Source organism: Amia ocellicauda, chromosome 20 (assembly GCF_036373705.1).
Source record: "Amia ocellicauda isolate fAmiCal2 chromosome 20, fAmiCal2.hap1, whole genome shotgun sequence".
NCBI classification, from domain to species: domain Eukaryota; kingdom Metazoa; phylum Chordata; class Actinopteri; order Amiiformes; family Amiidae; genus Amia; species Amia ocellicauda.
The window spans coordinates 21,937,045-22,009,133 of NC_089869.1; the positions used below are offsets into that span (position 1 = coordinate 21,937,045).

Consider the following 72,089-nt stretch of genomic DNA (forward strand, 5'->3'; position numbering starts at 1 on the left):
GATTTATTTTATTGCAGATTGCAGCGTCTCAAGTACCTCAATTGAAATGATGACTTGTTTTATCAGTCATGCTTTCTATTAAAACTGAACAGAAAAAAATAATCTTTGTCTTATTTTACGTGCCTCATTGTACTGTATCCCTCAAACTGACAGGTATTCATATGGAATGTCTTTGTTATTATTGATTGTAATTGTGGACAAAGGTGAATTAAAATGTTGAGGCCAGGTTTCTGTCCATTTGAATGTCTGAACTATTCACGAACAAAAGATGGCGAAGGATGTATTTTCCCTTTGAGAGACGTCTCGCAAGTTTGTCAGAGGACTTCCAAGTCAAGTCCACGGCTTGTGTCTTTTTAAACACAGCCAGTTGTGGTTTCTGACAACACACATTTTATTTTTCACAGAGAACCGAGTCCAACCCGTTACTCTGTAGTAAAATGCAGAATCTAATGACCGAGACCTCCATGACAGTCCGCAGATTTGATTTTCCGTCGCATGTTGAATGCATACCAACGGCAACAACGGTCCTTCTCTCTGGACTGGAAATGTGCAGCGGATGAATTCCCAGCTGAAACAACAACTTGAGGCCAAGACATTCCCCTCATACAAGTTCACCCTGGTAAATTTACCAGTAAGATCTGAAATTGAGATCCAACTTTTCAGGAGCGCAGCATTCCCGGTCCAGGCCCAGTTTCTGTATGACATCTTTAAGTCAAGCTTGATTCATATGCTCAAACATCAATACTGTTACTCTACATGATTAATGTTGTGTACTCGTTAACCAATTAATGTGATTAAGGCCCAAATTAGCAGCAAACTATCAATATTACATGTTTTTGCAATTGATATACACCTCTATACTTTGTGTGTGTACCGTACATAGAAATACAACTGATTTCGTGCTAATGCTGTCAGATTTGTGATGGATCAATAACACACTATATATGGGTCATAGGTTTTTAAATATTTGCTGTACCGTTCTCCTAACACACCTGGACAGCGCCGGCCGCCACGCACTGCACGAGCACATCTACACGTCCCTCTAATTGACATCTTCGCCGCGATGCCTGGCTTCAGCAGCACGGCCGAGCTCAGCCCCGCTGCGGATGTGTGTCTGCTCGCATCCTGTAAATGCTCTTATTATTTCTGACTGCGTTTCTGAATCGTCAATACCTTCGGCAGGCGAGGCTATAAAGCAACTGCATTACTGAGGCCAAGCCCAGGACCATTAACGCACGCGGTCATATTGCATGGTTTGCGAGGAAATGGCGATTATAATTGTGTGTATTTACAGCTGCCAGCGCTTACCATGTTGATGGCAAGCTGTCAGAGCTAAATTGGTATTATGATGATTTATGTCCGTATCATTATGTCATGTAGAGTTCTGCAGAAATGCCATTTGCGTTTCTGTGTAATAAAAACCTCGCAATGCTCCGCGCGATTATGGCAAACTATCCTGACGGGATTGGGAGTTGCTGTTGTCAGTGTTTCAGTGTCCTTAATGGCCAGCAAGGTTCACTGGAATAAAAAGCATGTTTATTTAAACCTTGCAATCACTCGCCGTGTCTGAAGCCCTAATGCGAGGAGGAGGCGGATCGTTTGGGCTTCGTGAGGTGCGCCCGGCATGTGTGCGTCTCTCTCGGTGCCTGAACGGACGACTCCTGCTTCGGTGGGAGAGTGACGTGCGGGGGGGCGGGTGAATACCTGCCCTGACGGGTCACATGGTCACTGTACAGCGCAGAGTTTTATTAAGAGGCATTAGAGCAGAAACACAGGGCGTTTGGTGGTGCGTACTTATTTTGATTCTAACTACATTTAGGTGCTGAAAAAGAGGACTGTGGCTGAAGTCTCTCTCCCTGCATTCCTGCTCGAGTTTAGGCATAAGTTTGAGGGAGGGTACCTATACAATTCATGTAAAGGAAAGTTGGCCCCTCTCTCGTTCGGACCTGTTGAGTGCCGGGGGAATTGGGGGTGGGTTGCAGGCTGCTCACACTCTGGTTGCCCCCAGTAATATCAATATCCGTGTGCAACATCTGTAGGGCCGGGCGCGGTGTCAGGCCAGGGCCCAGTGACCATTGTGTGCCGTGAATGGCAGTGACCGGTGGCCCTGTAGCCCCGTGGAGGACGCTGCCCTTTCACATATGGCGCAGGGAGCACCGGCCCCTCTCTCCGGCCAGGTCTCCGCAGTTCAAGTGCTCGGCACAGGCGGGGTCAGCACTGTCAGCCCAGCCCCGGCGCCCTGGGGACCCTCGCTGAAAGACAACTGCCCCGGACAGAGGTCAGGGTCGAGGGCCTGGGGGCAGAGTCTGGCCGACGAGCCCCCCCGCTGCCCGCCGGCCACGGAGTGACAGGTCAGCGAACCTTTAGCTCTCGGATACATTACTTGGGCCGTGGACTGAAGAGTGAGAGGTGTCGGACAGAGACATGCGGGCGAATCTGGGAGCAGGGGATTTGTCTTTTGCAGGCTGTTTGTGTGTGTGTGTGTGTGTGTGTGTGTGTGTGTGAATGAAACTACGCTACTGGCTGATTAAATTCACAAACACACAATACTGGGACCTGAATGAGTGAAGCATTGCTGCACTGCCCTTTTGTTCCATATTTATGATGGAGATACAGACACTATTGCCAGGGTTTAGAAAGGACGGCCAATTTGGCGGAGGAACGGGATGCTTTTGGCCACATGAAAGGCACTGATAAACAACACGGCTTTGTATCTCCGGTCCTGTAAAGAACCGAAACACACAGGGCCTGCACAAACACCATTCACTCGCACCCATCCCCACCAATTGTTCTAGGGACTTGTTAGTGCAGTAATTTGCATCCCAAGTACAAAGGATCCAGCTATTTAGGCAGGTAAATTAAATCTGAGGATTGTTTAATGCTTCTAAACAAGTACTTACGCTTATGTAGGAAAAAAAAATCCACTCAACCGAACATGTGGCATAAAAGCATTTTCTGCTTTCCTGTCCTTTGTGAGCAAAAGAGTCCAAATGGACTTGTATCCATACAGCGATGTGAAAAAAAGAAAAGCGGCAACTTGAATGACATTTTTAGCCTACAGAACACGCTAATGGCTTACTAATGACTGTAGACTTTGAAGCTGCACAATTCAGAGATCAATACAAAACACAAGTAGATAATGCTAATATACTTATGAGTTTGACGTTTGCAGAAAACAACACAGTGGAAGAGGAGGCTTTATTTCCAGGAAGCTGCTGGTCTCGCTCGCTGCGACGTCCTCTTACTGCCCTTAATGCAGCTATTTAAAGAGGCTTTAATGGCTGAACATGAGTGTGAGAAAGCTCAAGCCCGGGTGAATAGAGACAAGGCCAGAACTTCACTGACTGGAGACGCACACAGCGTTCAGCTCCTTTTGAGGGAAAGTGCACTTTAAATCGGCAAAAAACAAACGCAACGAGCTTCGATAAACACAACGCAGGCAATTAATATAGCTTCTCATTTGCATTTATCTGTGCGAAATACGGGCTTATCAAATGTGTGGGATTCAGTCCTTTGTAAAGAGCCCTGAAATTGAATAAAAGAGTCATTAATTTAAATACTTTGGTTTACCTGTGGTTCTGCATAGCACTTTCCCATTTATAATTCATCACATGACTATATAGGTGTGTGTCTGTGTATATAGTGCATTATAAATATATTACAAGTATATTGAAACTAATTATATATACTATAAGTCTTCCATATGGGTAAAAAATTATAATTCACAAAATGTGGATATGTGAGCCAATCAAAAGAGGGAATGCATCCGTTTCCTCAAAGACTGCTTACACTGTCTATCTCACAAACACTATTGGCGCCATTTCTCCCAATTCAATCGATCCAAAGCCGAAGACTTCCACCCTGAACCCCCATTGATCCACAGCCCTCATAAAACCCATCGTCTCGGTTCGCAGGTTAATTTCAACAGGGATACGTTTACCTTGTTACCTTGTAGTTGTGTCCTGTTCAGTTCTCTCCCCACCCTTTATTCCCAACTGCTGCCTCCGCGGCCAACAAGAGACCCTTTGTCAAGTTGTGCGGTCATCCGATGGACCAGAAACAGGAAGAGTAGTTTAATTTTTTTCCCCCTTTAAATTCTACCTCCTCCTGGCCACACTTGAACCCTCCCATTATGTGGTCATTCATGTTTTCAAAGACAGAAACTTGTTGATGGATATCTCGAACCCCGCCGTGAGCCCTTTGATCCGGACCGCGCTTAATGAGCATGACACAAAGGTTTCGTGTTGTTAAGTGACATGGAGAAGAAATGAAAAAAGACTAAAAACTACCTGCTAGCCATAGTCTGGGAGACAAGAGTATGACCACAACTTGCACATGAATACAAGATTGTATTAATGAGTGTGACTGCATCAAGTTTGACCTCGGGTTTACAAATCACCAAATACATAAATGACGGCAAAAAAAACAACCCACACATCAGTTGTATTTTATAGAACAACTCTAATAGTGCCGAGTAAACATCAGCAGTTTGGACACCAAAGCACAGCTACTCAACGGGTGGGTGAGGGTGGGCATTTCCCTGGTGAACTCTGACCTCCGTGGTCATCGAGGTCCAGGAAGTGAGGTCAGGAGATGCTAACAAGAGACGGGTCTTGCTGGCGGCTTCGTTAGCACTGCAGCCCAAGGGAGAGTGGAAACGCACTGAACACACACCGAACGACAGGTAGATGCGAGGACAGGAAGAGGGCAGAGATCCAGACCCACAGAGGCACTAGAGTCGAGTCTCTCCCCCCCAACACCAAAGACACACTTATAGATACATCCCGTAACACCAAGACGCAACTAATTAAGGCATTTATGCCGGGGTCACACTACACGATTTTAAGCCCGATTTGAACACGATTTGGCCCTCACAACAGATCGGCACTGATCGTCACGACAAGCTGCCTGGTCAGGGTGCGTCTCTGCCACCGATGGCCGTGTAGTGTGAGACGGACTGCGATGCGATCGCTTGCCCTCCGATCCGATAGTAAGCTTGTCGGAGCCGCTACGATTTTATTAAACATGTTTTATATTTACGACTTGATCCGCACAGATCGTGGAGAGTGACGTGATCAGCAGCCAATGAGAGCCGAGCTGACTGAAGAAGAGAGAAGAAACAGGAAGAATAAACATGACAGGAGAATAAGATTTTCATACGTATTTATTAAAATACTTCAAATACCAATGGTTGTTTCGGGGCACGTTATTTTAAAATACTACACGCTTTTTGTGTTTGTCCGCACAGACGAACACAAACAACAACAGCGGCTTGTGGTCGCGTTCTTTCCGCAGTTTTGCACAGATCTGCAGAAATCCCCTGATCCCACTAGCGGAGCAGCGCAGATCTGCGCTACACAAACGTGACCTGTACATGTCCACGTCCGTGTTTGTTGAGTGGATCATGTGTGTTTCTGCGAGATTTGGAGGCTGTGACGCAGATCGCCACGACAAGGATTTCAGATCAGTCGTGTAGTGTGTGTTCTCCTGTACTTAAGCGATCGGTTGTGTGCGCTCCGTCACGACGCAAAACACATAAATTTGGTGCAAGATAGTCGTTAAGTGTGAGCTGCCCACTGTTGACAAAATTGGGTCGGATTGTAGAAATCGTGTAGTGTGACCCCAGCATTAGACTCACTGCTGCAGATTAATCTCTTCTTATAAGCAAATTAAACATACACGGCTTTCATATATGATCTTGGGGATGACAGAGCACAGCGAGTTTTAAAGGCAGGACAACAAAGGGCCCTTTCAGTCCTCGATCAGGACGAACCGGCACACTCCGGCCAGGCCCTGAGCGGATCGCGGGACCCTCTGTCGCTCGCAGGATTACACAACGCAGCTGACAGACAGACACCGAACAAAGCACGTCTGTACCCCCGCCCTGCATTGGCCAACAGCGCCTCGTCGAGAACAGCCACAAGTTTCCGACAGAAGTTACAGCCACTGCTTCAGAGCACGTTCCTTTCATTTCATTTTATTGTAAACACCAACACAATACAAACATGCGGGGAAATGACAATGACACCTAATTAAAATCTCCATATCAATTAAAATCACAAAGAGAGGAAAGACGAGCCCTCGAATCCACACAAAAGCGCGCTGTTTGTCTCGGTGCTTCAGTGCGAGCGAAAGCGCAACGCTTAGAGTCCCATAAATTATCAGATAAAAACGCGCAGAACCGGCCGAGTTTTGTGGCAGTTAAAACAGTCTTCCTTTTAAGGAATTATGGATGGGAACTGAGCTCTAGGAAGACATGGGTTTTAAGGCAACCCCCCCGAACACCACTTTATTTACTCCAGCCACCACCCTTTCCTCCTCCAGTTATCAGACTGGCTGCTGGAGGGAGACCTTCAGTTTCCATGTGCTTAAGCCGCTCAATCGCAATAAAACAGCTGGTCGTTATTCCTCATGAGAAGGAGATCGTGACGCTACGATGGAGCAGCTCGTCCATTTCCTTCAGCAGACAAGCAAGTGGAACAAGTGTTCAGTCCCTCACAGTGTCTGGTCTCAGTGGCCACTTCGTTAGGCAGTGCTTTATTCAGCACCTGTTTTCATCGCGGACCTGTTCCCATCTGTTCTGCCAGAGCGGATTTCAGAGTTCTAGGTTCTGTCCACTTCGTGTGGCACAATGCCGACAGAGTCGGGTTTGTGCCATTGAAGTATAACGGTTATACAGACACACGCGTGTGGCTCGGAAGATTTGTAAAGGTAAATTTAGCCTTGTGAAATGGCAAGCAAAACCACGCTTGAGCACGACTGTGGTACGGGTATCTGCTGGCAGTCTCTTGTGAGCATTAGCCACCTGAGCGGGCCGCTCTCGGCACGGGTGGCGAAGAACAAACGAAAACACACAGTGTTCAGTGTTAATAAATCAATAAATCACACTCCCAATCAGCCCAACTGTTGAAGGCAGTTTCCAACATCACCCTGTTCAGTAACGGGCACATCTAAGAAGTCAGTCTTGGTCTATTCATCGGTGTTCGTGGTGGTGCTGTGTGTTGTATGTGTGTGTGTGTGTTTATACACACGTGCACATGACTAATATATACAGTTGATGAAGTGGCTCTTGCCCCTGGAATTTCGACACTTCAGATAAAGCAATGTCCGTGCGAACAGAATGACAATGTGTTTCTGCCTGAGCGTTTGAGTGCCGCGCGAAAAACACACAATCGTACCCTGTTGCCACTGCTGTGCTTCATAAGAGAGCAGGCCAGGGATGCGTTCAGTTCAATCACTGCACAATAACGACGGTGAGAGGAGCCACACTGAAACCAGCAGCACGAGGCCACTGTGCGTCACCGGAGGCACAAGAACGCCGGGCTCTCGGTCCGCGCCGCTATCGGCCCCTCGGCGCTGACAGCCATTTCCCTGCGACAGATTTTTAACCGAGATTCATACGGAGGATCTTAAGAGGCGCGTAACTCAGTTTCAGGTAAAAGTTGCCGTGAGATCTGATGCAATACAGCGATGTGCTTTCAGAGCTGGCTTAAGGCACTGATCTGCAGATGGGAATAACTTTATTAGAGGCAATTATGGGGGGGTAAATTTAGTTGGGAGTTGTTAATGCAGCTTTTAGAGAACAGAAAGAGAGAGAAAACACGATGAAAATAAAAACGAACGGTGTCCTGTAAAGACACACGAGCCCTTAAATAAATTATCGCACAAGGCCTCAGTATAAAACTCAGTAACACATTTATACGACTCAAGCTGCGACTCTGCATCCAGAGACGGTAAATCAGCCCCTGAAACAATATTTGTAATAAGTCTTCTCTTTTTTTTTTTTTTTTTTTTTTTAACACCTCGCCTCACATTAAAGGCCACACATTTTTTAATCACTCCAATTAGAGCGTTAAAGACCGAGCCACAACAGCGCCGGGTTCGCACTGAAGCAAACGAGCCAGCTATTTTAATTGGTAATTAATGATTGCTTTAAAACCGTAAGCAGGCACTGGAATTGTAATTCAAAAATTAGAGAAAATTAATCACATTTATTACCAGAAAAATCTTAATTAACATAATGGAGGCTGAGGGGATGAAAGGCCACAGCGGGGGGAACCGGGCGGGAGCGGCCGGGCGGATGGCACGCCACGTGTGTTTTCGATTCACCGCAGCCGGCAGGCGTCGGGCGGCGAGGGCAGGTGTCTCACTGCCGCGCCGCGAGAGAGTGAGGTGAGTTAGACGGCGGCCCATTGTTCGTGTTTCCGTTTCCCCCTCTGCGGCCTCCCAGCCCGTCAGATGCTGAGGCAGATCCGCTCGATCTGGTGGGCAGGGATCTTGGCGTCGGTGTCCTCACCGCAGACGCGGAACAGGATGTGTGTGTTGCAGGGGATGGTGGCCGTGCCCAAGAGGGGCTTCCCCAGCCAGCCCTGCGCCCCCCGCTTGTACATCTTCACCGTCACCTGCAGACACGCACAGAGACGACAACACAATAAACAGAGACAAAAGCGTAGAGTTAGCCACGTGACACAGCATCCTGCAGCCTGCGGACACTTCCTGTCCCACATAGCTTGACTTCAGTAACTCATGATCTGTTGACAGCATCTGAATGTCTTTCAACGCTCTCTATTTCTCTTTCTCTCAAAGAAAACAGAGAATCTTGAAAATAACTGAAGTAAAAAAAGAAATCTCCTGATCTCCGAACATCTGTTGCCTCGGCGGCGCGTTGCGTTAGCGGCGAGAGCCACAGAACATTAAGCGCTCCCCACACGACTTCCAGATGTATTGTATTCTAATAGCATCATTATATGGTAAATTAAAAAGCAGGGTAAATGGAACTGTAAAATTTAAATTACTCGAAAACCACATCTCTCAAGCTTGAACAGTCTTTTGTGGGGCTGTCGACACAGCAAATGGGAGTCGGGCAACGGCAATAAGTGTTAATCATATATTTATAAAATAATAATGAGGGAATGAATAGTACAGTAGGGTAGTGGTACACATCACTATCAATTACGTTTCATATTCCAGCTGAGAACATAATCAGACATGTGCAAAATGGTTTGTTTTAAACAAGCCACATCGCGTTCTGCTCGGGATCCCATCCATTTCTCTCCCCTCTCGGCTCGGCGCGTATTTGCGCCTGAAATATTAAACATGTGGCGTGTCTCTCCGCCCGCCACGCCGGATGTGCTGCTCGCATCGACCCGTAACGGGGCGCAGAAATCCCCCGAGCGGAGACTCTGCCGTCTCATCCGCGCCATTAAGCACCGCGGTTTGTCGTTTTTGCACCGGGGATCATTTAAAATATTTAACTTAAGATATCGAAGTAAGCAGGTCTGCTCGGAAACCGTTTGTCCGCGGCTGGTGGGCTGGCAGCGGCTACGGCACTGAAAACAAACCGAGAAACCCGCAGGAAGTCCGGAATGGCACCTTGGCATCTCCTGTCCAAACAGCCTTCAGGAACACCCGATTGATCAGCGACTTCCTCATCCTGACTGCTTATACATTTCCTTTCAATTCCCCCCCTCCCCCACTGATTTGAATACACCAGCAGACCCCTCCCCCACTGCTCTGGAGGTGAAGGTGAGGCTCCTCTTAGTGGACTCACAGGGGTCAGCGGGGTCGTGGCACTGACTGAGACCCCCTGACCTCTGTCTAGACCTTCACCGGCACTCGTGGACTTAACCTTTCCCCCTCGGCCAGCTGCTCCTGCGCGGACAGCCCTGCGCCGGGTCACCGCGGGCCGGTACCTGCCAGACCAGTCTGGGTAGCGACCTCATTGTGGTCAGTGCAAACAAAGTGTCCTGAGTCCGAGCAAGACGTTTCCGGATACCCACAACACTGTGTTTTACAAAGTATTTCCTAATGGGCAGTGACTTTTATTATTCAGTTAAAAAACAAAAAAATCGTATAGATATATATTTGTAGAGCACATCATTTTTATTCCCGGCCGGTGCATGTGGCATTTGAGACAAACCCACGACTCTCGGGATCCGGAGGGGGCTGAGTCTTGGGCTCGATGCACAGATAATTAAAAAAAAAAGAGAGAAACTTGCCAAATGCCATTGTTAAAACAACTCTTGTAATCCTATTTAACCCAACTTAAATAATGAAAAAACACAGAGCCGCTTTTGTAACTGAACACCTCTTCTGATTATAATTATTGCTGTTCTTCGCGGTGTTAATTATAATGCCACTGTGGGCTTTCATCCGCCGCTGCGGCTCGATGCGCCGGCAGAGCCGAGAGGTTAGCTCGCTCTCGGCGCCACGGCAGATGGAATTTCAATTTTCACTTTTCTTTTTTTCTCTTTTTTTACACCTGCAAGTAGCCTCCTCTGCCGTGATATTTATATGGACTTAACTTGAATTTTTTCTCGTTCTTTCATCTCTTAAATGAGTCTGTATAATATACAGATCGCCCCTTTCCAGCATTGCTTTTCCTGTTTATTTGCCTCAACAATAGATTCATTAACGAGATTTTGCCGCTCAGGTAATTGGGCCACATCCATTTCAAAGGAAGATTTAATGGCATTTCTTATTTTGTTACATTCAGAGGGAAGATTAAAGTATATTACAATGCCTTTTTACAGTTCTATTTTCTTCATTTTAAAGGTGGTCAATTTTTAAATTATTTGTTCTTTTCTTTCATCTCCGGCTCTCAATAAATTGTCGAAGGCCCTTTTAGTTAATAGTGGCTGAAGACTCAGCCCCGGATTCCTGCTCCTGCATTGTGCGGGTCATCCTCGAGGCCCAATAAGCCTTTTATTCACCACAAAACATCAAAAGGAACATAAGCATCAGAGGTGGAGAAAAATTACTGTGTTGGGTTTTTTTTTTCCTCTGCTTCCCCGTAATTGTTGGTGATTATTTTAATAGTCAAGAGGTGGCGAGTTTTAGGATTGATAGAACTGGACGGACAATAGCCCTCGGCCCTTAAAGATATTATTCCTCATTACCGCGCGGTGGGAGCGCGGGCCGCGTCGCACCAGCACTTCCCTGCTACTGGTAGATCCTATTTACTAATCTAGTAATCTGCAACAAAGGCAGCTCGATTCCAGGGGCCTATATCGCTATATGATGTGCTTGATTTCTATAGCGTTTAGTTTTTTTTGGAAACCAGGAGCAGAAAAAAAACAGTCGCTGTGGAGGTTAAGCCGCGAGGGGCGTCCAACCGGCAATTGAAGGTGTGCATCGTGGTGGATGCTACAACCGCGATGGTTGACACAGCCTAATTGATGAGGCTTTATTAATTTTAACACGAAAGAAACAACAGCTCCCTGTCATTTGTAAAACACACAAGGGCAGCCCATTATGAATATTAATTCCATGTGCGGCAGGCACTTATTCCCGGCGGTGGGAAGGAAAGCACGGCCTGCCAAACAGCCGGCTCGGGCCGCGGGTATCTGCCTGCGCTGGCTGGTGCCACACGGAGGGTTTAATTTGTGATCGACATTAAGGAAATCTGAAGGATAAAGTCACAGAACTTGACTGAGAAATACAGGTTCAGCATGTTTTCACATTTCAATATGCTGATCTGATGGCAGTGGCGGCCGGCGCGTTTATGAACTGGTGGGGCATGAAAAGACCTATGAACACGTCTAACATATTGCATATTTGCACCCCAGCCGTTACAGTCTCGCAAAAACGTTTAAGAAGTTTAAAAGGTAACTGAGTGAAGATGACGTAGCGGTTACTGCCATTTTTGAGCACCAATAATCCTGAGAAAGCATATTAAAACAGTAAATTACTATAAATTGTGATTTGCCAGAATGTTTTAAAAAAAATACAAATTATGTTACATTATCGTAAACAAAAAACACACAATCAATTGTGAATTATGTGCTGAGGCGCCTTGTATATATATGAAAATAATGCATATGGTAGATTTAAGGTACATTCTAAGTTATGAAGCTGTAATGCTATAAACAACAAAATCACACAAAATTACCAATACGAGTAGCTATAGCATAGAATACAAATAAATGTAAAAATATCTCCACGATTCTAATACAAACACAGGATGCCCCAATTTGTCTATAGCTAATACTGTAGCTGTATAATAATTGAAAATAACACTCATCGACGATAGCTGACTTTTTTTTATACATGTCTGTTGTCTAATCACTGAGGCCCTTATTAATGTCCTCCTGTACACCTGACACAAGCAAGCAGATTGTTTTGAGCGTCCCTATAAAATACTTTAATGTTTCCCTCGTCTCTCTGACAAGTGTTTTAAGTCCTTGTAAGCAGAGTGTGTCCACACGGTCTCTCCTCCGAATAAAAGACAAGGAACAAGGAACAAGGAACGCTTTTTTTTTTTGCCATTCCGTAATAAACAAAAATGTATTTTCCCTTTGGGTGATCAAAAGATCTGTCACTTGATGGGGACCTAAACGTTGGAGTTCAATATTTTCTTCAAATGACAACAAAGAAAAACTAATTTTCTAACATGAAATCGACTCTGTTCATCTTGATCATGTTTGTACAGGACTCAAAACAGCAGTAACTCAGGTCGCGTACTCATAGTGCAGATTTCAGCAGTTCGGTGGGATCGGTGGAATTCTGCAGATCTGCGCAGAACTGCTGAATCTGTGCTACAAGAACGCGACCTCACTGACAAGCGGGAAATGACAGGATCATGCGCAGTGAGGCGAGGGGCCGAAACTGAAGTGCCTCTTCTGAACCATCGTTCTGAACTCATTAAAACTCATAAAGCGCATGCGTGATCAGTCATATTTGCTGTATTTCTGTACAGTACAAACATTATTGCTTCAGTGCGGACGAGGGGCCAGCCCCACCAGCTAAGCTCACGATTGTTCGCCTGCGTTCACGGCTGTATGACCTCGATGGCTTGCCATAGACATCCCGTTTCTGGTTTGTTTACTCCCTGTAATTAGCATCCGCCATAGTGAACTGTGCACTGTTATCCACGAAACCTACAATAATATGCGGTTTATAAAGTTTGGAATGAAACAAAGGCCCGGCCCCACTCCGCCCCTGGCTGACTGGTATAATCATTAAGTGTCTCCTATTGACTAAACCTGTAATGATTACATTTGATCATAAACAACAACAAAAAAAACCTTCGAAATGTTCCACTCATTATCTCTGCTACTGATGGTGGCATTATTTATTTACAGTCGCCCTTGCCCAGGACTAACACTATCATGATGACTATGATCATTTCTTTAACCGTAGAGGAAATTGAGTCTGTTTACTCCGAGGTGCAGCTGCCGACGGTTCCCTGTGTAAACACCTAGGACTCTAGTCTAGGACAAAGGCTTCAGTTTCCATCACCTGTGAGACACCCTGGTCCCTGTCCTGGACTGTGTTATATCCAGCTCATGGAGCTGGTCTCCATGTTGGGGAGATCTATACTGGGAAATGTACAACTCTACCAAACACGTCCGGGAAACACCGGATCCAGACCGGCACCGTTCCTGTGAGTCACCTGTCAAGAAGTAAACACTCAAAAGAACAGCAATGCTGATCTGGAGGAAGCAAAAGGCATCCAAACATAAATCATAAACTTTACAGCGCTATTAAATCACAGGCCTTTAGGGACCAGGGTCCCCATTTCCCATTGTTTTGGGCCCCGCAGTGGTGTGCGGAAGAAGCCAGCTTTTGGAGAAAGAAAACCACATTCGAGCCCAGAGGGCCCCGCCATGGTCACCTAATAAATGAGTTTCCTGGATAAAAAAATATATAAAAAGAAAAATACTATTTACTTCTTGCATTCAACTGTCATCAATACTCATAACCTTTTGATGATTTACAGCCTGGGTAGAAGGAAGGAGCAGCATTGATTCTGGGAGGCAGGTTGAATGCACACATTGGCAAATATCACCACGAGGGAAGGAGCCGGCGCCGGTGCGAGAGCCACAGAGACCCGGCGGAGCCCCCATGGGAATCAGCGCACAGGGCCGAACCTGTCAAGAAACACAAGAGTTTCTACCTTGTAATCTGTACAGCGCTTTGGGATTGAGCTTTAATTAAGGATCCTATACAACATCAATAAATAAGTAAACATTATTATTATAAATTCACTGAACAGAAGAGGAAACGTCTCGCTGCGATCCTCCTCAGACCACGGGAGTCCTCTCTGTCACTGGATAATTATTCATTACGAGGAGAGAACATCTAATCTTTTTCTTCATATGCTGTTAATGCAATTATAATAACGCCCCGGATTAACGTGCGTAATGAGTCGGACATAACGTGGACTAATTAAAGATCTCCCGGGCAGCACTGAGGCACGGCCCTGGTCTGTGCTGCGAGTTTCCTCAGAGAGACTCTCCCTGGGCCGCTGGTCCAATGTCACCTGGTGTTGACTGGTCGTGCCCGACGCTGCCGCATTAACGCACATCTTGTCAACAATCCAGTATTTCCAGTAAAAAGGGACAATTCAGATTCGATTGCTCTCAAGGGCTTGTGAAACACACCTTGATCTCTCAGAAACGTTTACATGTAAATAAGAATTGTCACAATGTGTTTCAGGTCTAAACCATAAACACGGGCCCTCCACTGCTTTCCCTACAAACAGCAGCTGTGATAGTGTGCTGTTTCAGTCAGTAACACATTGTTGTGTTAATGGTTATTTGGAACTGGAATAAAGGTGTGTGTATCAGCATTTTCCCAAATAAAATACTGGTACTACTCGTGAGAAGTACAATAATAAAAACTCTTAACAGAAAGCAGTTTGTCGTGATTGTAACAGTCTGTTTTTCCAAAATGGCCCAGAATGGATAGAATAAAACGACCCACAAGGGCGACGGCGATTTTGGATTCGTGGTGCAGTGACCACCAAACACAAATATGATAAATTGACACTCGAGCTCGCCAGCTACACTCATCCCGCTCACTGACGGGAGTGTGGCACGAGGACATTCGCTCACCCCTGTGGTGCGTGTCTGTGTGCGTCGATGGCCACAGAGCCGTCTCCGCACAGCCCCTCGGATGTCACCGTGCTCGGTACGCATTCCTGTGTAAGTCACCATCGGACTTGGCCAGGCCGGGCGTATTGTTCCTCTCATAATCACTTGCATTCTTCTGCCTCTGACGGAGGTATTCTGTAACAATGGCTCCCAGGTATGAACTCGGGCCGTGTTACTGACGTGACAAGTTTGATTCTGTTCCCTCGTTAATTTGATCAGGACGCCACCTAATCACTGTGGGGGGAAAGTTCCTCAGTTTGCTGCCTCTCTGAACTGCAAAATATATAATATTCTTCACAGATGTTTCGATACGTGTGTGTGTGATTTCTCACTGTAAACATATGAACCGGCTGCCATGTTTGGGATTTAACTGGATCTGTGTTTAAACAAAAGGGAATCTGAATGCCTTCACAATTCATCACCATAGTTTTCTACAGCCATGAACAGTCAATGATGCAACACGAATGTACATATCTCAATTGGACTCATTCAGACGTACTTTGAATTGTAAATATATACAGTGAGGGAAAAAAGTATTTGATCCCCTGCTGATTTTGTACGTTTGCCCACTGACAAAGAAATGATCAGTCTATAATTTTAATGGTAGGTGTATTTTAACAGTGAGAGACAGAATAACAACAACAAAATCCAGAAAAACGCATTTCAAAAAAGTTATAAATTGATTTGCATGTTAATGAGGGAAATAAGTATCCATTAATAACTAAGTGATCAAGGGTCCTATCCAGTCTGTTTTTGAATGTTCCCAAATTGTCTCTTCAGCCACATCGCTGGGGAGTTTGTTCAGCTTGTGACGCCTCTCTGTGTGAAGAAGTTTCTCCTGTTTTCTGTCTTGAATGCCTTGAAGCCCAATTTCCATTTGTGTCCCCGGGATGACAAAACCGTTCCCATAAATGCATAACCGAGTGCAAGTCCTAAAACATGCCATTAATTGCGACTCTTCGGAAATCAGACACACACAGTTAGAAGTCATCAATTTCACTGGTGTTGGGAAACAGGCGGCACCCTGACAGCGATGAGTCTGCAATTTACTGTGGAAAGAACTGCGCCGGATTCCTCCTTTTCTGTCAAAATGACGGCTTTCTCAGACGACCGCAAAGACATTTCCCATATCCACCCCGATGCAACGTCCAAAATCCCAAATCCGTTGCATGTGCTGGAGCAATACATATTCCCAATCGCCCAGAACGAGAATGGGAACTGCCAGCACATATCTGGCACAATACCCCAAAAATCCAATCCAAAAAAAAACTATGAAATACAGTTGGAGGAAAAATGCTTAAAATAAAAAAAAGAAATATAAAATCTTAGGAGAGGTAAGGATGCTGCTTCAGTCCACCTAAATAAACACTGCAGACACCATGACAGGGCAGTATTGTAGCAGCCAAAACTATTTTAAATGTCAGCTTGAAGGGCAATATTTAAAAAGAGTAAAAACAGCTCCGCTTGGTTGAGATCTTACCAGCTCACCTGGTTCCCAGTTCAAACCTGGCCCAGTTTCCAGTGGCTGACCCAATAGCAAAATATCCATATTACAAAATAATTAATTAATCAACAGAGTTTTGAACACTTGCAAGCTCTTAAACGAAATTACTAATTAAGATTTTAATGAATCAAAGTGAATGGGATCATAAATAATTTGCAAATGCAAATGATTTCACTTTTTTCCTTTTTTCTTTCCCCTCTCATCTGCCAAAGTGTGTTTAGTGTTGAGCCTCTCCGAGCTCCACAGATTTCTTCCATTTGTTTGTGCTGCGCACTAGCTGGAGCAGGAAGTGAGGTCAAAAGACAGGAAGTGACCTCACACCCTTCCCCACCTGGACTACACGATGTCCGGTTGTTTTCAATACGGCCAAATTATTCCAATAAAATGGATAAAATCACTGAGCAATCAATCTATAGCCATAGTGTGTGTGTGTGTGTTAGTCTGTGCTGTGGGATGCAGTGATAGACAAACACAAGGGCAGGCCTGTCTCACTGTGTCTCACTGTGCCACCGTGTCTCCACAGGTAATATTTACACTAATGACAAACAACAACAACAATTAAAGCATGCTCTTCCACACCGCAACTCCAACACAATCCCAGTCTAATACCAATCACAATCCAGTCGGGGGGGGGTCCCGCGGTCCGTTAAGAGTTCTCCAATAGAGGCGGTTTAGATCATCTCGATCAGACAGAAGAGTCGGAACTAATTAAAAAGGCAATTTATGAAGTTGTGTGTATTTATGTGTTTGTGTGGTAAGTTATTTGACAGGGCTAACAAACTGTCGTTGTAGTGAAGCAACTTGAAGTAAACAACTTGAAATTTCCAGATCAAGTGCTCTTTCGTGCGTTGCCGAACACTGTGTGGAGCTTAATGACCACGCATTAATTAACCACAGCCAAGTCCACTCCAACCGAGTCCAACTGCAGGAAAAAACAGAGCAACGCAGCCACACAGTGGGAAGACCGTTGCGGTTCGACAGCTCCTGTAGACGTAGGTCGTAGGTCTCTCTGAATAAATCAGGAGCGTCAGGCAATTTCTTTTTGGTTAGATCAAGTAAATGATTGAAAACTAAAGTAAACACTTGAGAAGTGGCTGTGGCCCCTCGGAGGCACTTTCAGTCGAGGCCCCGGCAGATTCAGAGGCATCTCGTTGCTGACTCCTGCTGGACTTCAACAGGGAAATCAAATCGCTGGGAAACCCTCGAAGCGCCTGCCTCTGTGCGCTGGCCCGTCCCTTTCGCCACGCTGGGACGACGCGCAGAGAGACGTGGCTGTGAAGGCCGGGCAAGGAGGCGGTCCGGTGTGAAGGCCTGCGATTCCTCGAGCGCCGTCCCAGCGCGGCGAAAGGCCTCCCTGCTTTTTCTCAGTTACATCCTCTTGTCCTGTAATACCCACTAATTGCCACTTTGTGAAAAGCCACATTGTGCTGCCTCTGCTGAGCTCTCAATACCCTGGAGCTCTATCTGTTTTTTGTTTTTTTTGGGAGGGGGTGGGTCATTGCTTGTCTGCTTTTTGTCTCTCTCTCTCCCTCTCCCTCTCCTGTCAGGGGAGGCAGCGTCTGCCCGTGTCCGCCCCGCTCCTCCCAGTGGCCCCGGCCGTACGCAACCGGATAACAGCGACTCTCACTACAGTCGAGCTGGTCAGAACCTTCCCACTCGATCTGTAAAATAAACCCGTCACAGCGCGATGGGGAACAGGTCAGTCCAGTCCAGCAACAGGAAGAAGCCGATCTCTTCTTGGCTTCCAGGACCAAGAGACACATTCATGAACGCTGCCTCTCGCACCTCTGGCCTCTGACCTCTGAAACCGGCCTCTCCAATTCCCTACGTTCCCTAGTTGTAACTCGGCACCTCGCCTACCAGTAGCTGTAACTTTCATTGTACATAACGTGTCCTACAATAACACACCTAGAACACCAACTGGCCAAAACGCATCTCGAACTACATCGCAAACTGCCGACAACTTGTCCGACACAAAACGAAATTTCTCTGCTTCCCGACAATACATCTCTGTGTTGCAGGGGTGGGAGCTTACATTTTGATGCCTGATTTATATTTATTACAGTAAAAGAGAGGCATTGGCCTTTCAGACCGAGTTTGAGACAAGTGGCTTCAGAACGGACAGAGATGGATACGCAACATGGAGCGCCAAACAGCCAGGCCAAAAAAAGGCTCTTTAGTTAAAAAAATGTGTGCTGGTTTAAAAACATTAGATCATAAGGCCCAACACTTTTTTTTATTAATTCCCAGTTAGTAGTGACTCTTCCAATCTCGTAACGCTGAAACATGACCTCATTAGAAGCTCTTAATGTCACTAGATACGTTTCCCCCAAAAGCCCGGCATTCCAGCGTTTTTTTTGGAAGATGCCAGGAGTGTAAATTTATGTTGGTGGCGGGAGGGGAGCTGACAACCGCATAGCTGTGAGTAATGACACATACTTTGTTTTTCGGAAGACATGTCATCGCCTGCATGTTCGCCATTCAATCCGCACAGCCTTTTCCTTGTTAGTCGACACAATGCGTGAATATGACTGCAGAAGAGTTTCACCCGGAGCGAGAGGTGCCGTGTTTCAGGTGAACCTGGACTCGATGGAAACCCACACCGCCGGCGCAGTGGCAGCTCCTTTGTTAACCCATCTATCACCAGACACAGCGAACACAGTGCCCAAAAGTACTTTTTTCCCCCCTTTTTTAATTCTTGGCTTTTCAGACCCACCTGTCGTGTTGGTGTCAGTGCAGAACAATATGAGAACGGGCTCCAAATGACTTTAACCTACAAAGTGAACCTGGTTATGATACTGATGCACTTGTGTGATAATGTCTCCTCAGCTCACACATGTGCAAGACTGCGAGCAAACTTTACAAACTGCTACAGCCTCGACTGGGAGGGAAGTACACAGACGCCCTGAACGTGAAGGGAGAGATTCAGACAGAAATATAACCAAAAAATATAATGATCAATAAAACACAACATCATGGCTTAGAGACACATGTGTCTTAAAACTCAGAGTATAAAGCACACACTACCTTTGGAAATGATCTTTGTCCCAACCGTCAGCAAAGGCAGGATAGCGAGTTCTCTACACAATAACTGGTCCGCAAAGTAATAACTGTATATTTCAGAGCTGTGAATATATTTGCCTACTATTGTTATTTATCGGGTGATATTTTGAGATGGGCGGCTACAGGCAGTATTTTCTATATACATCACATTTTCAGACTAATACGTCATCATAAATAAAGCTCCTGTTACCAATCATTGTTATTCTATTATTGATGGTCTTCAAAAAGAACAACAATAACAAAAAGCTACAATGTTTAAACAGGCTGTTATGTTTTCACGTTTGGTATAAATATCCTGAACCTAGAATTGTTCAGTTTAAAAACCGTCGCTCTGGTGAGTGGCACGGCTGTGTGGACGGGGGCTCTGAGCATCATTTTCCCTTTCCTCCCCTGTTCCCGTCTGCACAGCTTCACTTAAACAGCTTCCATGTGTTTGGAAACCCACAAAGCGGCTGACGTACCCAGAGCCCTCGGAGAGGCCGGGGGCGGAGTCTGTGTGGGTGACATGAGATCTGTAAACACGCAGGATGCGATGCGTCACGTTGTCTTTTTTGTTTTGTTTTCCCTAACCTAAGATCATTTATAAAGTTCTTAAAACAGACGTAGCCTTGAACAACACCTGGACGCCCACCAAGGTCTCCCCAGGTGGACAGAAAGCGAGACTTGACATGAGCAAGACAACACAAGAACGAAACGGCTCAGGGGCAGGAGGCCGGAGGACAGGAACAGGTTTCCCAGGTGCGGCGCGCTGAGGGAGCACAGACACTGACAGACTCCTGAGCGAGTGTTTGTGTTGCATCTTTTAAATGTCTTTATTGGGGAATAACGCGTGGGTCCGCCCGCACAGCGCCCGGCCCCACAACAACACACCGCGAACACAACACGGGTCGGCCCTCCCGAACGGAGGACGCCTCTGTTTTGAGCAACCCCATTAGATGGATAATCTGCTATTTGGTGACATGTACAGTTCAGTTTAATCACCAGATTGCCAAAGCTATGACCTCAATCACTGGTTAACTTTAAAATAGCTCTGCCTACAGCCTCACATAGCTAACAGGAAGCCATTAGAGCTCCAGCAATTACCATTTCCATCCATCCACATAGTCCCTATTTTATTTTAATCTGTTTAAGTGCATTTTCTGCGAGAGGTTAAAATATGAATCCCCTTCTCTTCAATGAGGCTGGTTTTCTGGCTGACTTGAGAGCACAATTTACGACTGATTTAATTTGTTCTTCACAAACATTCCTAATGACATTACCCTAGTGCATATACTGACTGCCTCCTCTTATTCCATTAACTCCCAAATCGGGTTTAAAGACCATATTGATGCTGGATGTTATTATGGGTGATTATCAAAACAACAGACAATGGGGCAAAGTGTTTACTAACTGGTTTATCTGTAATTTCACATAACTACAACAGATGGCAATGCTACAAATTATAAATCAACCTTTTCGCTGCTGAAGTACAGCGGCTTTGTGCGACACACAAACGCAGCCTCTATAGTAAACATACACATTTACAGAAACCTCGTTAATTACAACATTTATCTGCTTTTGGGGAATAAGCCAGGCTGCTGCAAAAGTCAGCTAAGTAAAATTTAGACGCGCCCTTTTTGTGCGAGAGCCTTCCGAAGCCGCGTTCGACCGCTCGGTGTTTATGTCGCGCACAAACCGCCACGCCACCACCATCCGTTCCATTTTTAAAAAGTCCCGCTATCTCACAGCTCGACAGACGCCAGGATGAATGGCTGCCCGGCTTCTGCATGCATCCGTGCCCGTCCTCATTAATACGATCGCGTTATTAACCCCCGAAACCCCTTTGCAACAACAGCTATTTACAGCGGGCGAATCTGTCGCGGGCGGCCGCGACTGGGGATGTATTTGCCGTTGTCAGAGATCGTGATAACAGTGAGGCGACTGGAGGGTCATTGTGAGAAGCAATTACTGGCCGGGAGGCTGGCGGGCGCAGCGTGTTAAAGCATTAGCCTTCCCCGCCAGGCCAGGGGGGCGATTCTCGGCCTGGTCCCAACCAAAGGTGGGCGGCCGTGACATCACCGCCTAAGCAGGACTCCTAGGTGATTCATATTTTGTCTCTCTCTCTCTCAGGTCTGGAGGAAGAAGATATTCACTGCAATAGCTTAGCAAAAGCCCACGCTGCACTGAGCAGCGACTCCCGAATACAACACTGACACCGGAAAAAAAAAAAGGAAATAAATAAACATTTACTACAAATTATTCACATTCATATTAACCCTTGTGCTCAATTACAGTTAAGCCTCTTCACAGGCACTACAGACTGCAAACAAAGTTACAGAATTATATAAACGGGCAGTGGACAATTGAAACAATCGCAAAAACACGAAACGATAATTACAACCAGGGAATGTCACTAATATTTGCATCGAGAATAATGACTAAATGAATCGGGGCAACTTTAAAGCCACCAGCTCTACCGCCCGGCCCGATTTAATTGAGTATTCAGATTTTCCACATGACTTTTGTGTACAGTAATACGCTTAATCTGACATGGTAAAGTGCAGTGATGCAACTATAATTTCCAAATTGTATTTAACTCGTCCCATTCAATTAAAAAACACACACACAAAAAACACATGACAAAGACCTCTCATTCGTGTTACACAAAGCTGCAAACTGATGATTTGCAAATTGCCTCCCAATATTTTTAGCAGTCCTTTCCTGAGACCCCCCAAAGCAGTAAGTGCTCCTCAGTGCGAGCAGAGAGCTGCAAGGCCAGAGCACAGTGATAGATATGCTAATTCCTTCATTCACTCCACTTCAGTCTCTTTATTCTTTCCAATTAAAGCAAATGTTACTGAAACTGTAATTAAGCTGTGCCGAAAGCAGCGATTGCCTGCTGTTTTAATGAAACCCTATTGATTTTTCTTTTATTTCTATCGGTCGCCTATAACATCCAGGGGGCCAAAACAAATGGACATTTAAAGTGCGTCTCCGGAAACACGGTTGTCATTGTGCTCGGGAGCTAATTAAAACAACACGGCCGCAGCAGCAACACAAACAACTACTATAAAGAACAAAACCCCCAAAACCTGCCACAGATGGACCAGCAACACAATGGCCTTGATCGCGCACCATTAGACCCAGTGCTGACATGGACTGGACACACAACTTTCAATTAAATGCCCCTGTGTTTGCAGAGACACAAGGTGAAGCAATAACATCTGCAAATTAAAGGTTTAAAGTAAGTAAAATGGGAAGTGGAGGGGGAATACAGACACTTTGTGTGTCTGCATTTCTGTTTAAAATGCTCACTCTGCATTTTCATTTATTCCAAGGTACTGAGAAAAGAAAACTAAGATCGGACAAATCAGTCCTTTACACCTGTGCAAATATGGACATAACGTAACATGTACCCGTCAGAAAATGTGAATAATTGCTCTCCCTGCGGACACACAAAGCCGCACAAGAACGGCCTGGACGCCGACGCCTTTTCACACTGTGATGTCACAACCCAGATTAACACCATGAATAGGTTTCAATTACTTTCTACGAAAGCAGTGCCTTCAGTTTCTGTGTAAAAAGCTTCGGTAATAATAATAATAATAATATAGACATCTTAAAAGGCAAATACACTCACAAACAATCACACATCCACAGTCACACAAGACTTGACGTCTCCTTCATATTTAAATGTTGAAATGCTTGTTGCCACACCGATTTCTCTAGCATTACCAGCTTCCTAACACACCGATCGCTCCAGATAACAGATGTCAGAGAGAGAGAAACTGAGAGATAAATCATGTAGCTACAAGGCTTTTTTCCCTTTTTCCCCTTTAATAAGACAAGTATATATCCTCTGGTATATTTTCATCTGCTCATCCCCGACACTTCTGCCTCCAAAGCAATTTTCCTGCCCTGCTTTGCATACACACTACTCCAGAATTACGCAATTACACATAGTTAACTTTCTCAGTGGCTTCCTATACATACTTAGCAGCCAATTACTTCAAATCACAGCCTCTTTTGAAGAAAGAACCAATTCCCAATTACAGAAATCTGAAAATTATAGTAATTTAAGCTAATTTCGCAGGCAGGAGAAACATGCTTTAACTTTCTGAGAACGACATTATTGCGTTTGGTAATTACAACTCAATGATATCTTTCAAAAACTTTTCAAGTACGTTCTGAGACGCGCGCAGGTACGAGGACTCGACGATGGTCTGCATGCATGTTAAATTAAATTTGCTTTATGTTTTATTTTCTCTCTCTCTTTTTCTTTGAAGCCAAGCCAGACACACAAAGCGTTATGAAACAGACTTCACTATATGGTCTACAAAATTGAAGCAATTCAAAAACACTCAGGTTTCCTTCATTTGTGGTTATTTTATCTGCTTTGCGATACTCACTGTTACAAATCCTACCTGTAAGAATCCATCTATTTTATAACCACAGTTTAGTGGCACTACATTATTTTAAAACATTAAAAAAGAGGATATTTTAAGATTGGTTTTCTTTCCATATTTCCAAAGACATTGAGACCAACCAGTCAAGCAAACAAAAAACAAAACAAAACAAATCGGGGAAACTCTACATCATTAATCTATTATTTGATCAAATATTAACACAACTCGTCACACACACACGGATCTTGACGAGGTGCCGTCTTGCCCTCCTCAGAGCAAGTGCCCGGCCAAGGACCACACAGGAGACTGCGGTCTAATGGCTCTTAATGCCTCCAGTTAAAAACTAGACACCCCGGGCACTTAGACCAGGGTGTCTCATCCCGAGCTTTCACTGGGAAAAATCCATGTTGGCTCTCCAGTGTTTATAAACCCGTCACTGGCCAGGAGACCAGCGCCACCCAGTGCAGTCACACGGGCCCGACGCCAACTGTGTCGCTCCAGCAGGGAGATATGATGCTCCTGTGTGTGTTAATGATTCATTTTGGTTGTTGTTGTATCCCTGGCTTTCCACAGAACAGCTCATCCTTGCAATTCCAGCAACCAAGAGCAGGAAAAGACAAATCTGAAGATCACAAGTGCTTTAGAAAACACAACCGCACACACGGGCCACTCACTGAAAACACACAGGGCCACCCAATGAAAACACAACCGCACACAGGGGCCACTCACTGAAAACACAACCGCACACAGGGGCCACTCACTGAAAACACACAGGGCCACTCAGTGAAAACACAACTGCACACAGGGGCCACTCACTGAAAACACAACCGCACACAGGGGCCACTCACTGAAAACACAACCGCACACAGGGCCACAAAAGAAAAAAATCTAATCATTGACTGCCATGTGCGGCACCCCACAGAAACCCAGACTCTACACTGTTCCCTCGCCTGTTCCCCTCAAACCAGCACAGACACGGGGGACAGTGCTCAACTTTTCTGCGAGTATCGGCCTCATTTCTCTCTCTATCATTAAACAGTTAGATGAGGATTACCGAGCCCTCGTGACAGCTCAGCCGTGACATTTGAATAAAGTCTCCTCTCCCACAACCATAAGGTTTTCATATCCCTTCAGTGCCACACTTCTGCTTTTACTATACTATTGGCCTTTTACATCCCAATCTCAATATCTGCATCTTTATTTCATACTCGATTTCGCCCCCCGGTCTTTCTGACACTGGGGTTTCCCATCGGCATCGAGATGGATTGAAACGGGATCTTAAAATTCTGATGTATAACCTAGAACACCCCCCACCACACACACACACACACGTACAGTCTTATAAACAATCGTGCAACTGCAATAAAGATGCCTATGCACTTTTCTAAACAAAAACACCTATAGGTTAAGATAAATGATAATCCTGCAGAAAATCACTGTCGTTGCTATTGGTTTTCGGGACACAGAGAAACCTGGAGCGTGAAGACAGACGGCACAAACACGGCGCTCTCCTTGCGTTTTTTATGCACTGTCAACCGGCAACTTAACGAGGCCAAGATTAAAAACACATTTTCCAATACATATCCCGGCTCAAACGGTTAAATGTGGATTACAGCGAAATTGAAAGCACATTAGTCTAAATACTGCGGCTTTTCCTCAGTGCTTTCAATTGATGAAATGTGCAATGAAATACAACATTAGCCCCAACGAATATCACCATCTAATGGATTAATAACAAAATCTGATAAAAGCTGTTATTAAGGGGTAAACCACTACAAAGGGAGCGAGAGAGAGTGAGAGAGAGAGAGAGAGAGAGAGAGAGAGGAACTTTTTATCAGAAGCGCCACCCCTTAATGGTTTTCAACATGGTGGGGGGGTAATTTAAACAAGTATATTGTGTCCTTATTGGAAATGTTTTGTCTCGCTAGCTGCTGAAAATGGCTCTAACCTTTTCCTGGAATGAAAGGGGATGAATAAAAGGAGAGGAGGAGAAAGAGGGAAAAAAAGGAAAAAAGCCCAGGCCTGGTATCATCCACTGGAAATGCTGAGCTCCCCCCCCCACTCCCCTTAGTGTAATTAGATGAATTAAAAGCACAAAGTAGTTAATGTAACTGTTGTCCAGGACCCCTGCTTCCTTTCAATCCCCCCCCACCGTCCATCTCAGCCGGGGAAGCGCGCGGCCGCGGCCCCAGCAATGCGGAGAAGAATGTGGGCAGTAAGTAAAATTAACAAGCTTAATCTGTGTGGAATCCGCTCTGAGTCACAATGAAATGTATCTCCAGCAACGAGAGGCTAATAATTCCTGCTCTCCCCCTTTTATACGCCTAATAGATCTTACAATAAATTAACTGCATTTTAGTTTGCAGCTCTGGCTCCATTAATCAGTACAAAGAGACGTGTAGTCAAGTTACACTAGAAAGAACTCAACTGGTGCATTTCAGATACGCAATTAGGGACCATTAGGCTGACTCTAATTAGGCCCCGGGATGTTGATATTTCAAGTACTGTTTTATTATCGTGTTTCATTTCTTGGGAGCATCTTCAGCGGCCGCCTGCGCCTCGCCCGGCTGGGGAGGGATAATCAACTCGGGTCACTGGAAAGTCATCCGAGGAGCCGTGCATTAAAAGACAGGAGCAGAGCGCGCTGGAGCACTTTGCAAACGGAGAACGAGAGCAGGGAAAAAAAACGAGCTGGAGTTAAATTGATCTGCTTGAGGTGCCACATTTAATTGTTAGCCAACAGACGGACATGACATCTTACCTCCGCCGCGCCCCCCCTCCCCCGAGCTCCCTGTCTTGCCACATAAGCCCACCGCACCGATTCGGATGTACAGACTGGAGGCAGACAGTCTACCTCGGCTGAAACAGCTACCAGTCCACCCAAAACGGGCCTGACTCATCAGTGTCCTTCGTTCGCGGTGAAAGACGAATAGAAGGTCAAATAAAAGGAGGATATCTGGGCTTGTGTGCGGCCTCTCTCTTATTAACACACACACACACGCATGTTTATGAAATTTTAAGTTTTGTGGAGCGACGTCGCACAAGGAGAGGAGAAAGCGCGTCTATTTAAAAATTAAGAAGTGCCTCATTCGTCAAACATGACAGTGTTTTCTCTACCGCCACGAGCGCATTATTACAAACAATTGAATTCATTACAGCCAATTAAATTGTGATTCATTCCGACCACATCAACAATCCGCGCGGCTTCGCTAACGGGACGAAGTAGCTGATTAACCCCTAACAGGCGCCGACGCCAGTCCCATTACAGCTAAACCACGGAGAAAGCGGGGGAATGGGAGTGAGATTGGATCTGTCACTCTGGCGGCGCTCGCTCTGGGCTGTTTGAACAGCGGCTGCCCTTTCTGATCTGCACGGCTTGGGGGGGGGCGTCGAGCGCTGTCCCATCACGTCGCTGAGGACCGCGTTCGCCCGTGCTGCCCCTTGTTAATGGAAAGCCAAAGCTGACACGGCGCCGCAGACAAGTTGTCATGTTGGGGGGCTGGGATTAAGGCGAGCGACACGGCGCAGGGGGCTCTGAGGGTCGCGGGTCCCGGGTCCCGGTCCCTGGCTGTGGTTAACAAGATTGAAGCCCAATTACAAGTGCAGACAGTCCCGGCACCGGGCAGCGCGATGACACTCGAAGGCTGGCGAGTTGGACTGACGCAGGCCGCAGAGAAGCCATGCTGAGTGGGGTAGCAGCTCCACTGAAACTGTAGAAACAGGAAAGTGATTTTTCTCTTTTTACACTGACAGTAGGTTTTCATTATTGTGTTCGGGCTGTTATCCTTTAAAGTCAAGCAAACGAGTGCATTAATGTCTAGATGGTGTCTGACCCACGAGGGGAAGGACGGGGTTCAGACCCTGAAGGATGAGCACCAAGATGTTCCCACTGGCCGTGCAGTGACAGCTGAACCGAAGCGACACGCACCAGGAGGCGGTTTCCGGTGCGGAAGAGGTGGAAGCCGCAGCTTTGTGTCAATCTGTCAGGCCCTGCCGCCCCGTACAAGGGAGGGCTGCCGATAGAGCACAGCGGGGGCACAGACCACACAGCGGCCGGCCCGAGCGCGGCCCCCCGAGGAAGCAGGGCTGGTCTCAGGAAGCACAGACCGGCAGGCTGCAGCCGGGCAGCGCGGTGAGTCATCAGTGCTGATTACTGCTCAATCCATCGAAATTGAATAAGGCAAGGCGCAGCATTCTCAGAATAAACCCCGTAATTAATTAATTACTCCAGTGTTCTGCTATTTCACTCCTCAGTGTGGGACTGATTGCCCCTGACTCGTCTTCAGCTGCTCACTGTCAGATGGGCATTTGAAAGAAATTCAATAAGAGACGGCAGACTTCTGAGCCACTGTTAAGAGAAAATCACATTAGAGGAAAACAATAATAAAAGACAGAGTACTTATTGTGCACTTAAAAAAACATGGACAACTTACTGTGTTTTCCCTCTTATTAGGACTATTTCTGTTAAATTCGGTGTATTGTTTTCAAAAAAAAAAAAAAAAAAAAGACTGAATTTTCAGGCCGATGGTTCAATGGGTTATTGTGTCTTATGTTGTATGTCACTTTATATTGTCAACAAAGGGATGACAGGAATGTAAAGATCTAGATTTACTTGCTAATCCATAATCTCACAGCATGTTCATATATAGGTGAGGGGGGGTTGGATTCGAGCTGCCGTGGCTGAAATACAGAAATGCTCTTTTTTTGGTGGATGAGGAAAGACCTGATTTATCAACTAGCATGATCAATGGTAACAATGGTCTCAACTTTACAATATATGAGCTCTCAAACTAATGATTTATTTGTAGTTTATATATATATTTGAATTATAATAAATAAGAAGTGTAGGAGCCCCATCGAGAAGAAAAGACAATTTCATGACAGACAGATTCTGGGAGTCTCTTGCACAGACATTACATCCCTGAAAGGTCAGTTTTCAAAAGCCCTACTGCCCCGCCAGGCGCCCAACTCCCTGAGTCGCTCTCTGGACAGAGCAAAGCATCCCTCACCGCCCTCCACCATCCCTCCTCCCGCACGGCGCTTAATTAGCGATGAACCAAGACGAGGTGGGGTGGCGCGTCTCTACAGGGACCCCGCCTCGCCACGCTTCCCGACTAAATCCCAACGATCGCATTAAACCTTCGCACGCGGCGGCCCGGTGCGGCCCCATGCGAGACGCTCTGGCGCAGACTTTTATTTCACCCCCGCCATCGCCTGGTGGGAACCCTTAGCATCTGGTAATTGCCGATGCAATGATTTTACTCCACTTTAAACAGATGCTGTGAGTGGCAGGTCAGCGTGGAGGATCGGGGCTCCTCTTGTCTCGGTCTGTTTACAAGTAGCAAATCAAAGATGCATCTTATTTCTGGGCCTGAAAACGTGCCTGGGGAGCTATCGGGTGTCTCTGGTACATCCAAGCCTCCCCGAGCAGCTGCTACTTACAGCCTCAGACCCATGTATTTGCAAAGGAACACGGTAAACATACTGCATAATTAAGTGGCCTATTGCTTAAAATATTTTCTGCAACACATTTATTCATTTGCCTTAATCCAGTGCAGACAGATCGGTGACGTCTCTGGCTTTGGCAGGTGCGGTCGGTTAAGAAAGTCGCACACAAGTTCACCTATTCAACCCGAGGCCTTGTGATCAAAGAACACTACTCACAGAGGACAACGCACACACTGCTGTGATATGACTGTAGCCGCTCTTCGGGTTCGAGACACCGAACAGAGGGGTCTAAATGCAGCCGGCGCTCTAAGTAACCACACTAAATAAGCATCTGTCAAAATGCAAAAGGCTTTTCTGAGGAAATCAAAGGATTCGGCAACAAATTACTGTGGCACCAACGTGTCAGTTACTCCTTACAAACACACAACTGATCATCCGGCCCCTACACTGCTTTGAAAGACTCCACGTTCCTGCCGCGTCAGATGTTTTTCCAACTCAACAACCAGATCGGTATCGATGGCTTACTTTCCTTTGACTAAATAAACTAGAAACTAAAGAGACGCAAGGGATCCGACAGTGATTCCGCCTCCTCCTTTCTGAAGTCGAAAACCGGACGGGCAGCTATTGGAAGTGTGTGACTCTCGCTGACCGATAATACGTTTTTTCCAAGAAGTGGTGAGAAACACACACATCATACAAACTGGATTTACTCAAAGCAAAGTGATTTCTGTTTTGTCGTGCTTTGCTGGAATGCAGTCCAGTCAACTCTTCCTGCTACAGTAGCCCCTACAGATACTGTTGATGCTGGACGGTTTGAGTTACACATTTCGCAAGCCATGAGCTCAAATGCCAGTGTTTATTTATCCTGAAAATAAAATAATCTAATAAAAACAAAGGGAAACAAGAAAGTCCAGACTAACAGCTGAAGAACTGGCTTCTGAAATATTAATATAAACCTTTTTCGCTTTGGCCATGTTTTTCATTAGATGTTTTATCTTACATTCGGTATATATGCATAATGCATAATGCCTTCGTTTTCACAGACTGTAAAAAAATCAATGCAGGGTTTTCTGTCCGGTTTTCTTGTGCAATATTTGGTTTCTTGCGGCCGATACGTGTCCTGAATGGCTCAGGATAAAGACTAGCAAATCGAAACATCAATTTATTATCTAAATGCGCTTATTCTAAAAGCACTACGTCTCTAGCATTTACTTTCACTGTTCTTGGAAATGTACATCTGGACATTTATCCTTCTATTGCTGCTGCTCTTTCACCGATTTCTTTATCTTTTTATTGCCCCCCCACATAATCATGCAGGCTTATATACCATATATAGTGTCAGCAAAAATAAATACTTATGTGTGTGTGTGTGTGTTTGTGTGTGTTTGTGTGTGTTTGTGTGTGTGCGTGTGTTTATGTTTGTGCGTGTGTGTGTGTTTGTTTGTGTGTTTGTGTGCGTGTGTGTGTTTGTGTGCGTGTGTGTGTGTGTGTGTTTATGTTTGTGTGCGTGTGTGTTTGTGTGTGTGCGTGTGTTTATGTTTGTGCGTGTGTGTGTTTGTGTGTGTGTGTTTGTTTGTGTGTTTGTGTGCGTGTGTGTTTGTGTGCGTGCGTGTTTGTGTGTGTGCGTGTTTGTGTGTGTGTGTGTGTGTTTATGTTTGTGTTTGTTTGTGTGTGTGTGTGTGTTTATGTTTGTGTGTGTGTTTGTTTGTGTGTTTGTGTGCGTGTGTTTGTGTGTGTGCGTGTGTTTATGTTTGTGCGTGTGTGTGTGTTTGTTTGTGTGTTTGTGTGCGTGTGTGTGTTTGTGTGTGTGCGTGTTTGTGTGTGTGTGTGTTTGTGTGTGTGTGTGTTTGTGCGTGTTTGTGTGTGTGTGTGTGTTTATGTGTGTGTGTGTGTTTGTTTGTGTGTTTGTGTGCGTGTGTTTGTGTGTGTGTGTGTGTTTGTGCGTGTTTGTGTGTGTGTGCGTGTGTGTGTGATGGTGGGGGCAGCCGGTCGGGGCCCCACGTCTCCAGCCCTCTACCCGGTCAGCGTCATGTTTCCCTGTGAAAGATGTCGAGGGGCCGCATAATGGCTGAGCCGCGCCGCTTCCATTTACAAATATTTTTTTGTAAATAACATATCATGTTTTAACACAGCGGGTCCCGCAAGGCCCGCCCGGGAGGATTGAAGATGACATGTTTGACTGGTATCAAATGAAAGGCATCTGGAGGGCCGTGTGCCGGGGGTCCTGCCCGGGGGTGCGAATGGATTCCGCTGCAGTGTGTTCCTCCGTGGACCCCTGCGGCCGGCCCGTCCCCCGAGGGCCCGCCTTATGCTACCCCGAGGATCCCCTCCATTACAGCCGTAATGGATCCCGCGCCTCTTCAGTGCCGGCCAGGCCGTCCCGCGGGAGCCCTGCGTGGTGCTGACCTCTGCCTGCCTTTACCCTTGACTTCACTTTCTTAAAATGCACTAAATATCCTTTAATTTGACAGCGGTTGAATTAAACCGGGTTTTAAAGCTGCATCATTTGCCACAGACAATGAAATATTGATAAATGGATTGCAGGGCGCTTAATTGTTACAGGATGGGCATAAAAGTCATGTAACCCCGCTGTATAGGATTCAACGGCAGAATTACACCCTCTTATCAAATCCCACGTCGTTATTTTCCAATGTATTTATTTAATTTGTTGGATTGTGAGCCCCTTATGAAGACGCACAAAGGAAACACACATTTCCTCTTCTTCGCTGTGCCCTCCCGGCTCCTCGTGTCACTGCAGGCCTGGGGAGCTTTGCCAGTACCGAACTCCTGACACCAAAGGCTTAATATAATCTCAAATTGAAATAAAATATTTAATGTACCAAAAATTCCCTAAAGCGTCTGGCTGCTTGCGTCCGCCTACAGCCGAGCGATCTTGCCTGTGGAAACCCCTGGTGACAGAAGATGCTGGGGGATCTGTCGTTGCCGTTGCGTTTGCTTTGCTGAAATTTCACTCCCAGGCATTAACGATGATTTTTCACAGGCGTTTCCGAAGCCAAGCCGAAGAGCCGGGGGTTCATGGCAATCTGGCTGTAATGCAATGATTGAAACGTTCATTATATTAACAAAGGAAATCAAGCAAGTGGTCCCTGTAATTTTGTTTACTTAGTGGCAGGTTATTACGTCTAGCCAATCAATTTGAAAGGACAACAACAACAACAGTGACGGGCAAGGTGACAATACAACCCAATCAGCAATGCTTTATTTTTAATTCTATATAGCGCCTTTTCAAGGTGAGAGAGAAGTGAACGTGGCGTCTGAGCGCTATCTAATTTGGGCTGCTGCCACATTGCCTGGAAAGAGTATCCAGCATATTCACTTCATCAACTAAATCAATTAATTGCCTCACTCTAAAACAAACAAAACAGAAATTCCAACTGCGCGCCTATTAAAGCAGCGAGAGGCTAGATAGCTGCTTTTAGATGCAACATTTACATGCAATTATCTTCTTATATAATTAACTGCATTCAGTTAACAGGCATCTTGCAAACGGCCAGCATTGCTTACCTAAATGAACGTTCGGCAGCGCAGAACACTGAGTGAGTAATTATCGCTCCGCATGCCGATGTTAATGGAAGTGATCTAAAAAATAATCACTGGGGAGGGAAGGGGGGGGGGGCACAACGCAAGTAAAGGGGAGAGCAATTTGTGTGGCGACATGCGCCTGCCAAGTCACATGACTCGGCAGGAAAGACAATCCTAAAAGCCCGACAAGATTTTAATTTGCAGGATTTCTGGGTTAGACAGTCCATCCTGGGTTCTGCCGGCTTGCATTATATTATTCTAAGCAGAATATGAAGACTAATTGCATGATTTGTCGATCACCATGCCTTTGAATAAGTCTGAAATGTATCACAGTGAATAAATGTGATCCCAAGACAACTTTTCATACAAGAACTGATAAAATCACTCAGCTACATTAAACATCTCTGGATCACACATATACCTGCTTTTGATCAATTAAATACACACACACTTGAAAAAAAAAGTACCAAATGCACAAACAAATGTGTCCAAGAGAGGAAAAACACAAAACTGGGTTTACAAATGTCTGAACACACACACACACACACACACACACAGTGGAGCATTAAAAAAGAAAAACAATTATCACATACACACCTGCTTCTGCATCCTCAAATTGCTCAGCTAATCTGTATGAAAATATATTAATTTTGACTATGTAAACACTATGAATCACTGATACACTATTTACACAACGACAGCTGAATTCGCTCATTTCTGCCGTGTATTTTTCAGGCTCGGTCCTAAAGTGACCCCCCACCTCTTATAACTGCAACGGTAGTTAAAAAAATACCCGAGATGGACCATAAATAAGGGAGTATTGATCTGAATAGTCTGTTCAAAACACACAGGTCTGTCAACATCAGTGAGCAGCTCCTACCCAGGCACTGGAAACCTCTGGAAACATCCTGGAGTTTTAATTTAAATCAAACATGGCTGTTCACATACCAAGTAATTTATAGTAGATCAGGTTTAACTGTGATGTATGACAGGGCAACAGTTTCTGTCCGCCACAACAAGCTGAAATACGCCACACAATCCCCAGTGAAATACTCCACCATTATACTTTTAATAAACAATGTTTAGGAAATCTATTCTCCACAACGGGGCTCGGACCAAAAAAAGCACGGGTGCATCTTTCTGTGCTTGAATCTGTTCATGACAGGTTTGTATAGTTGTGTTTGTGGGGCGGTGGGATGCCACACACTCTGGGGAGAGGCTCAGTTTTAACACACCTGCAATCATGTCTGAACACAAGCCTCCCTCTCTCTCTCTCTCTCTCTCTCTCTCTCTCTCTCTATAGAGATATATATACATCCACACACTACTTTATTGTGCCATCTGATACAGAGAGAAACCAAATGAAAAAAGAGAAAGGGATACTTTATGAGTAAACAACTTGTGCACAATTATGCACTGAAAACCTGTTCAGTGCCGCTCAGCGAGAGAAGACCATTAAAATTGCCGGCGCTCGTTTGACCAGAGAAACCTGCCCTGCGTTTCCGGGAGATCCTCTGACAGGGAAGGGCATTTAGCTCCATTCCCAAATAAAATCACCTCTCCTCACAGCAGCCTACGTGATACATGATACCAGCAGAGTCAACAACGCCACGTTGGTAATATTGGTGCTCCAGTATACCCAGGTGTAAAATATAATACAATTGGGCCAGCGGGTTCAAAGACTCGCGTTTGAAAAGCTGCCAAATTCCTATCACAGCGATTGCTGCAGCTTATATTAAAATTACGATACAACTATGCAAGTCAGAAAGAGAATCTGGCCGCTTTGTTCTGCGCTTACCGTCGGAGCGAACCAGCGCTTGCCAATTCTCTGCAGACCTCACTTTCGGGAGAGACACAAAGTATCCTCCCCGAACTTGATCTATTAGCAGACAATAAAAACGCAGTCTGTTCTCTGAAGACTAATTGGCGCTTCTGCTTTTGTGATTATCTCGGTTTGAAAAAAAGACAAAAATAAGTAATTCTTCTGTGGGTTTGTGGTGTTTTGTACCTTGAAGAAAACTCATTCCTTCACCTCTTTTTTCTTCTTCTTCTACAAAAATAATTGGCATTTTTCAGACACGCACAAGTCCTTTAATAACAAGGCCTGTTGGAGAATTCGGATTCGAGGCAGCCAGGAGGACCGCTGTTTTCACAGACGGACCCTTGCAAGTATAATTGATCCTCCCGTTCTTATTGTTCACCTGAGTTGTCTGCAGCTGGCTATGATGAAAGGTCTATAATCTTAAAAAAAACAACACAAAAAACGACATTTCTATTTAGCAGTAAGATCACCCCCAGATGGCAAAGATAAGAGGCTGTTAAAACTTGATTGCAGTGCCATCTACTGGCTGCCCGAAGGAAGACTGGACCCAGAGTCCGAACTTCTCTCAGAAAAGCATGTTCTGGAAAGAAACCCACAGTGGACTTTAAATCATTGACCTCAGCAGAAAAACTTTACTCAGAGTCTTTGCAATTAGTCATGTAATGCATCGGGTAAATTACAGATTTACAAATTACAAGTTACAAAACATCTCAGCATCCCGCACAATGTCCCACTGGGTCTGTAACGTGGCACAAATGTCTGACACAAAAATCATACCCCAATCTCCAGACACCTGGAATCTGGGTTAAACCTGCAGTTGGCCACCTGGTTTGAAATGTTAATTAATAGAGCCATGACTTCCTGTTTTCAGCGAATCTCGAACGAAAAAATGGCCCTGGAGCTCAGAGTGATCAGCAAACTGCAGCCCCCTGGACAGGAGGGTCTGAGACCACAGAGGTACAACACATAGGCCTACAAACTCCCCAGTGATGTGGTGGAAGCGACAATTTGGGGACATTCAAAAACAGACTGGATAGGATCCTTGGATAACTTTTAATGGATACCAAACGAGCACGATGGGGCGAATGGCTTCCTCTCGATTGGACACTTTCCTATGTTCTACTGAATCTCAGCACAACCCCAGTAAGAGACCAGTTCTCGCGTATTCTTACAATCACACATGATCGCAGCGGGTATGAATCGCAGAATCACAAGTCATGGACCAGAGATCAGGGATGGTCGGTGGCCGAGTTGTGTGCGGCAGCCAGCATCGCCGAATATCAGCAGCCTTATCAGTCGCTTTGCTTTCAGGTCAAATTGCTCCCTGGAGGATATCGGGCACTCATTTTATCTGTGGAAAAGAGATTAATGCCGTTGCGTGGTGGAAAGCATCGCAGACTTATTTACTCGGGAGGCTGAGGTGAAAACAATTTGGCGCATCACGGACAGCGGGGAGATCCGGGGCCTCAGAACGTGGGCCGCGGTCCGATGGGGGGAGATGGATATCCCGAATGATGTCAGAGTGCTGGCCTGGCTGGCCGCGGGAATTCAGGACAAGAGGACAAAATGGACCCCTGTGAAAAATATCTTTACACGCCAGCGCTCAAATAAAAATGATACAGAGCAGCGGGGGGGCAATCTTTATTTTTTTGTTTTGCCCCGAAGTGGAGCACACCAAGGTCTTTCATTTGTGCTTTATTATTCTCTCTGTATCTCTGCTCATTTTTCACCAGCATTGCATTAAGTATTGATATTGATTTCTTGTAAATGGTGCTGGAATGGATGGCTCACACTTTTTTGTTATTGTTCTGCAGCACTTGTAGGTAATTTATTACGGCTGCAATGAAGCCTGTCCTGTTGGCCGCGGCTCAGATTGAATGTGCCAGCAGCCTCTGGAACGGGGGGGACTTCTGGACATCCCTCATTTTCATGGGCGGCCATAAAACACAAACACGCATAAGATTTAAAAACATATAACATAAAACATAGACTCAAACCCTGTTCTCCTAACACACGAGCAGCAGTTCTTGGGCACGGCTGTATTTCTGTCCGTGTTTCCGTCTGGAGGACCCTGCGGACGCCGAGATTGGTAGGCAAGTTCGTTTGCCATGCCGCCCTGATTGCCCGAGTTACATCACAGTCTGCCTGGCACAGTGGAGTGAACCTTCGAGCGCATTAGCATGCCAGCGATCGCTTCAGAGCCCACACCTCCACCAACAACAAATTTACATTTTAATTATGTTTCTAGACTTGTTTGTTTGCCGGCTTCTCTGTGCTTTGAAAACACACTCCACCGTTCTGTTTATCCATCCTTATTACTCGTTTCACTGCATTATTAAAAAAATACATATTCTTTTCTTTAATTCTTTGAAATGAAAACTGAATTGGAAGTGTCTTGAGGATGTCTCGAGATTTGAACATGTCAGAATTCTCCACGAGTCAGTTTTTGGAGGGATTTGATTTCAATAAAATAAATATCACGATCTACTTCTTTCTTCGATGGTGCTTATAAAATCATTGTAACGCTCTGGATGAGTTTAATTGCACATATAATATTTGATTACCCGTGCAATTATAGTTTTTCCACAACTCTAACACTCAGCACCAGGACAAAAGCCCCCTGGCATGCTGACAACCTGGCAGAACTGGTTTCAAACACAGGGAACGGGTGGAAACAACACAAAACCCCGACCCCTGGCCCAGAGCCGGTGGGCGTGGCCAGGGGACAAGGGGGTGTCGGTGAGGGCCTCACCTGAGGAGAGTACCCCAGCAGCGCCCAGAGCGACCTGGAGGGCAGCGACGGCAGGCAGGAGAAGAGCAGCTCGTCCGTCTCCTCTCGGCTCAGTGCCAGGTGCTGGCAGCCACGGTAGTCCCCCCTCAACTGCCCCCCGCCGAGCAGGCTGACCGTGTCCCAGGTGCCCGTCCTCTGCAGCGCCTCCTGCACCCCCGCCAGCTGCCGGTACGAGAGGTGGCCTTCAACAGAGCACATTGAACTGTTAATAAGGAAATAAAAGTCTTACCCAGCGGGGACGTCCACACAACGAAGGGACTCTCTGTGGCGACACTTGCCTAAATTGTGTCGTCAACTTTAATCATAATACATGCTCCTACAAACAAAGGACATGCCCCCACTCTGTGGTGACCCTCACCAGAGAGCCAGGACGGCGACACGGCGTCCGAGATCCAGGCCAGGTAGCCCTCTTTGAAAGAGCGAGCGAAGGCATCCAGGTCTCCGTGGGCCACCACCTCCTCCCTCTTCGTCAGCTCCTCGTCCAGGAGGCAGTCCGGGGACAGGAAGAGCAGCCTGGGCAGGAAGAGGGCCTGGCGAATCGACACCCCGCTGCGCACGACGTGGCTCCACAGGTTGGCCGTCTTGCTCTGGGGTGAGGAGAGTGGCACTGAGAACGGGGCCCCTCACCGTCACAGACGACTCGGGGCCACAGAGAGGGGCACCAACACTACACCTACACAATACAACTCAAGGCACTATATTTAACACATTACACAAGTGCAGTCATATTGTTACAAGAGAAGCCCTGATAAAGCAAGTGTATATGACCTTAAAGTGCAATGTGGACCCATAGAAGCACAGTAGGGGAAAAACGACATTAAAAAGCAGTACACATATATAGAATAACTAACATATATAGTAGCACTAAACATATATATTTAAAAATGTAAAAACAGCCCAATGACAGTTCAGGAGCTCAAAGTCACGATATTGGCCCCTTTCACTGCAGATTAAATCCTTAACAGCCTTGTACAACAACCCAGGTGCCTTATAGAAAAATAAATACATAAAATAATAAGACAAAATATAAAAAATAGACACTTCTAGTGTGCATTATTTCCCAGAAACACACCCACCTTCCTCTTCAGTGAAGCCGCATCTCTGAACGAAAAGCTCCTGCAGTTACCATCTTCATTAGGGTTATTATTATTAATATTTGTATCATTAACAGGCAGGACTCGGGCAGCGCTTAATCAGCCTCTTGTTAAGGCCACCATGGGACTCGAATCGTGGCCGCGGAGGAGGAAGACGTAAACCTGGACTAATTACAGCCCCGGCCTCCCCCCCTGGGTGACGACCGAACGGCCAGACAGACTCCGGAGAGCCGAGTCCATTACTTATGTCAGACCCGGGACTGAGATGTTCCCTGCGGCCACCGCCCGCTCAACCTCCGCCAGAATTGAGCTTCTGTTCGGAAACAATTAATCCCCTGCAGCCCCGCGGTCCGCAGCCCCGGCAGCTGTGTTTGGGCACTTGTTTTTCCTCCAGTGAACATAATTACGGCCATTGAAATGAAGAGGCCCGGCTTCGAGAGTTTAATAAAGTATAAGTATTTGCTATCTCTGTATAGATCATGTTCCTCTGACTCAGAAAAATAGCACTCGTAGCATAATTTAGATCAATCAAAAATATAGGAGGACTCTGAAACGACTGCCTTCGTTGTGCTTGCCGAGTAAAGTCCCCAATATCGGTGCACAAATTAATCTATTTCGCATCCATTAGGGCCCGGTACAGTAGAGCCCAGAGGAAAGGAAAAAAACGGGACTTGATTTAATTTTTCCAAATGGGAGACTGAATCTCTTACTTTTATGGAGCACTTACTTTGAATATTTCTGTTAACCACCACTACAGTGTAAAGGGGTACTCAACTTTGTGTGCATGATTATGGTTAGCGAGTTGAAGACATTTATTCTGGAAAGGTTTTTGGAGGAGACATGCTTGTTTCCAAAGAGGCTGTGTACACTGAATGGCCCGGGGGGGGAGGGGGAGGCGCAGCACAGTACATCGCAGGAGGGGTCGGGGTGCAGGCGGCGGCTGAACTGTGCTTTTGCCATGGCATGCGTTCAAGACGGGTTGACCAGGACAAACCCTTCGTCTCCAAGACTTCTAAAGCCGCCATCTTTAAAATCAGCCAAAGCGGGAATAACTGGAGCACAGGTGGGGGGACGTGCGGCCGATTCAAATATCAGAGTTATCGTCCCGAAACAAATCGATAAAAGAGATTGGTCCTGTACGTCTCAACATTTATTTTAGGGGCAAGTGTCTCATGCAGGACACGTCCAATGAAAACAAAAGAACACCGTCACAGGCTGGGTTCCTGTCGGTACCCCACGTCCCACCGGCCGGTCTGATTTGCCGAACGTTACCTTGATGGCCCGGATGGGGTCAGGCACCTGGTTGATGGAGGTGTTGGTGAAATGTTTTTTCTGTTCTCTGTACTGTAACTGCCAGCTGTCCACCTGCGCCGACACAGATCCCCTCCAGGTTTTCACATCGATGCAGAACACGCCGTGCCCTGAGGGAGGTTTAAAATACATAATTCAATAAAAAAAAACTAACAAGTATATTATATAAACTTACAGAAAAACCCTAAGTAAAACTCATGTTTATGTATTCATTCAGCCAAATGGTTTCTATCGGATTTGGTTGCTGGTTGCACAAAGGGTTAAATAATAAAGACGCAGTGTAAAGATAACGCACCCGAGAGGATGACCAGGTCGATTTCTTCCTTGGCCGTTTGAAACTGGTTGGGGACTCGCAGGTTACAGAATATGGCTTCCTTTCGCAGACCTCCACTTCTCCTTCAAATTTAAAACGGAAACAAAAGAACAGCTTCACTTCCGTTAGAAAAAAGAACGAAAACAATCAACAACAAAAAGGTCAGAATAGTCTTGTCCTCTGGCCTGGCCGTAGTCAGCAATCTAAATCGGGCTAAGATCAAGGCATTGAAGACAGAAAACAGGAGACACTTCTTCACACAGAGAGGCGTCACAATCTGAACAAACTCCCCAGCGATGTGGCTGAAGAGACAATTTGGGAACATTCACAAACAGACTGGATAGGATCCTTGATCACTTAGTTATTAATGGACACCAAACGAGCACGATGGGGCGAATGGGCTCCTCTCGATTGGACACTGTCTTATGTTTCTTATTTTGCCAACACAACTGTTAAAAATGTCACACAAGACAACACGCGTGGCCAAGCGAGGTTACCTCAGTTTTAATAAGCAGTCCTCGAAGCCCTGTGTCGGCTGCATGCTCTCCTGCGGTCGGGGGAAGTCAGCCGGCCCGGACGCAAACTCAAACTGGAGCAGGCGGCTCGCCAGCTGCAGCATGGCAGACGCTAGATCTGCGCAGGGACACAACCAGCAATAAGGCAGTTTCAGACACTAGTTTTAAAACATTCCTGTGGAGAGATTGGGAGATTTAAGGTCGAAACCAAATCCAACGTTTGCCCTTGGAAATGACTCGTACCCAATAGCTGTTAATTGTGTCATCCGAGGCCACTTTTGTACTACTAGAAGTAAAATAAAAAAGATAAAATATAAACGAGTAGTACAAGAACATTTGTAATTTGATATTCATTGGTAGGTTAATGTTTTGATTTAGTATAAACTTGCGTCTAAACAAACAGAGAGAAATTTAGATTAAAGTAAACAGGGTACATGTCAAAATAGAGTGAAAGTGTGTGTAAAAGGTCAGGTGAGCTAATAGGTATCATCAGAACAAAGACTGACTGAACAACTGGCTTTCCATATTGGTGAAAGGGACTGAATGGGGTGAAAAACAATCACTACAGCATTGTGAACCCACCATGGTGGAGTGGGGTATTAGGAGGAGGGCAATTTTGTAAAGGCTGTCTATTTTCAGAGAGCAAGAAACTAAGTGTGGCCCCATGAATTGTCAATCTGCACTTAGATTACACTCCCAAAAGGTCAAATTCAACACACGCCTCCTTTAATGACTCAAAATGACTTATTTCCTGGAAAGCATTCCACACAAACAGTCTGAGAAGTTAAACAGGAGGGAGAGAGATCCGGATGTCTTGACACATAGTCTGGTACAGATGCACTCAGAGGAGGTGCACACACATCATTGCTCACAGGCTTATTCTGGAGTCTATTTTTATTATAGGGTTTTACTAGAGGTCACAAGCTCGCGGGCCAGGCATGACAATGACATCATCACACACTTGCGTCATAACTATGTATCACCCGCCCGGTTACACTAACGCATTAAAGGCTACAAAGTAAAATAACTGAACAACATTCACCACACTCTCTCCTCTGCAGTCTATATCAGTATATACATGAGCCCATTATATACAGGAGAGAGAGAAAGCAGCTGAAGCACAGAGGCCGGCTGTACTCGAAGAAAACAGTTTCAACTGAGTTTGACTGAAAGGACACAACTCTGAGACAGAGACAGACAGACACAAACACCCTCACAATCGCACTGACCTCTCTCGCAGGCACACGGGAAACCAGAAGGCAGCTTTGCATGGGCAGCCTGTGCTTTAAACGATGCGACGCCTGCCCAGCCGGTAACTTTAGCCGGGAATGCGATTTCACAACCTCTGCGTCTCCTCCCGCCGCCATGTGAGCCCGTCCGCGGGATGTAAACAACGCGCCATGTGCAGCGTCCCCGCAGCGGTGACGTCATGACGTCCGAGACCCCCGGGATTGATCCTCAACGTCATGCGTCGCAAACACGTCATCAGACGCGCTATAGCGTGGTGCAGTGATCATCGGTTTGACCTGATTGTTATTCTGCAAAGAGATGCTGATTAATTAAAAAAAAAAAAATCTATCCAAACTGTCTTCTTTTAGTGTTTGTGATGTTTGCTTAACTTTTATTGTTATTCACTATTTTGGACAGTGTGTGCCAGAACATAGTGCCCCCGTCTAGCAAAAGACTAAGCTTTCAGTCTAATCTAAGACATTACCTGGTGTAAGAATGATCAATTTGTGTTCAGGTTTTCTTGTTGGCTTCAGATTTAAATTCACAATAGTGTTTATACATAATGCTTTTATTTACAGCCTACAAACACTAATAACAAACACTCATTTTCTAACATTATTATTATTGCACGGGAACATATGCTTTAAAGTGAGCCATGGACACTTTGGTCACATGCAGCAACGTTTTCTTTACCTGGTGCATTACAACCAGATAGTAAAATAAAACCTACAGGATCTGTTGCTGATTTTTCCTGGTACTGAAACTTGTCAAGCAGCGAGGGTGTAAATATACTGGAAAGCAATGGCATTTCATTCCCCCTTAAGTCGTTTTATACTTATTGCAAAACAGTAACAATTTCAAAGCCTTTGAATTTCTTTAAGAACCTGCAAAAAGCATCAAATATGTATGAGCTGTTCAGTAAACAATACCCAGTGGTCTTATTCCTTTTAAATAAAAGCATTTCCATGTAATGCAAGGAGCTTTAATATTGCCTTAAATATTAAAAGAGAGAACTGTGCCTCATCTATTTTTCATTTATTGGATACATGTGTAAGGAGTCATCCATCTTAAGGAAATTACTGACGTTTTTTATTTGAAGGGGGAAAAAAAAACTTTATGTGGTAGAAATAACGAATACCTTTTGTTGGTTTCTTAGTGAGGACTGTTAGACCTTTTCGACTAAGCTGAGCACAGATCTTTAGCTGTGGTCCTGTTTAACTCAACATGCTGGTCAAACATCTGTCCTCTAATCAACTGTCAATTAAACAATGGTGTTAAAAAACAAAAGGTAGAATGACTGACCTCCATTTCTTTTCCCTACGAGAAAGACAGACCCTGCATTTCAAGAGATAGCCTCTTCTTCGTTAGACTATCCTGCCATTATCATACTTATGCGATCAACATCTTCCACCCACTTTAAAGAGAAAAAATAAATTATTATTCGCCTCAAGGCCTGTAATCTGCAATTACTGAGCAATAAAGATGTTGTTTTGGTGCTGGAGAAGTACATTTAGACCAGTTTGATCATTGCTTTGTGGGGATATGATTTTATTTCTATCCCCCCTTCTGATTGCATTCCCAACTGTAGTACAAAACCCACTTCTCAGGGGTACTCCCTCATGGAATCACGCTCTTGAATTATTAATCCAGAACTGTTGATATATCGTCAACCTTGTACATACATTCTTGGAAAATGAGCGTTACAGTAGGCTGGGATTTATAACAAAAGCTTGACATATGCTGCTAATTCACCTTGACAGTCTTGTCAGTTCCAGCTTTATAAATAATTGATACCGAGGGCTGCAAGTTCAGCTACTGTTAGTACTTCAGCTGTTAGATTTCGGCGGCGTAATGGATGGATATTTGTTTGTAATTTCTGTACACAGACCCTGTGTCAGATCCCCTGTCTCATTTGCATAGGCAGATTGAGATGCTGGGAAGTGTAATGAGGGTGTGAAGATGATGAATTGGCCGGGTTTCTTTTCCCCCCACATTGTCGCTGCAGTTATGTAAATGTTTGATTAGTTTTGAATGGATTACTGTTAGATTATCTGGTTCAGGGGTTACTGTGGGCACCCCTTTGCTCCCATAGCTTGTCTGATCTCCCCTTGACAGCACGCGAGGCGCGCACACACACACGGCTGGAGACGGGGACGCCGGGCACGCTGGGAAACGTCAGCATCGCAGCCCATTTGCGGTGTTGACTGTGATGCCAAGACTGCCAGCACTGAAAAAAAATAGGCACAGCTGCTGTAAATAATAATAAAATCAACAATAATAATAATCATCATCATCATAATACATTTTTTCTCTGCTATGTGTTTGATGGTTACATGGACTGTGATGGTCATTGGCACTGTGTTTTTCCTTGTTTGGTTTTAATCCATGAAAGTGCTGTTGCACCTTGTTGTGAAGGGTGCTGTCCGATCGGTTGTGTATCAGATTGATTGTGTTGATGGCTGATTGATAACAATAAGAGGTGCTCTGTGTAACGTCATGTCATTTATTGGATGGCTGTGTACTACATTTTGTGTATTTCCACTCACTGCTATATTCAAATTGCACAAAGTAACCCTTGGGTGTTTGTAAAGGAACTTGCAGAAGCGGCGTCTGTCAAATAAATGTGTTGTTAGTGATAATTCTGCAGTTATTTGCTGTGAACCACTAGGCCGAGATCACCATGGGTCTCTGTTCACTCCCAGTGTGGCTGGACCAGGAACTCAGAGTAGGACTTCATACTTCCAGGATGTGGAGACTTTCACGAATAACCTAATCATAAAACAAGTATCAAAGACTATATATGTATACAGTTTTTATTTATATAATAAAAAACAAAACTTAATCAGTGAGTGTGTACTGTAGCTAATAAACCAAAGAAAATTACCAAAACTATATTAACCCCAATAGGAAGAGGAGTCCCAGGTTTCTACTGGGAAGGAATTCAGGGGAATCTTCAGGAAGGCAGCTGTGAACGGCGAGGAGGAGGTTGTTGGCAGTGTTGTCTGCCGTGTTGGTGTTTATATGCACTGGCACATAAGAAGTGAATTCCTGTGGGAAGGAATCCGTCACATGACTCTGGAGCTACTGGGCAGTCACTGGTAGTCGCTATCTGAAGGACTTGCATGATAATCATCACACCAGCGCGCCGTCACTTGTTTTCTTGGCAGCAGTCAATGACTTTTATTTTCAGAATAAAAAAAGTGTTTCTGCCGTTGGGATGGTTGAGATTAAATTTACGAGATTCACTTTTAAAGAGATAAACGTGACAACTCAGAGACTCAATGGGAGTTTGCATCTCCCACACACACGTTTTGAACACAAACAACAACCCGGCCCTCTGTGATTAATGGCGTGTCTTGACTTGAGTGACTCGGTTTTGCATTCAGTTTTTACGAGAAGGAGTCAACGCTGGCAACGGTCAACAGTTCAGGAATATTTAATAGTCAGATTAAAGCACAGAAGGGAGCCAAAAGATGTGAGAGGAGACTTTGCCGTTGAAACATTGTGCATCTAGCTGGGATAAAAAAATCATTACCGGGTAACAGCTTAATTGCATTTAACATCCAAGCAGAACGAGACACTAAAACACTAATATAATATGCATTATAATACAATCGGAAAAACTACTGTTGGCGCTCTCTCTTGCCTCAATAACAGTCCGCGTTTTTGAGTCTGAGAATCGATGGCCGCCATAGCCTTTGGGTTTGTTAATGATTCCTGGGTTTTTACATGAGTCAACACATTCACAGACACGGGATAGGGAGATGCAAAGGACCTGCTTTGCATGAGAAAAAACAACAAGGCCGGTCAGTGTGCGCCGGGGAGACCCAGACTCCGGGAGCATCATCAAGAAAAGAGCATTTGACCGTTCCCTGAGTTGCCGAGAAGAAAGTAGACGCCTGGAAATCAACGCCTGGAGTGGAAGTGCAATAAAACACCTCGATTCAGGACTGGCAGCTCAAATAACCTGAGCCCTGGCAAGGTTTAGACATAGGTAAGCAGGCAGGTCGACTGATAGATGGATACAGAAACACACACACACCAGATATATAAACATGTTCTCCAGCCCTGGTCAGCCGACGTTTCCCTGGCTTGTATGGCAATCGTGTCGGTGATTATATGGGTAATGAAACACGTGCTCCCTCTTTTCGTCTGCCCTTCTTATTAAACCTGCTTTCTATTTAGCCCCCGTGATTTATGGCCCTCAACTGTTGAGGTGAACGGGAGCCCATCAGTTCCCGGGCCCATTACGGCTCAGACGTGCGGCCGGGCTGCCCGTGAGCCTCTCCGAGCCTCCGACAGCCGTGGCGTCGCGCTGCGTTCCCCCCAATCTGTTTTGGTTCCTGTTGTGACCTTTCATACAGTAAAATATATTAGTCGAACAGCACGGTCTCATTAAAAGAGTGCATTAACCAAAGAGTCTTTTTAACTAAATGACAGCCAAAGGACTGAAAGCTAATAGCCACAGGCAGTTAGAAACTTAACTCATGAATCAGGCTGTTAATACTGCTTGATGCCTGGAGCACTGTGGGCACAACGTTCTCCCTCTCCCTCTCTCTCTCTCTCTCTCTCTCTCTCTCTCTCTCTCTCTCTCTCATACACTCCTCCTCTTTCTTTCTTTCTTTCCTCCTCTGCTAGTTCTCATAAGGAGAAAAGCTCATTACTTTCCTCCTGATGGGAGAAAATGAGTGAGCGGGCAATAATAAAGCTTGAATTTTTCAATACCGTTAAAAATGGGGCGCTGACAGATTGCCGCCAATGGAGGGGACAGAGCTAGACACCGCGTGGAGAGCAACCAAATTAGCAATACCATATATCATACAATCTAATTAAATCAAAGCGCAGAATGAAATTAGTTTTCTGTGACTGAAACTGCCGTTGAACGAGCTCTATTAAATGAACTGTAGAACCTGAATTAAATAATTCACAGTGAGGGATTTTGCATTTATACAAAAATTGTGCACTTAATTGTCCATGCTATATTACAGATTTGGCCTTATGTTAACAATATGCCTTAAGCACACTTATTGGAGCATATCACGCACATATTAAACTAAACGCAGCTGATAAGGCTTAAAACACAGGCTGAAATTAGACAGTAATAATCGAGGAGCGGCCCAGACAATATTCATGACAACTGGAATTACAAAGCAGCGCCTTAACCTGTGGGAAGCCACCGTGAAATTATATTTAACAGTGGCCGGAGCCAATGCACACAAATGAAATCTGCAGATAGATTCGGAGAAGGAAGACACACACACACAAACTGGTTTTCACAGAGGCCTAACACTATATATGTTTTAAAACACAAAATATATATAAAAACACAATAAAAAAACATTGGCGGAAATTTACGGTTTTCATACCGAGCTAAGTGGTAAAATATTCAGCGGTACACTTTTCTTCTCTACTCTCTTTTGATATATATATATTTATATATTTAGAAAACACATACTTGCACATCACCACGATTAAAAACAGAAAAGAAAGCTCATAGCAGATTCAAAGTTGCAAGCCCTCCAGAGGACCGCAGTGTGAAGGATTCTGCGGACACGAGCTACTTCTATTATTTCACGAGTACTCAAAATCCTCAAATAATGTACATATTTTACTCGTGGCAAGAACATAGCTGCTTGAGATGCACAACAGTAGAAAGTTCCATTTGCAATAAAGATAATTACCCCACGAGCTGCCTTTTTTTTTTAGTCCGTCTTTCTTTTTTTATCCCTCTCTCTCTCTCTCTCTCTAGAGATTAGTCACTCACAGGCAGTATCAAATTAAAGCATTACATCAAAAAGGTGCTGTAATTAAGTCCGGCTACTTACAATGTTCAAAGTAAATTTGTTATTCACTTCAGCAGAATACATTTGATTGCTTTATATGTTTTTATGATCTGCGGCTGTGCAGGTAACCAACTTCACTTGAACAAGACAGGGGTGCTTCAAAGGAATAATCACGGCAGATCTAATTAGACTTTGGCTTTTCACTACGCGGAGAAACGAGTGACAGTCCTCTTCTGTGTAGAGGGAAAAAGTGCAGCCATGTTTTATTTTTATTTTTCGGTACTTCTCTGAGGTTTTGTAAGCAATCTTCCACATCTTTACGGAATAAATAAGTACTTTACGATGCCCTGACTGGTATTGTGCGGATACTATATTCCTTAATCAGTGCCGAATGGTGTGTCCAAGCTATCATACAGAGAAAGCACTCAAGCAACGGGGTTATTGTTTTTTTTTTCTCTGTCTCTCTATCCCATTCTCTTTTGGCGTCAAGAAACACAACTTTATTACAGTTCCTGTCAATACTATAATAATAAAGGAATGCGCCGGGCCGAAAGTACTGTATTACACTTTTAACAAGAATATACTAGATGCACATTCAGTGAATATTGAGTTTTAAACTTGTCTTATGGTGATTTGTGGCCTTGTCAGCGCAAATATTTTTCAATGTCATTGGCAAAGCCTGTGCTGTCACTTACGTGGTCAGCAGGGGAATAGGAGCCATAACACAATGATCTCGCTATTAATGGGAACTGTTGAGAATGGCAAGGGTGATGAAGCACTATTTAGTTATAGGGACCATATTTCTGCTTGGGGACATTATTATAAAACATGGTGTTATTTTGTCAGATTTCAATCACGTTTCGAGCAATTTATTATGAAATCTACACCGGGCACATCAGTAATGAAAGATTGGTTATTTTGTGCTGCCTGCGGAGAGGCATTCTGTTGCTTTAGTCTTGAGGTTTAAGTTTAACAACTATTTATATTCGCTTTCCTTTAAAGGTTCAATCTCGGGAACAGCGGTGTAGGGCTCCGTAATTTCACCGCAAGATTATTACGCATCTCGCGGCTGCGGGCGTATTGTCGCCGCAGAAAAGGAGCGCTGATACGGGGCCTCTCTCCGGGGGACGGCAAACAATCTTCCCCACGTAATCACGGCGCCCAGAGACTGTCTTTGTATTGGGCGCCGAAGAGTCAAGTATCTCTGTGAATCCAGCCACAGGGACACGTTGTCTAATCCGTTCTGCATTTAAAAGAGAGGCCTTAATCCGAATGTATCCTTTTGAGTGGTTTAATGAGCTCCACAGTTGGAAGAGAAGTTGGTCTTTCTATGCTTCGACAGAACGGTCCGCCTGGTCTTAGTGGCCCGTGGTCAAACCCGGTGATTAATGACGCAGGTGACCCGCAGCACGGGGGCCGGTGGCCGCGGTGATGAGGGGCAGGAGGCCAGCCCCGAGGCCCCCGGGCTGAATCACACCCTTTTAGCCCCTTAGCCCCAATAACGAGGGCATAATCAACTCCCGCTTACTCATGACAAAGTGCTTCGCAGGCGCCGACAGACGAGCCGTGAAGACGCGGTCGAGAGAGAGAGAGGGCCAGAGACAGAGGGGGAGAGAGAGAGTCGGTGACCGAGGCACACCAGATGATCCACTCTCTTAAGGACGGACAGCTTCTTCATGATTGAGGCTCCTGGTACAGAATCGGTGTGTCACCCAGAAGAAATTAGAGGCACCGAATCTCCGTTTTGCGGAGATGTAAAACCTTTTGTACAGGAAGTGGCTCTGCCTTAGGGAGTCGATGGCATTTGTCTTTGTGCAACACTTTGTATTGAAGCATCTACTAAATACATTGATTACTTATTCCTTATTTATCAAGATTAATCTCCAATCTGCCATAAACAAATCACCCCAGAATCCAGAAAGTGTTGGAAAAGTTTGGGATATTCCCCTACAGTGAGTGTTGTTGTCTGATGGCTACCTCTTATGATCCTGTCGTACAACCCCCTCTTGTAGCCCCTGTGAGTAGTACAGGTACACAAAAGGACACAGGATGACGTTCAGTGAATCCGTTAGCATGTCCTTTATAGAGTTCCTCTCTCAGGGTAAGCATTACCTCACATATTACATTCTAGATCATATCTACATGTATATTCATATACTAGAACAAATTTAACATGAAAAAGCAGAACTTTGAAAACTAGGAGTTAATGGTTAACACATCTGGCAAATTTTAAACTGACAAAAGCAGATACAGTGGCAGCGTGTTTGGGAGTTAAGAAAAGCAAACATCTGCATTCCAGTATTTGAGTTAAGTGTAGGTTTGTTTCAGGAACAATACCGGGGGGGGTTTCACTGTATTTAGAAATATCCAAAGCTTAAAAACATAACATTGAAATATGAATCTAGGCCAGAAAGTGTAGGTCTATAAATAAACGATAGAAACATCGTAATTATTCACGAAATGTCCCTAATTTTTGTGATGCAGATAAGTGTTCTCTTTTCCATGAAGGGAATCATAATGAATGCACTGTTAGACACAGAAATGTGTCTGAACACGTTTGAAAAACAGCCGTCAAATCTTTCCCAAAATACATCCTGACCTTCAGCGCAGCCATCGCCGCAAACGATCTGGGTAAAAATGGCGTGCGGGCTTTTAATCCAGCTCGGCTTGGTGATGTTTAGCCTCAGATCCCCTGCATTTTTAAATATTAATATTAATATTATCCGGAGCTGTAGATCATCAGACCCGTGCCCTGTGGCCCATAGTTACCTGAAAGCACCGTCGCACTCCTCAGGTCGGCATGAAATAAAGAGATAATTCCAGCAACCGGGAGAGCGTCTAACTGCAAACGAGCCAGAATGTGAGGCGGTTGTCGGGCCTGATTACTCTGCTCGGATCTGGCCTCGAATCGGCCGCATCGGTTGTGTGCGTGTTACCAGAAAACGCCAATTAGTTCGCATTTTGTTTCACGCCTTATGCAGCATCTATATCAGTTTTTGTATCGGTGTCTATATCTATTCATAGAGAGATATGCACATACATATAAAGTACACACACACACACACACACACACACACACACACACCTACACACGCCTAACCCATGTCATTCGCATCCCATGGATTGTGTACATCCCCAATATACCTATATTCACATTTGCACTTAGTCAAACACATACTGTCAGCAAACCCTTCGGATCAAAATGTGCAGAGTGCCTCAAATGCTTGTATTGATGATGACGTTAGCCGTGGTTCATAAAATCAATCACTCATTACTAGCGCCAAGGCCTAGGAAGAATATGAAATGTATAGATCTAAAATCTTATCTATGCAGCTTTCTCGGCTGAACCTCCGACGTGCCGTCAGGGTTTATTGCTTTTTATGTGAGAACCACCAAAGCATCGTTTGGATGAAAATGTAAACCAGTATATCACCGCCGCTATGGGCGCCCCTCTCCCAGCACAGACAAAGGGAGAGGGTTTTATATTAGTACAGTTGTGTAGAGCATTAAATGCAACCTGCCTTTGTCGGGAATACGTTAAAATAATGATAAATATAATTTCCAAAGCGCTGGAATCAGAATGAAAAGGTTTTATGTCGACGGCAGCGTCTTAAATGAGTTCATATCAAGTGAAACACAATGGAGGGAGGCTTTGGCTCCAGTGACCTCTATTTCCAGTCTAGATTAGTTTGATAAAATAGGCACAACCTCAATAAAACTCCAACAATAGAGAAAAATAAATAGAAATCACATTAAGCAGTGGCAATATTGCATGAATTGGAACACGAATTTAGGTATAATGGCCTTCTGTGGGTTTTAATATTGTCCCCAATCACTACACAATACGCCTCAGATCACCGGCGTTTCCAAATAATATTTATCACCTCGAAATCTCCCTTTCTAATAGAACTCTCACATTATTTGTGTTTAAAGGAGCTTATTCATATTTAATAAGCGCCGCGCGGCAGGCAGAGCGCAGGGCAGGGAGCAAGTTTAGCCGTGGCAATAAGGCTGCGCGAGGCTCTATCGTATTTTACAATCTCGTGTGTTAATGTGCAACTGTGCAGAGTTAATTAGAATCAGAGGGGGGCATTACATTGGGCTACAGACACACAGAGATACGGATTATTAATAAATACAGTATGCCCTATTACTTTTAAAGCATCCTCTCATGCAACAATCTCTTTCCGTCTCTCTTTCTTCCACCCAGAGCAGTGCACAGGAGATGCACAACGAGAGTATATGCAGTTTGTGTGCTCTGTGGTACATATTCTGTGTGATGGTACAAATATACGTGACATTTTGCACTAACAGTCCTAATTCAGGCTTCCTGTTTAACTAATTAGTTTGATTGCGGGACAGGCGAGCAATTTCATCAGGACCAACTTGCCAATTAGACAGATTTCCTAATCTTGTTATTTTTCTCAAAATTAACATTCACATAATTCATGTAAATATGCATAGACTGAAACACTGCACAACACAGGTAACTGTTTTGTATCAAATTACATTTAAATAGGACTGTTATTATCCTGTTATTACACTCATGTTTTGCTCACAATCAAATAACAAAGTAACTTCTTGACCAGATTTATTTATAAATAGACATGTATTCACAGTTTCAGGGGAATTTTTGGAATTTAATATAATACCGCCGAATAAAATTTATGTGGTGTATTAATATATATATATACACACACACACACACACACACACAAACACATTATATATTTTAGATTTATTATTATTCCCCCCCGACACCTTTACTAATATACGACTGCCATGGTAGCCAGCTGATTCAGACCACAGTCACACAAGGTTGCGTGGGCTGGCGGCATTGTCAGACAGTTGTTTGAACCGCTTTGCCCAAAACATTCATTGCAGATACAGATACTTGTCGGAGATACTGGCAGAGAGGCGCACGAATCCCCCTGCCCTCCTCCCTCTGCGATGTAAAACGAATGGAGTTCAATAGTCGTAAACAGCCGACACAATATCCTTGTGCATTCTCAGGATGCTTGCCTGACAGGCAGACTGATAAAAAGCAACTCTTTTAATCCAAGCGGCGATCCTCTAACAGATAGGATTCTTCTCACTGAAAGGTGACTATTTCAGGCGAACAAAGTAATACTGTAATATGTTTATGAGTTAAAAAGACTATCAAATTTCATGTAAAATAAGCTTTAGTGCAGGAAATGATACTTATATTTTATGTCTAATTCGGGGGAAAGATATATTTCTTGCTACCAGAGCAAATGTGATTTGTGTGATGGTTCCCCATCATGATATCACTTGCTCGTCGGAAGATAAAATGTCGCTTAGGATAATGTAATTGGCCTTAAGGTACGAGGAGGTGAATTATATTCTGTGATTTATAATCTGGAAATTAAAGACTCACTCATTTTCTAATTTAATTCCATCTTCAATGGAAAAATGTTCACTCTGAGCTAAATTGGCGAATAACGTTGCTAATTCAAATGCAGATGTAATTTCAATTCTGGTAGCAGTTTGTCATGATTGAAGAGTCCCCTATGGATCGTTACCACTCCTATCTCCCGATCTCACCAATTCGCTGGCAGTTGTGATAATAACTTGAGCTATAGAGGAAGGGGAGAGAGAGAGGAATTACATTTTCAACTGCCTTGTCAGTTTAGACTCTTCTAGCCCTTAACTTAATAGAAAATGTTTTTTTTTTTTCATAGACTTATGTAAGACTTTTTTTGAAGCCTGCACACAAATGGCACACCTCATCTTTAGTCACCCTGCCCTTTTATAACAACATAAACTGCAGTGTGGCTTGTGTGTGTGTGTGTGTGTGTGTGAATTTTCTTAATCACAGCACTCAGAGAATTTAAAATCCCGGAGATACGTCAGATTGAGATACATCCGTAACTGGCGAGCTTAGTGCTATGCAAAATATAAAACGCATATTAAAAAAAATGCCACCATAATAAATCTGCCATTATGAAGTTGATTTCGTGTAGGGTAAATGTCAAAGTAATTAAATCGCAGTACAGGTTAAAAGCTCCATCTATCAACGGCACAGTAGCGTTCCGGTAACTCAGAGAGAGGCAATTCAAGATTGTTTAAAACGTTTTTTTTCCTTCACACTGCTTTTTAAAGAATAGCCTCGCATTTCTGACTGTGAAAACCTACATGAAATATTCTGGAATCCTTTCTCTGTAGAACGGCATGTTCCATATATCTATTTATGTATATCTCTCCCAGGTCTGTCAGTTTCTGAGAGTGTGGGCCGCAGGGATTTCACAGGGTGACACCAAGGAGGAGATAAAGCAGACAGATATCATTTGTGACTGAGAGTCTGTATTATCATCTCATGAATTCAGACCGGGTCAGCATGGGATGCTTCTTTCTACCCGTCGCAACAACACCATCGAGCACCGCGCCATTCTGAGATTGACAGGTCTATATCATTATCTCATTATCCTGTATCAGACTATCTATCCTTTTGTCCATCTGTCTGTCTATACTGATCCAGTCAATATATAATTAAGAAAGATGCTGTGCCTTTCAGTTGGCCAGCGTATGTTTGTTGGCCAGTGTTTATCTGCAAGGCAGGACCCGGATGGAACCCAGGGATTCTTGCTGCTTGGCCCTCTGGTTTCCATTTCCATCATTTCATGGAAAGCTGGTGGAGTTTGGTGTCTAGTTGTCGTGTAGCACGCAAGCTGAAAACAAACAACTGTAGACACGGAGAGAATTGACCGTTCATTATAAGCGTAACGCATGAGCTGGACTTCAGTTGGACGCTACAGTGCGAGTGTCACAAGATGAGTCTAGCGTCGCACAGAGAAAACAGGACACAGACTCCCTGAAATACGGAGGCGACGAATCTTCGAAAAGCAGTGTTTATGTCATAGCAAGACCTCTCTAATTCAGGCAACCTCGTATGCACTTAAGTCTCAGGACTCGCTGAAGTGGAAGGTAATTGCGTTTGGAAAGCCATGGGCCCACATTGTGCATTTAAAACGGGGCTGCATTGTGGCTCCCAGCATTGTGTTTGAGATCCACACAAGAGTGCAGGTAGCAGACGCACAATGCGGACAATTTCTGTGCAGTTGGTGTGGCCTTATTCTGGACAATTCCTATGTAGGCACCTGTTTTGTCAGGGATGTTGCTAGGGAAGTGGATGCTCCTTGGTCTCTCTTTAATCGGCACCAGGAAGCTCTTTGTCTCGCTAAAGGACATTTAGAAGACCTGAAAGTCTGGTCAACAGCTGACAGGAGATGAGCACCCCTTTCTGCCTGCCTCTTTATTTCCCCATTAGGTCTGTGGTATTGTGCGAGAGTGAATGCGGCTCCAGGCCTCTTGCTCTGTTGCTCCATGCACCGTAGTGTCTGAAAGCATCCAATTCACGTGTCCCGCCAGCTGGATCATTTCCTAGCAGTTCACCCTGAAGAACATCTTCAAGCCGCCACTGGCCTCTGTCTTCTGGGGCTCTTCATGGCTCCATAATGTGTCTGAGTTAATGGTGTTGTATACAGATTCAGCACTTGAAAGGAAAATGCATGAAAGGTGTACCCCCTCCTCTCCTCTCCCCTCCTCCACCCAACCCAGTTTTTGTTCTCTGCCCCAGTCACTCCCCGGGATTTCAGGCAACAAAAGCCAAAAACCGCTGACAACACTCCAGGACTAAGTGGGATTAACGGAGGGAGAGATAAAAGCCGCAGGGGGCGTCGTGGATCCTGGTCTTTCCGAGGTCAGATGAGAAATGCGTCCTCTGTTCTTGGACTGCTCCCCGATGGACAGTTGTCCTCATCACAAAATCAATATTCGGCCCGGCACGGCTGACAGCTATCTGTAAAGCGGTGCTGGGAACATGGCAGGGCTTGTGTTGCTCAGACCTGGGGGAGACCAACACTGATGCGTCTCTGTGTTGATCCTAAGCATCACCCTTGACATCTTCTGGATGGGACGCAGGTCTAAACGGAGGTAAACACACCACAGTCTGAATCCCACTGACGCCACAAGCTCACGGCTGGATGTTCCTGCCATTATCAATTAAAACAAAGGGAATATCCAAGAACAATCCAGAGGTTCCTTCCAATAGTATTATGTTGGCTGTAATTATCCCAGGAATGCTTTTACACACACACACAAACATACGTATAATTTGATTGACAGGTTTCTAAATACATCTGCTGTTACGTTTCAATGCCCACATATCTATACCTATTTATCTACCACATGTATATCTAACCATCGTTCTGGGGTGCAATATTCGTACAATATAACTAGTAAGCGTAGAGCAAATAAAACCCAGCCGAATCGAGTAAATCAAGGAGAGCAGGCCAACACAATCTGTGTGTAAGTAACGCCAGACCACGGTGCTCCTCGTGCCTTTGTTTTGAGCGTAATAGCCCCATTTACAAAACGTCTCCGCAAATTAATGCAGGACAAACGCGGCGGTAACCGAGCCAACTAATTTTTGCTCATTTCGCCTGAATTATTAATAAGAGAGAAATATACCATATGCTCCCAGAAGAGCTACATACATTTATTTCAAACAAAATTGCCACTGTTTGGTGAAGGGTATAAGGAGCTCAACTGCACCCTTCGAAAGAGGTGACTTATATAGGGATTTAATCAGGTATAAATCAGCCCGTGTAATTAGGGGCCCAGCTGCTGCAGAACCCGGAGCTGGCAGCTCTCGCCGCGTTCGGGCCTTCATCACCTGAATTACTTTAATCAACTATCATTATTTTTCCTCTGATCACATTATTATGAGTTAGAGTCATATTTTTTCGCTAACGGGATCTTGAACTGGCGGCTAAACCAAAGCACTAACCATGCAATTCGGCTACTCCTGCTTTCGCTGCGAACTTTTAACCAGTGATAAAAACAGCCAAGATGTTGGAGATAATAATAATAATAATAATAATAATAATAATAATAATAATTACAAAAGATTTACTGAAAAAGCTGTGCAGAAACAGGAGGGAATACGATTGCAATGCTGGATGCTTATTTTAATTTATTTATTTATTTAAGTGTATTCACTTATCTATTTATTGAGGATGCTCCCAACCTTCCCCAACATGCTCTTTGTTGGATTAAATTAAAACTGTACCTGATTTTTATTTATTTATTCTTCCTCTCCCCAAGAAAACAACAGTATTTATGACAGACACTGAATAGGGAATACCCAGATGTATTTCAGAAGTATGGAGAAAAAAAACGCACTGGGTCTGAGCACACTGTGTTCAGGCGTCAGGGCAGGGGTCTGGGCTGGAGACCCCCAGTACCGGAGGCCCCCCCACACACACAGGCACACAGCTTCACAACTCTCTGGAAATAGGACACTCTCAGTCAGGACACGGGGCGATTCGTTTAGGGTTAGGCCGAGAGTTTAGGATTAAGGCTCAGGATCAGGAACAGGGCTGTGGTTTATCTTTAATTTTCTCCGGGCTGAATCGGTGTCAAACAAACTCTGAAAACACCCCCATTAAAGATAAGAGCTGCATTAAAGATAATCATTAAACCGAATGGATGACTGTCTCAGAGTTGAGTTTCAATTAAAGGATGTGAATGCTTTTTTAAAGCAACTCTACATACATACAGACACTACTATGTACATGAACAGGGCATGAGTGCAAATTAAGGAATACAAATACAAACAAATCCATATCAGAGCACAGTATATATATGAGAGGTGTCTGCTATAGAGGACGAGAAGTGCGTCGTCTTGAAGAGATGGGGCACCACCTAGTGCACAGCCAGAGTTGTGGGGGGCTGCACCAGCCACGGCATTACATATAAATGATAAAGATTAATAATAAAGATTAATAGTAATTAATGACAATATTAGCACTCAAGCAATTTACTATCCTTTCCAATAATCAGTTAATTGAAAGAAAAACCAAAAACAAACATGTATTACCGTCTAATTTTTGCAATGGCTGTTAGTTCGATCACACATTTGCCACAACAAATAATACAAATACAAATAATGTTTCTATTGCCACTACTTTCATCACCTCAGATTTTTGATATTGTCGGAAAAGCATCGAATACAATTTCCTTCTGTATGTTTTAGCTCTGCTCAGAGAATTAGATCAAACCTGTCAAACCTCAATATCAGTACAAAGTAAAACACACACTCGTTCGGCTCTGAATTAATCTCGACAGTCATAGTTTGATATTAACTGCATATAACTGACGTTGGTTACCGTTCACAATGCGCTCTGATGCTACTTGTAAACACAGGCATGTAAATTAGGTACTTTGGTCCTCGTTAATGTTATGGAAAACACTCAGAACAATTCAGGTCCTGTCCAGGATGGCGTTCCGGTGCCTGACAAGCAACGTTGAAGATCAGATTACTGCATTAGGTGTGTTAATAAATTCACAAATGGCTAATTCCTGGATGCACACAGCTTACACCTTTGTAAAAGTTACCTATGGATTTGCATATGTAAATTCCATTTGTTTAACATGCAGAAATGATGCAAAGCAACTCGACTGTGTATGGCCTCTTTGGTAAATAACAACTGCTGCATATGCACTGTAAATTGAAGCGGGGGAATTTGCGATTTGCTAGAAAACAGGGTCTGTTTAGCAGAATTGTAGAGGAAATATCTGATCATATGACTGAGGTCAATATGTCTTCTTCTCTTTACACAACTTGCAGAGCATTGCCTTTGGTGCTGAGGGTGGTCAGCTCCAAATACACACAGGAGCAGAGAGGTCAGATGTGTACATATGTGCAGTAAGGTTGTGCGTTTCTGAATCTGCAGGTCTTTAAACCAACCGGAGATCAATAAAGGAATGTACCTGCTCTTGCTTTAAAGCGTTTCTCCAAAGAGATTATTTAAAAGATCAGAAATCCCCGTGTGATCTTCATGCATTGCTACACAAAGTCTGCATTATCAAAATGCATGGTACTGAGGTGAATTAGATCAGAGATAAAGTTTTAATAATAAATTGAGGGACTATACATGAGCTGGAGAAACAATATCATAAAAACAACAAAACATTTTAAAGCTCAAAAACTGAAGAACTGACATCGGAGGCCAGTGGTTTCCAATCCTAGTCCTGAGGACCCAATGTCCTGCTAGTTTTCGTTCTCTCAGTTGCTTAATTGAGCTAATGGGCCTAATCGGAGTTTATTCATAATTGTAAACCATTGGAGACATCACGCTGAATATAAAAGTATATAAGGATCCCAAATTCTCCCACTTTTAGTAATTTAAAACATTTGAAAAATCAAGAAAAGCAAATCAGTTCAATTTAGGTTTCAGTTCATTAATTCAGGAGATGAGGATTGGGACACACTGTCGAAGGCGATTGGTGACGCATGGACCCGTCCGTTTGATTTGCACACGGAGGAAGGGGGAGAACAAAATAAAGCAATCGGACAACAACCGCACAAAAAGAGAAGCTCCCGTAGATTGTCCTTTTGTTTCTTCGATTTGGGGTTAAGCCCGCGCACTAATAGGTAACATGGTCCTTTATTGGCAAGTATCTGAAAACACACCTGCTGCTTTGAAACCTGAATTGTGACTCAAGTACGGCACATTTGTGTACTTGAGCTCTTGAATGAAGCCAGCTCAACATTAAAGGAAAGGTCACCAGTGACACCATTGCTAGACCCATCCCTACATTCAGCGCCGTACAATACCGGGACGCGGCAGCAGGGAAACTGTTTACCAGTATTCATGTGTTGTTTGATGCACCATCGGAAAACAGAGCAGGGGTAAACCAAAAAAAAAAAAAACAGAAAGAAAGAAGGTAATTATTCTTTATACACACGATGGCCTATCTTGAAATGCAAATTTATGATTAGCATCATTATGTGTTCATGTAATTTTACAAAAGCTCTCTCATCGTCACACAAAAGACACATTCAACTCTAAGCACACCTAAAGGTGGATTGTGTGAAGGGAATTAAGGCTTGTGCGACAGATTTATTAATGTGTAAATGGATTTATTTTGGAAATGATAAACCTGCACTGTTTAAAACCCCCCACTTCCAACAAACAGCGCTTAACTCTACCGGAGAGCCTCTCTTCCATGGAAAGACAGGAAAAATTAAATTAAACTCACAGTTAACACACACTGTAGGTAGCCACACAACACAGGTACATCTGTGGCAGAAAAAACTGCTGACAAACAAACATGCTTAGTAGGTGTTTTAGATTAAATCATTAAAAGTGTACTTCTCTTCATTTATGTAAGAGCTGCATTCCAGGTATGGTAAAGCAATTTTAATTTAAATTAAAAAAAAAAGTTATCTATAACAAGGTAGTGCGAAGTGAGTAGATAACCCAACAATATTGAGTTAGCCTCAATAGACTTAATTTGAAGCGACTGTGGTAGCTGTGATTTGCCGTACAGTTTGCAGCAGTGAAGTGGTAATTAGGCTGCTAAAGTTTAATTGTTCAATTATTATTGGGTTTGTGAAGGGGCAATGATGTGATTTCACAGTGTTTGAAAACAGTGTCTAAACTCCTTTGCCACACGTTATTTGTAATGGTAAGCAATTAGACAAAGAACCCTTTGACCAAGCTTTTCCTGACGCAGGTCCGCCTAATGAAAAGCCTTTATTCCCAGCCTGGAGCATTTGTTAGTGGCAAATTATAGGTCGTTTCAGTCTCGAAAGGTCTGCCTCCCTGGCATTTATCAGGAAAAATTAAATAAATCATCTCTTGGTGCCAGACAGAAAGCCAGGACAATTAATCCTTTTCACGGGGCGAAAAAACAATCCTGAAAAGACTGCTGTAGTGTCGGAGGTGTGTGCGTGTGTGTTTGTGCGTGTGGGTTTCAAGGAGGGGAGTGCATTTCTGTAAAGAAAGGCATGCGATGCTCGGGGTGACAATGGACGAACCCCAGAGATAAAAGTGAAAGAAACAGAGACAGACCCTCTTCAGCGTGTTTTTTCCTCCCTACAATTCTAGCAGTTATAGCAGTGCAGCTTCAACTGCCTCTATGTCATGCTAGACCTTTTTTGTTGGCTTTTGGAGGGGTGAGGGATGGGGAATTATCTTCAAACATGCACTTGCTGTCCTTTTTATTCTTGCAGTAATGTAGTAAATGCACTCAATTCAAATGCACAGAAAGGGGACGGTTTGACATTGTTCTCTCGCAGCGCATTGTCAATGTCTTCGATTCAAAAAGTTTGTGTCTTCATGCAGTTCATTGGCTCTGAATGCAATCGATGGCTGAACCTCCAAAGTAAGACTGACAAGTTTGCCTTCTGTTTATGGCGACACTTAATCTGCAATTACCAAACGAAGCAAACAAACGTGTTTTCTCCAGCTTTCCAGCTTTCCAGTCTTTATCAACCCCCTGATACCAAGAACGAAAAATAACGACATCAAATAAACAAGGCTGTTGTCGCAGTAAAGTCAACGCGATGGGAATTACAGTGAGGGAAAAAAGTATTTGATCCCCTGCTGATTTTGTACGTTTGCCCACTGACAAAGAAATGATCAGTCTATAATTTTAATGGTAGGTGTATTTTAACAGTGAGAGACAGAATAACAACAAAAACATCCAGAAAAACGCATTTCAAAAAAGTTATACATTGATTTGCATGTCAATGAGGGAAATAAGTATTTGACCCCTTCGACTTAGTACTTGGTGGTAAAACCCTTGTTGGCAATCACAGAGGTCAGACGTTTCTTGTAGTTGGCCACCAGGTTTGCACACATCTCAGGAGGGATTTTGTCCCACTCCTCTTTGCAGATCCTCTCCAAGTCATTAAGGTTTCGAGGCTGATGTTTGGCAACTTGAACCTTCAGCTCCCTCCACAGATTTTCTATGGGATTAAGGTCTGGAGACTGGCTAGGCCACTCCAGGACCTTAATGTGCTTCTTCTTGAGCCACTCCTTTGTTGCCTTGGCTGTGTGTTTTGGGTCATTGTCATGCTGGAATACCCATCCACGACCCATTTTCAATGCCCTGGCTGAGGGAAGGAGGTTCTCACCCAAGATTTGACGGTACAAGGCCCCGTCCATCGTCCCTTTGATGCGGTGCAGTTGTCCTGTCCCCTTAGCAGAAAAACACCCCCAAAGCATAATGTTTCCACCTCCATGTTTGACGGTGGGGATGGTGTTCTTTGGGTCATTCCTCCTCCTCCAAACACGGTGAGTTGAGTTGATGCCAAAGAGCTCGATTTTGGTCTCATCTGATCACAACACTTTCACCCAGTTCTCCTCTGAATCATTCAGATGTTCATTGTCAAACTTCAGACAGGCCTGTACATGTGCTTTCTTGAGCAGGGGGACCTTGCGGGCGCTGCAGGATTTCAGTCCTTCACAGCGTAGTGTGTTACCAATTGTTTTCTTGGTGACTATGGTCCCAGCTGCCTTGAGATCATTAACAAGATTCCTCACCGTTCTCATGATCATTGAAACTCCACGAGGTGAGATCTTGCATGGAGCCCCAGACCGAGGGAGACTGACAGTTATTTTGTGTTTCTTCCATTTGCGAATAATCGCACCAACTGTTGTCCCCTTCTCACCAAGCTGCTTGGCGATGGTCTTGTAGCCCATTACAGCCTTGTGTAGGTCTACAATCTTGTCCCTGACATCCTTGGACAGCTCTTTGGTCTTGGCCATGGTGGAGAGTTTGGAATCTGATTGATTGATTGCTTCTGTGGACAGGTGTCTTTTATACAGGTAACGAGCTGAGATTAGGAGAGTCCCTTTAAGAGAGTGCTCCTAATCTCAGCTCATTACCTGTATAAAAGACACCTGGGAGCCAGAAATCTTGCTGATTGATAGGGGATCAAATACTTATTTCCCTCATTAACATGCAAATCAATGTATAACTTTTTTGAAATGCGTTTTTCTGGATTTTTTTGTTGTTATTCTGTCTCTCACTGTTAAAATTCATTTACCATTAAAATTATAGACTGATCATTTCTTTGTCAGTGGGCAAACGTACAAAATCAGCAGGGGATCAAATACTTTTTTCCCTCACTGTACTTCTAAATGCAATCGTCGCTGTTAGAGATGTGCAGTGTGTGAAACTTTTTTTTTAATCAGCGAGACCTTTATCATCGAACTGCAATGGTTTTATATTGCTATGATTTAACTTGATTAACTGAGCACATCCTGAGTGCAATTCAGGCCTTTTATGAAACATTAGGCTCATCAAGTGCTTACTGTATTCTAATTATTTTTTCTAATAGACTAACAAAAATTGTTGCCACTCTGGAGTATTATAATGAGGGGGAGAGAGAGAACTGAAAAAAAGGCAATTATTATTATTACCACCACAAAAAGTTATATTTCACTCATCAATGTCAAATGCAAAACGTTTCCTCTGGAGTCGGAGATGCTACACAATCTGTGCCCGCTCTAGTATTATTTTAAAGAATAATTAACCATTTATCTCAGATTTGTCTCAGTATGGCACGGGGCTCTGTTACCGGGGCGGAGGTCTGGAATCCCCCCGTCTCCATGTTTCGGACGAGCAATGCTGTAATTGGAGGGTTTCGGTTGCAGCCGCGGCCCATTCAAGGAGACGCGTCCCTCGTGCCGATGGCAGTGCTACCCGGCTCGGCTAATGGCAGGACATTCCTCGCCCGGCTCCACGGCGCGGAGCCAGTAACCCACCCATTGACACGGAGAGCGGGCAGACGTTCATTAGGCGGAGAAAAGGCCCTGCCGGGGAAGGAGAGCCCGCGCTTCGGTGTGGCAGAGGACGGCCATTTTTCCGTGAGATGGTGAAGCCAATTAGGGCATTCTTATCATTGCTCAGAGGAATCCGGGGGGCGGCTGTGTCAAAGTACCTGATCTGAGCAAACAAACGAGCTTACAGACAGTCAATCCGCTCTCTCTTTTTATTGTTTGTATATTTTCCACTTTTACAATTTGTATTTACATTCTCTGGTTTGCATGGTGCGGAGAACAGCTGGTGCGAGTCATGTAGGCAGTGTTTTTATTAATATATACATTAACAAATCATAACAAAGGCAGCAAAGAGTAATGTGAAATGAAAGTTGACCTTTGTTTTATTGATTTGAATAAGTCACAATGCGTTTGATTGTATATTTTTTCAGGTATGGACGATCAGAGCCCACACTGTTGTGGCCTACACTGCTGCTTTGTATTGAACACATTTACACACACAATACGGGGCACAGCTGGTACTGAATGCGTCTATGACAAGAAAAGGGGTTTGCAGTAACGTCAGGAATGAAGGGCAGACAAAACTGGCCATCAGCAAGGACAGGCATTGGCTGAAAGTCTGAAATCTCCACACGTATGGAGCGATTGATAAGATTTGTAGCCTCTTGTATTGTGCATTTATTGCATGCGATATTATCTTATATTATCCAGACTGGCATTGGCCGCCGTTGCTATCACATGGGTGAAGCAGTCTAAGAGAAAACCCCTCCGGTGACCTGGGAGGGCAAACTGAAATCCCAGGCTACATTTCTCAGAACTAGGACCATACAGAGGAAACTGGCACAGGTGGCAACCCTGCTGCGATAGTGAGCTTTTTGATAAGATAATGCCACATCAACCACCATTAAAGGGTTTTAAAGATTGATACATTAATTATTAACATGGAGAGAGAATATCCTGCTGTAAAAAAATCAAATATACACAAACACACCATCTACTCTAGTCCTTTTTATTCTCAATCCAGGACTCGAAAGATTATAATTAAAACTGCAGTGCGAACAGAGGATGAGAGGGATTTCGGTCTTTGAAGTCCCACATACTTTCACTTTCTAAATTCACAGAAAAATCGGCCACGATTGCCATCTAGTGGAAGTTGCCCACACTGCAGCTGCCTTCCCTCCAGGTGTGATGGAGCAAATTTGTATACCCCTAAACCAGTGATGCATGAACTGGGAGCTCAGGGACAGCTCCCACCACAGTCACACTCGTCTGTATAGTAAAGGACGGAGATTTGTGCTCTTTTAATGTATAGAGAGGCTCATTTTCTGACGATATACCGACATCCTAAGGACAGAAGTTAGGCCTGACATGATAAACACAACAGGTGTCGATAATAACGAAGCAGAAAGCAACACAAATCAACTTAATTTCATACAATACTATCACTACTGTCTCTACTACTGATCAATTGTGAAAGACAAGGCAAACAATCTGCTGTTGTTGAGAACCACTGTCCTTAAACCACGGAGCCAAGGTGGTCAAGGTTTCAGTTTAACCTCTTAAAATGTGTTCGGTGCATTTATTATTATCAGCCGATGCCCGTGGCACGGTGGCTACACAATACGCACACATCAATAACCATTCCACAGTAAGAGACGGAGAATAGACCACTTAAGTCCTATATGGTATCGACGAGACTCAATCTGTACAATTCGTCTGCGGATGTTGCCGTTCTCGGGAGTTGTTGGCCTCGGCTAAAGGAAGATAACTTTCTACTACTTATACAGACACCTCAGCTCTGGCCTGCATGATTAAAATCACTGAAATAATACTGGCACTACTGTTAAATCAATATTATGCCAGTTTTCTATCACAATGGGTCCTGGAGGGATGTCTGGCACAGGATTTGAATCTGCTGGGAATTTAAAAAACCTTCCCACTAACTGTCAGGTGCAGCAAAAACAGTTAAGATCAAGTTAAGAATAAATGCTTGATTCAAACACCTGAAGTTTAGCATTTAAAACTGTCAATATTATTATTATATTTTTGAGGTAATAAATTCGGGCCCAGTGTCATTTGCTTAACGGCTGTAACGGTGGCATCCGAATGACATCTCACTTGTGTTGCACTTCCAACGACTGCTTAAAACAGAGGCACTGTTATTGTTTAATGGAGAGTAGGCAAATCTCAGGCAAATACGTGATTATTTTCTCTTGTTTTTCGTGGGCATCAGAGACAGAGAGAGCAAATCTTTTTGCATGTGTATCTGATCCTGTCCCCTGTATTACAATTACATTCGCCCCGCGTCCTAAACAGTTCTGTGGAAAAGCAAAAAACAAACATCTTATTCACTGTTTGCCCTCTTGGGCCTTATTTGCATTAAAACTGCAACATAATTCAGAATCGGTTATCCTGACCTCCTTTTGTATGTGTTCAAAGCTTACGCTAAATGGATTTGAGTATAATATTGGGAGTTTAAAAGTGGATTTATTCTTGTATAAGACTGTTACTATATAAACACTGATTGGGGACAGTGTAAAGAAAATGCAGGATGATAGTGAAATGTAAATACAGTTATACGCGATTGTAGAATTGTGTGCCTTTAATGAACAACATGCCGATTTTTCAGGCATTTAGTAGAATCTGTTCACTGCAGTGCTACAAACATTCGCTTTTATTTCATTTCTCTGCTTGTGCTCAATTCTAGGCCTGCTGTTAAGATATAGAGGACATGCCTTTATAAACAGACTGTCCAAAAATGCTACTGCAAAATCCAGTTAGGACGGGTTCAGCCCTCACTGAGAAAAGGGATTCGGTAAAGCAATGCAAGAGCCGGTCTCTCGTGCTCCAGCGCCGGGACAGCAGCACAATTTCTCCTGCTTCGATACACACGTTTGTTTCGTAACGGTCTGCCTTCACCCCTCCGAAACCTTAGGCATGATTAAAACGATCTTGTGTCAGCTCGGGGGACAGGCTGTTGTAATGATATATGCAAGTGTGATGAGGACAGATATTCCTATTCTAGTACAGATAAGGAACCATTGACACTCATTTCTGTGTTTTTAAAATGCCTAACTTGGTGAAGTGGGGTGTGCAACCTAATCTAATCTTTAAGAACATGCGTTTGGTTGTTATATCTTATGCGCAATAAACACACAGGGAATGTATGGTGCTATACGACAAGATATTGGTGACAGGAAATGCACTGCTTATGGTGCTGCATTTCAGATGTGATTTGAAATGTATACCTGTACTACCGGTTTTAAAATGGACAATCCTACAATGTTTAAGGCTTCAAGCTTTCTTGCTGTTATTCAAAATTGTGTTCACTTTTTTTACATATGCTATTTATGAGTGAGAGATTAAATGTATTTATAACAAGCGAATGACTGAATGATAATAAAAATAACAATAACAATAAAAAATAAAATAACCTCTTTTCCATACTTATCTTTGCCTCTTGCAAGATCTGTACCTTAAACCTTTACAACTGCTTTCATAATAACAGGACCAAATGTCTGGTTCCTCACCAAGAAAGGTGAAGTTTCACCTGCTTGGTAGATAATTTTTAATACACCTGAAACCGAGGCGAGGAATAAAATCCCGTCCTAACCCACTCTGCGGCACCGTGGCGAGCGCCAGGCCAGCCGCCACCCTCACCACCCGCCCCGGGAGAAAAGCGCAGACATTTCGTCTCGCAGAAAAGGCCATCAGCGCCGGCCGCCGACAACAGACAGAGCGCAGGCGATGAAAGCAGACCTCAAATGAACAAATGCCTCATGCGAGAGGGGCCTGCGCCGGTGCTTTCAGCGGTGTAACCCGGTGATGAACAGAGCCCTCCGCCCCTCGCTGCGCCCTGCGTGTTGCTAATCGACAGGAGGATGTATTGGAGCAGAAACAATGGGCTCTGCCGGGATGAAAGGCCTCGCCGTCTCCCTGTTAGTTGTCTATTATCCCCAGTCTCCTGGGTGCTGCAAAATAGGGGGCATGTGTTATACAGACATTTATCATGTAATTACAGCTTTAGGATCAGTTTCTGATGGTCTGTGATGATTACTAATAATTACTGTGCATTTCACGCCTCTGAAAGGTCCAGATGGGGTTCCACAAGCCTCACACAAAGGGACATTTTTCCTCAACCTTTAAAGGGGCTCATTAGCTAAATTAATTGAACCATATGTGTCCAGTGTCTAATTAGCAGTTTGCCGAAGGAGAGGAGGTGTGATGTCTTGAAACCACATATCCGCCCCTCCTGAGAGGCTAACTGTCGTGGTGTGGGGATATGCCGTTTTTCGGCACGTTTTTCTGGTTTTATTTAGTCTCTGACCCTTCATGCATTCATCCTCTCTCAGTATCACTGTCCTACAGAAGCAGAAAATGATTTTAGCAGAAAAAATCCTTTAGATGCACTTTCCTCTGTACAAAATACAAGGATGTGTTTTAAGGCACAATAAGGGTTTTAAACTAAATGTGTTCAAATCTCTAACTGGATTTTGCAGCACCTTTTCACAACACCATCAGAGCACAATTGAAGTAGTGCCGGAGTTTTGTTAAATTAAGGCAAATCCCACAACATTAATTCTCTTATTGAGTTTTTCATGGAATTATCTGAAATGGTAAACACTAACCATAAACTTTTCATGAATGTTAACTTGTTTTTCCTGTGGGGAAGCGTCACCAATATTTTAGTGCCAATTGAAGTTTTCAGAAGTAAATTAAATGCCTCTCTTCTTTTGGAAGCTGGTAAACCTTGAAGTTTTATGAATATGGGCCACACTCTCACACTGATTACCACAGATATTGCCCATTTGATTTGCAAACCCGTGTGTAACGATACACCTCACATAGGTGTAATAGGCAAATGACATTTGAATCAGCACCCCATGTTTGGGCTCGCTGCTTGTTTTTCTTTATGAGTCGGAACTCATTTACCTTTCGTGTCCTGCAGTCATCTCTTTCATGTGGCAACGTTTGCCAGGAATAGCGGTCGTTCTGGGGAGCGATACGGAGAAGTACAGTAGAGTACAGTCGCAAAAGCCACACAATCACCGAATCCTTTTCCTTGAAATGAGCGCCGTTCCCTCAGCGCTAAATACAATACTCTTCTGTGAGCAATAAAAAGTGTGCAAATCAGGTTTGTAGAAAGATTAAGTATATTGAGTCAATTCACACACACACACACACACACACACACACACACTATTATTGCTATTTTTTGGCTCAGCACTGAACTTCACACTCTCTGTCCACGCAGTCCAGACGATACAGGGGAGCGGGCCCAGGAGATGCACGGCACTCTAGGACCGGGCCTCCGACACCGAGCTGGCAAGACATTTACAGTAACCCTTCAGGTCTGTTAGATATGATGGAGACAGGGCCCTGTTGAAGACACAGTGCGCCCTCTCTTCCAGAAAGCAATGGCTCCAATGCATCATTTGGATATTTCCTCAAGAACAGTGCTTTATCTGAGATCCCATCATGTCTATGCAAATCTGAAGAGATTAACCTCTTTCTTCTGTATGTTGAATAGTTGACGTTGAAGCGGCCAATCATAGAGAGTCACACACCAGCCCCTGGCCTTGAGGGAAGGCTTTCGGGCACTTCCTCCTCCACAAAGGGGAAATTCTGTTGCTCTCCCTACTGCTCACGTTCATTTTAATTAATAGAACGAACACCTGCATTTCCACCCTTGCATCAGCTTTGAAAAGAACCAGACAATGTTATTAAAAACAGCATCTACATCTATGTACCCCACCTCCAAACCCCACAAAAAACATCTAAAATCCATTCCGTATGATTTGCTTCCTTAAACTCCCATATTTACTCTCAGAACTGCAGGCAGAACTGTTCTGATCCGGGTGTACAGCTACGGATCTCGATTGAGCAGGTTCTGTTCTCAGCGCTTTTGAAACTTGCATGAAAGTTAATTCTCTAAATAAAGCAGTTACAGAGTAATAGCCATCAGGGCCAACAGCAGGTAAACATAAGAATCTAGTTTTGAAATTGAACTCCAAAGTCGAACATGAAAGTTAAGCAAATGAGGCAGCTCAGGGGCGGAGGAGGTCAAAGACAAGGATCCAGATGAACTGTACATAGACATCTCTTTGTGGGTATGTTTAAAAAGTGAGTTTCACAAGTGGCCAGGCTTCATTGAATTAACACCCCACTGTGTCAACACAGAGAGAGACAAAGTGCAAACGATGGAGCGAGAAAGATCGTTAAGCAGATAAAACATTACAAATGACGACAACTACCTCAGGGGTGAAATCTGTTCTCTGCTTTGTTCCGTCGGAAGCCGAGCATAACATTTGAGGACGGAGAGGGAAAGGGTTAAAAAAAACAAGAGGAGAAAAGGAAAAATCACCTTGTGAAAACTGACCCCCCTACCCTGTGTGTGTGTGTATGCGTATGCGACTCTTGCATGAAATATAGTGGTGTGGCATTGTGTTTTGTGCTTTATCAGGGCCCGGTATAAATCAGAGAGGTCAAGCAGGCTCAGATTTAATCTGGGCGGGGGGGGCGGCTCGCGGGGCAGAGCTGGGCCGCTGTGACCCCGGCATGAACTGGGGGAGACGAATCGCCAGCAGGTGCAGCCTGACAGAACTCAATGTTGCATTCAAGTTTACTCTTTGTGTCCCTCTGAGAACGGCAGGATTGTGTGTTTGAGTCCCAATACCCCAGGGTCTCCCTCCGGCATTCTCACAATTACCTGAGCAAGAAACGGGGAATTCTTCTGTGAGCCGGCGAGCCCCCGGTCAAGGGCAGTTCACGTCGGGGGGCCGTGACTGGCGCAGGTTACGGCCGGACAAAAGCCAACAGACTCGAAAAAACGCAACCGTCCTGTTTAATAGAAACAAATTGCTCTCCACTTCTCAGTGACACAGATAGCAGAGCATTTGTACCCGCTGCCCTTTGTTGCGAACAACAGAGAGGAAATGTACTCATCCTGGGAAGTATAGAGTTCGGGGCTTTTTGTTACACTTGGTTATCTTAGCCCCCCGAACAAGCACGGCGGTTAAGTAGTTCAGGTGCCTGGTACATTCTATGTGATTAAAGGTCTCTGATTCTGGCCCGGGTGGAAAGCGCTCAGCTGCAGTGAGCGAGGGATGAATGGGCGGCTTGTTGGAGCTCAGTCAGCGAGACACGGCCGGGCTGCCCGCGCACAAAGGGCCTCAATGGGAGCCTGTTGAGTTTGCACTGTCCCCCCTCTGTTGGGGGAAGACAAGGGCGGTGCATTTTCGGGGGGCCGCGTTTCACCAGGCTGCTCACAAAGGCGTTTTCAGCCGAGGGAACACAGCTACTCTGGGACATACATCCAAGTGGACACGCTATACAGCGGCGCAGGAGGTATCCGCATTACCTGTGAATGTGCGCCTTTTATCTCGACGTGGAAAAGGTCACGGATGGAAGGACCAGGAGCTAATTGACATCCAGCACCGATTTAAAAACATAATTATTTCTTATAAAACTTTGATTTCAATTGAGATCTTATTTTAAATGAAACGATTTTCACATATCACAAAAAACATGCATATCACAAATCTCTCTATTGCACGGGTTAAAAAGAATGAGTTTACCACATTTTATATATCTTATTTTTCCCCCCCTCTATTTTCTCACTTAAAAGACAGGAATGCCAAACACAAGAGCAGATATGTGGCCACTAGCTACTGGTAAACAGGACGTATTACTAAAGAACTGACTGATATTTGATAACCTGCTGAAATAAACACACAACGGACGTACAATCACAACAATAGACATCCTAGAATAAAAATAAGCAGTTTTTACACGTCGCTTGAATGTTATTTCTAATACAAACACCCCAGCATGAGCCACCCAGATATTGTTGACAACAGAGGAAAATCGGTCAATTTGCAGGACTTTAATTGAAAGAAAACTGAAGTAAGATATTGTGATTGGTGGGCTCCACTATTGGAGCCCCATTAATAAAAAAGAAAAATATTGTAAAACTCCTGATAAATATGTATTCTTTTATGATTATTTTTTGTACAACAGGACTCTATCCGGTTCTTTGCGCAGGGAAAGAGACAGAAACCCAGGTGCGTCAGTCTGAAGGATCACTCTGTTAATCTGTGTTTACTGCCTGACTACAATCTCTGTCAGGTTTCAAGAAACCAGGAGACTCCAGCTTGGACCTCGACCAGAGGAGCACTTGTTTCCCCCCTCCCCTCTTGGCCCTGAGTTCACCTCGAGACCGGTCGAGCAAAACCGCGAATCGCAGCCGGAGCAGGCTTTACTGCCCATGGTTTGTTCTCGGGGTGAGGGGTCAAGTGTAAGTGGTAAAGGTCAACTCCGAACCTCGGGGAGATCAGGTGACGGCCCTGTGATTATTGTTCTTAGATGGGAAAGGATAGGAGCGGTAGATTCCACTGTCATCACCCCCCGAAATAGCTCAGAGGGACTGGGAATGAAAGTTGTGTTGTTCAGTTGTTGAGTTCTAGCAATACTTCAAAAAAAGAGACAGCACTAGTAAGACAAAATAAACTACTGTGGTATAAATCAAGCCAGCCATCTAGGGTTTATATAACTATTACATTTCAATAAGTGCATTTGTGTAGTTTTCTATATAGGCCTGTATACATTGGTGTGTGTGTCATGTGTTTAAATAATCGTGGGTCTGTGTAACTTAGGGAGGCCTTCATTCATCAATGGATCGATCAAGATTATTGAAATATATGAGTGTGTGTTTGTGTAAAATCTGACCAACCGTACAATGAATTTACTGTGATTCATAGCAAACCGAATTATTTCGCGGAGTTGCATATCTCCCGTGAATCAAACCGCCGCC

The 72,089-nt window shown here is 44.4% G+C and overlaps 1 protein-coding gene across 1 annotated transcript; it reads right to left on the bottom strand.

Annotated features, from left to right (window-relative positions):
- Positions 1-5,961: 5,961 nt before the first annotated feature.
- Positions 5,962-42,111, bottom strand: LOC136716075 (uncharacterized). The gene is made up of 7 exons (XM_066693561.1): positions 41,895-42,111; positions 40,648-40,783; positions 40,133-40,233; positions 39,799-39,947; positions 37,791-38,019; positions 37,394-37,614; positions 5,962-8,402 (listed from the first exon to the last, which is right to left on the bottom strand). Exons 1-7 carry the CDS (start codon positions 42,094-42,096, stop codon positions 8,235-8,237), a joined length of 1,206 nt encoding a protein of 401 aa, XP_066549658.1. The 5' UTR covers positions 42,097-42,111; the 3' UTR covers positions 5,962-8,234.
- Between the last annotated feature and the right edge of the window lie 29,978 nt (positions 42,112-72,089).

What these genes read in the sequence shown, in the direction of transcription:
- LOC136716075 (XM_066693561.1), bottom strand. Translation starts at nt 42,096, where the DNA reads ATGACGTCACCGCTGCGGGGACGCTGCACATGGCGCGTTGTTTACATC. An exon ending in GACTGCTTATTAAAACTGAG is followed by an intron (nt 40,234 to 40,647) that starts GTAACCTCGCTT and finishes TTAAATTTGAAG; the next exon opens with GAGAAGTGGAGGTCTGCGAA. An exon ending in GTCGCCGTCCTGGCTCTCTG is followed by an intron (nt 37,615 to 37,790) that starts GTGAGGGTCACC and finishes GCTCTGTTGAAG; the next exon opens with GCCACCTCTCGTACCGGCAG.